This window comes from Helianthus annuus, chromosome 11 (genome assembly GCF_002127325.2).
Source record: "Helianthus annuus cultivar XRQ/B chromosome 11, HanXRQr2.0-SUNRISE, whole genome shotgun sequence".
Classification (NCBI taxonomy): domain Eukaryota; kingdom Viridiplantae; phylum Streptophyta; class Magnoliopsida; order Asterales; family Asteraceae; genus Helianthus; species Helianthus annuus.
Window position 1 is genome coordinate 159,096,414 of NC_035443.2, and position 72,089 is coordinate 159,168,502.

Consider the following 72,089-nt stretch of genomic DNA (forward strand, 5'->3'; position numbering starts at 1 on the left):
GTTATTTTGTCCAACTTTGTTAGTATTCGTACATTTGTAAAACTTGTTGTCTTTGCTTTTGAGTAGTCTTATGTCAAACGGATCGTAGAATGTTATTTAGTTGACTATGTTAAAAACAGGGGGCATGTTCGTTTTACGAACGGGTCATGCCCAATTTTTGTAGAAAAATTTACTATGTATCAAAGTTGGTATTTTTAATGATTTTAAATTACTCTTGTAAGTAATTTATTATTTATGGAAAAGCGGACCTTACAAGTTGGTATCAGAGCCGAGGTTTGAGGGATTCGGGCAAGAATCCTAGCGCTCGAACTCAAACCGATGGCTCGTGCTAATGTGCTCGCTCCAAGATCGCCAATGAGGTAATACGCCAAGTTCTCAGTAATAATAATAGTATGTGTAATATGTTTCGGATGCAAAATAAAAGCTAAGTTTATAGATGAATAGATAGGGAGGCCATACGGAGATTTCGGGAATCGTATGGCTGGAAATATGCACAGTAAATAGACAAGGTAACAAAAAATGAGACAGCAGCGTTTCAGCAATTCGGGAAGCCGTCGCCGACGGGCTCCCATGCCGTCGCCGACGGGCTCCCATGCCGTCGCCGACGCCCCCATTCAGCCGACACCTAAACCTCCTGCCTACGGACAAAGTGGGCGACGACCCATATTTAGGACCCGTCACCGACGGCCTTTACAAATGCGATCCGCAGAAAATTTCTTTTATTTTGATGTATTCATGTTTGGGAGTTCCGTGTGATCCAAAGGACCATTAGATGATAGTATAGGGTCCTTATAAGCATGATGATAAGATACTTAGGATCACAGTTTGTGATCACAATGAAAGCGAATTCGATAAGAACTGAAAGTAACAATGTGAATAACACGAGTCGAATGATAAAACTTAGATAATCAAGATTACGAATTTCACGATTTTGAATGTAGTAAATAAGAGTTGAAGTATGTGCTATATGGAAAGCTTGTGATTAATGTTGAATAAAAACGTCTTTTGTAGATGGCCGAAGTAAGAAATGTTAATGATGATAATGATGATAACGATGATATGGTTAGACAAGAAGCATTTGAGAGCAAAGTCACAGAAGTAGCGGAAGGGGTTATGCAAGCCAATCTCCCACGATTAGCTCAAGAGGTAGAAAGCCGGGTTTTGGGAGTCGTAGATGTTATGATGACTAGCAAGATTGAGGAGTTGAAAGAACTGATTGAGGGGTCTAGAAGTAAAGGCAAGGAACGACGGTGTACGTATAAAGACTTCATGGCATGCCATCCCGCAACGTATGATGGTAAAATCGATCCTATCGCATGTCAACGATGGATTTCGAATATAGAAGCGGTATTTATTCGAAGCCTGTGCGATAAAGAAGATCAGGTAATGTTTGCTACCGGCCAACTCACTCTCCAGGCGAAAGATTGGTGGGATGCGCATAGTAAGGAAATAGGGGAGGATAGACTCCAAACGATGACCTGGCAAGAATTCAAGGAGCCCTTTATGAGATACCATTGCCCTCAGTCAGCTATTGATAAGATTCAGGAGGATTTCTTACGCCTCCGACAGAGAAACGAGACAATCAACGAAATATCTAACACTTTTATGGATAGGATGAAGTTCTGTGGGGATTTCGTGAAGACTGAAAGGATGAAGATCAATCGCTTTTACGGAGTGTTAAAGGCGGAGTTTAGGGAGTTTATTACACCCTCGAAATGCGAGACCCTTGATGAGCTTATCAATCTGGCAAGGGACAGGGAAATTGAAATTAAGAGGCAAGAAGAACGTGGTGAAAAGAGACCAAGTGAAAAGGGTGCAAGTTCGAGTCCATCTAAAAAGGGAAAGTTTCAAGATCAAGGGAGGAAGGATAAGTCGAAAAGTGGAATAACCCCTTGCAAGACGTGCGGAAAACTCCATACTGGAGAGTGTTTGTTAGGCAAGAAAGGGTGTTACAAATGTGGTAAGGAGGGACATTCATCTTATCAATGTCCAAATAGCCCGAAGACTTGCTTCAACTGTTTTGAAAAAGGGCACATCAAGTCGGAATGCCCAAAACTTCAGCAAGAATCGAAAAAGGAAGATAAAAAGCAAGAGGGTTCTAGGGCTAAAGGAAGGATGTTCCAAATCACATCCGAGGAGGCTAAGGTTCATCCGAATGTTGTTTCAGGTATCTTTCTATTAAATTCTATGCCAGTTCATGTTTTGTTTGACACCGGAGCCACTATGTCTTTTATTTCAAACGAAATCGTACAACATCCTTCATTTAAGATTGAACGAATGCCGATGCCCTTAGAAGTAGAAATTGCCGATAGTAAGACGTATATGTTAAACGAGATTTGTAGAAATTGCAAGTTTACAATAGAAGATGAAGAATTCAATATCGACCTCATACCTATGGTTTTAGGGGAATTCAAAATGATAGTGGGCATGGATTGGATGGCTCGACACCAAGCGGGGATTGTCACGGCCCCCGACCCGGTTTAACCTGGTTCAGGAGCCGCGGGACAGAAATCTCGTGATATTTATTTAATTGAGTTTAGCAGCGGAATTTTAACGTCAGGATCGTTTTAAAGCTAAAAACTTTTCCCGATTATTTCATTTCACAATTCGGGACAAAACTCCAATAATTTACAATAATAAGGTTTTTCTGATAATCTTTGTTTCAAAATATATTTCTTTATTTTATATTGAGCCACTATCGTAAGCTTGAAATGCTCCTCGGCACTTTTCCTGAATTACAGTAGATCACCTGAAACATGTTTGAAAAAGGTTTTGTCAGCGGGGAAATACTGAGTGAATCATTCATTTTACTAAAAATGACACATTTATTATTATTCACAGTGTTAAGATCTTTTACGCATGTTTCTGATATCAACCAACTACCCACAGTATTTGTCACTCGACCGGATCTGTGACAGTGGTCATATCACCATTGGCTGCCCCAATGAATGACGTAAATCAATTAAAATTAGGTTCGCCCACCTAAAATGATTTAAACTGTAGTAATGTGCACAATACCCCACATACTGGCTGTAATTTGGTGATTACATCAACTTAATCACTGTAATTATAATTCTGAAAATAATTTGGAGTATTGTAAAACAATTGATAAAAAGAGAATGACTCACATTGCAGATTTAACACGGACAGAATATGATTTAGCCTGGTTAACCTAATTTCAATAATAATGCACACAAAACCGGGTTAGTGATCATTACAGCAGTCACGATAACTCACGAAATCAAATTCTCACAATGAACGACAAAGTGCAATACTTAAACATTCATCGATTTAACGACGAACGACAAAGAATAACCCTAATGCGGGCGGCACTTAAACATTCTTTGGATATATTGATCTCGGAAAATGAATCGTAATAGCGATCGAGTAATTACCCTGTTTTGCGGCAGCGATTCGAGTGCAGTGTGTGTTTAATTTGTACTATAATAACTGTAAGACGACGTACAGAAGGCTTTTGGCCAACGTTTTAACTCCCAATTTCAAGTCCCGATCGGCTATTTATAGCCAGAAAATAGCCTCGCTTACGGACCGTATGCTTCAACCCTTACGGTCCGTAAGGGAAGCACATATGCTTACGGTCCGTAAGGCATTTTCCTTTACGGTCCGTAAAGGGTGCAGTCTATTTACCTAGACTAGCTGGAAACGGGACTAGCTTGCATGAATCATCAAAAATTCGAATTTCAATTGTGACAACGGATTTTATTGATAATTATCAATTAGGGTTTACCCCATCCTGAGTTTTAGGGGCCCTGATCCTAATTCTGATTATTCTGAAATTTTTAGGGTTAGTGCGGAATTACTTGGGTGTCTCAATTAGGGTTTCCTCATTGACTAATTATCATTCTAATTATAAATTTTAATGAGAGTTGTTACATCCTCCCCACCTTAAGAAAAATCTCGTCCTCGAGATTTAGTAAAATAGATGAGGGTATTTCCGCTTCATTTCTGACTCCAGTTCCCAAGTATATTCTGGTCCTCTCTTTGAATTCCATTTGACTTTCACCAGTACTAGTCGCTTGTGTTTGAGAAACTTGATTTTCTTATCTTCTATTTGTAAAGGTTTCTCTATGAATTTCAGCTTTTCATTTACCTCTACATCTTGAAGAGGTACTACCAGGGATTCGTCTGATAGACACTTCTTGAGATTAGATACATGAAATACATCATGTACTCCAGCTAGTTCTTCTGGTAGTTGTAAGCGATAAGCAACTGGTCCAATTCCTTGAATTACTGGGAATGGTCCAACATATCTTGGACTCAGTTTTCCTTTCTTACCGAATCGTACTACTCCTTTCCAAGGAGATACTTTCAAAAGTACTTTGTCTCCTATCTGGAATTCGAGTGGCTTGCGGCGATTGTCTGCATAGCTCTTCTGGCGATCTCGAGCCGTCTTTAGTCTTTCCTTGATTTGTGTTATCTTGTCAGTGGTTTCTTGCACGATTTCTGGACCTGATAATTGACTTTCTCCTATTTCTGCCCAACATATGGAGTTCTGCACTTGCGTCCATACAGTGCTTCGAATGGAGCGGCATCAATGCTTGAGTGATAACTATTATTATAGGAGAATTCGATTAATGGTAAATGGTTATCCCAATTACCACCAAAGTCAATTACACATGCTCGGAGCATGTCTTCTAGAGTTTGGATCGTCCTTTCACTTTGTCCGTCTGTTTGTGGATGATATGCAGTACTTAAATTGAGTCGGGTTCCCATTGATTCTTGGAAACTTGTCCAGAAACGGGAAGTGAAACGACTATCTCTATCTGATACAATGGAGAGTGGAACTCCATGTAAGGATACTATTTCATCTACGTACAACTTGGCTAACCTTTCCATGCTAAAGGTTTCCTTCATTGGTAGAAAATGAGCGGATTTGGTTAATCGGTCCACGATTACCCAAATGGCATCATTACCTTTTCTGGTTTTGGGTAACTTAGTAACAAAGTCCATTGTTATGAGTTCCCATTTCCATACAGGCATTTCTAACTGTTGTAGTAGACCTGAGGGTTTCTGATGTTCGGCTTTAACTTGTGAACAGGTTAAACACTTAGATACGTATTTGGCTATATCCTTTTTCATTCCTATCCACCAAAAATTCTTTCTTAAATCTTGGTACATCTTATTGTTTCCTGGATGTATAGATTACTTAGATTTATGAGCTTCGTCTAAAATCTTTGATCTTAAATTTCCCTGTTTAGGTACCCAAATTCTACTTTTGTGGAATTTCCATATTCCACCATCTCCTTGTTCTAATTCTTTTAGGTAACCTTTCATTCCTTCGGCATCGTCCTTGATGGCCGTTTCCTGAATTTCCTTTAATTGTTCCATTAAATCTACTTGTAGATTTATTCTAAGGGCACGGACTCGCCTTTGCTTTTCATGATACTTACGACTTAAGGCGTCTGCGACTACATTTGCCTTTCTTTCGTGATATTGAATATCACAGTCGTAATCACTCAGGATTTCCATCCATCTTCTTTGCCTCATATTTAACTCTTTTTGCCCAAATATATACCTTAAACTCTTATGATCTGTATAAACAGTAAACTTACTTCCATACAGATAATGTCTCCATATCTTAAGGGCAAAAACTATAGCTCCTAATTCTAAATCATGAGTCGTATAGTTTTCCTCGTGCTTCTTCAATTGTCTGGAAGCATACGCAATTACCTTTTTGCGTTGCATCAACACACATCCGTATCCTAATTTTGAAGCATCACAATATACCTCAAAATCTTCTGTTCCTTCTGGTAAGGCTAAGATTGGAGCATTGGTTAATTTCTGCTTTAAGATTCTGAAGGCTTCTTCTTGTTTAGGTCCCCACTCAAACTTAGTGGCTTTACAGGTTAGCTTAGTTAATGGTGTAGCTATCTTGGAAAAATCCTTAATAAACCGTCTATAATACCCTGCTAAACCTATAAAACTTCTAATTTTCATTGCAGTTTGCAGAACCTTCCAATTGGTAATTGCTTCTATCCTAGCAGGATCTACATGAATTCCTTCGTGATTCACCATGTGTCCTAGGAATTGCACTTCTTGTAACCAAAATTCATATTTTGAGAATTTAGCGTACAACTTTTCTTTTCTTAACAAAGTTAAGAGTGCATGCAAGTGCTGACAATGTTCGACCTGACTTTTTGAATAAATAAGTATATCGTCTATGAAAACAATTACAAATTTATCCAAATATGGTTTACAGATCCTGTTCATCATGTCCATAAATGCTGCAGGTGCATTTGTTAATCCAAAGGGCATGACTGTAAACTCGTAATGTCCATACCTAGTTCTAAAAGCAGTTTTAGGTATGTCTTCTTCTTGAACCTTTAATTGATGATATCCGGAGCGCAAGTCTATCTTAGAAAAATATTTAGCGCCTTGTAATTGATCGAAAAGATCATCAATCCTAGGTAATGGGTATCGATTCTTAATTGTAACCTTATTCAACTCTCTATAATCGATACACATTCTCATCGATCCATCTTTCTTTTTCACAAACAACACTGGTGCACCCCAAGGGGATGAACTAGGTTGTATAAATCCTTTGCTTAGTAATTCATCTAATTGCTTTTACAATTCTATCATTTCGGTAGGAGCTAATCGATAGGGTGCCTTGGCTATCGGTGTAGTTCCTGGAATTAGATGAATCCTAAATTCTACCTCCCTATCTGGTGGTAATCCAGGTAAATCTTCTGGAAATACATCTGGGTATTCTGAGACTACAGGAATTTCCTTAAGTTCCTTACCTTTAGTACAAATGATTACTGAAATCATATATACTATTCCTTGTTTCCGTTCATAATTAGCAACTTTCATTACTGATATGAACTTCAGTGGCTTCCGAGGTTTATCTCCTGAAATCTTAATTACCTCTCCAGTAGGTGCTTGAATTTCTATAGAGTTTCTATCACAAATGATTTGAGCATGGTTGGCTATTAACCAATCCATTCCTAACACAACATCGAACTCAGCTAATTTCATAGGCAATAGGTTTGCAACAAATTTATGACCTGAGAGTTCTATTTCTACTTTTTGCAAAACCTGATTGATTTTTACTGAATTCCCATCTGCGGTTTCGACTGTAAAAATCTGCCTAACGGTAGTTAAGGGTAACTTAAGAGCTTGACAGAATGAAGTATTTATAAAACTTTGGTTTGCACCAGAGTCAAATAATACTTTTGCATAAACGTTGTGAACTAGAAACGTACCGGCGATGACATCCGGAATGAGCTCTGCTTCTTGAGTAGTTAGCTGGAATGCTCTGGCATTCTTCTTAGTAGCTCCTTCGGTCGCTTTGGGTTTGTTATCTACTGGGTTGGCTAACTTAGGACATTCTGTTTTGAAATGTCCGGCTTCTCCACAATTGTAACAAATTATGGATCTTTTTCTACAGTTTTCTTCACGATGTCCTGTTGTCTTGCAAAAGTTGCAAATTCTATTACATTTTCCAAAATGGTTCTTCCGGCAAATTTTGCAGAATGGCAAAGTTGAAGATTGCCCTGTTCCTCTCTTCTTGAAATTACTACTATTACCCATCCTAAATCCTTGGGTAATTTTCTGAGCTAGTTCCTTTTTCCTATCTTCATCCCTTGTGCGTATCAGTTCATCAGTTAGGGTGTTAGCTAATTCTACTGCATCGTCAATAGTGCGAGGTCTCGCAGCCTTAACGATATTTCGAATTTCGCTAATTAATCCCCAAATATAACGAGAAATGAGTACCGGTTCTGGCGAAGCCAGTGTTGGTACCACTCTAGCATATTCAAAGAATGTCGAAGTGTAACCACGACAATCCACACCTAACATCCAATGGTTTAGGAATTTATTTGCCATTTGTTCCTTTTCATACTCAGGACAGAATTTTCTTTCTACCAGATTCTTGAATTCTTCCCAAGTCATAGCATAAGCCCTATTTCTTCCTTTAGCTTGTAACACAGTGTTCCACCATTCGAGTGCTCCTTCTTTAAACAGATTCGATGCGTACATGACCTGATCATCTTTGGCACACTTACTTATTGCAATTACTGCTTCGGTTTTCTCGAACCAACGCAGCGATGCAGTTGCCCCTTCGTTGCCTGCAAATTCAGTGGGTTTACAAGCAAGGAATTCTTTGAAAGTGCAACCAGGTGTTGCAGCCTTCCGTTTCTTAGGGAGCGGCGTGTGCTGAGATTCATTATCATGATTAGCATGATTATTACCCCCGTTTATACTATTACTGAAGTTATCCTCAATAGTATGTTTACTAGGAATAATATGTTGCGGTTCGACTGGATTTTTCAGAGTGGCAACAAATGCTGGAATAGCATTAGCTATCCCTTGAGCAACAATATTTTCAATATCTTGTCTAGTCATATATTGATCCCCTGGATGTTGCTCTGACTGATTAGCTTCATTTACCGGTTCATTACCACTATTAGCCATCTGATAATATATATTAATTAGTATCTTGATAAATGGCAATTTATACACAAACAATCAGAAAATTCATAATGCATGTAAAGTCAAAACTATCGATTTTATATTAGTTATAGTATGCATCAATACACACCAATATTTTACAATGTTTTATTTGTTATGTTACAGACTGATTTTGCTATTTACTTTTACTATTACACAACTATAGTTTTACTATCCTCCTATCCCTCGTCACTCGTCATCCTAAAAACGAAGTTCCCTTTCGTCATATTTCCAGGCAATCTGTCCCCCTATCTCCCTGATTATGTTCCCTGCATCCATCAATTCTTCACCGAAATGGCGCAGTTCAGCCATATTCTCATGGCTCATTGGTGGATTAGGTAGGGGTTCTGGATCGAATTGCGGAAGGAAGGAATAAGGGTCGTTGACAATATTTTGAAATTGCCAATCATTCGTCCACCATTCTTCCATTTCTACAGGTTGTGCGTGGACTATTGGTTCTGGGATTGCTGGTGTAAAATTCATAGGGAGTGGATTTTCACTAGGATAGGTAAAAACATTTGTATTGACAGGCTGAATAGTTTCACAGTTTGCCAATAGAAAATCTATTTCATCCTGAAAAGTTATTTCCTGGTTCTGGTTTTGATTGGAGCTCTCTCCGATTTCTATCTGAGTTGGTCTAAAACCTTGTCCTACTTCCATTTCTATATCTTTAGAATATTCCTCAAACTGTATCTCCATTTGCCTAGAATCTTTCTCTACTTCAGTTTCCATTTCCGGCTGTTTACCAGTTTCTTTTGCTATTTCTAAAGGATTGTTTATTTTAGGAAGTTTCGGGACTGGCTTTTTCCTACGGATACGATGTCCCCACACGTAATTCTTCTTTTTCTTTCGTTTTGGCTTTGTCAAATGTGGAGCATGGAATTCTACAGGTTGGTCCATATCAGCAAAGTATCCAGTAAACTCTTGGGAAACTTCTATATTCACCGGGTAAAGATTGAGGTTCTGAAAAGCTTCAGATATCTCGCTCATGCTGTGTAGCATATATGCAAAATGCACAGAAATGCTAAGTTAAAACTTTGGAACAAAGTTTAACAAATAAACATCGAAGTTTTATTGCACACTATTTGTACAAAATAACAGAAAAGAACACACTTAGATTTATTTATTTATTTACTGGGAAGTGTTATTACTAGACTTAGGGTATTTAAAGATTTGCATGTTCGGCTACAGTAGCTAGCATATACAAATTTGCCCATTTCTCATCTAGCTTATCTTCCCAAGGTGATTTATTGATTAACTCCTGGGTTTCCTTTTTAATCCTCTTTTCTCGGATTTGCTCTTTACTTTTCTTAATAATCATACTCCTTTTTCTAGGAGAAAGCGGTTTCTCATATTGTGCTTTCCGCACAAATATTCCTTCTTTGGGAATTGTAGGGAGCTTTGAAAATTTAGTTTTGGATGAACTTCCCTCTTCATAGACTGACCTATCTAATTTAAGATAGATATCTTGCAGCTTTTGCTTACCCATACTGTAACTAACAAATAGTCAATTTAATAAAACACATAATCACATAATAGTAATCAGGAAAAATTAAGTATCTGTTAAATACTTAATTAGCTTAACTCAGTGGCTCTGATACCACCTTATTTCCGTCACGGCCCCCGACCCGGTTTAACCCGGTTCAGGAGCCGCGGGACAGAAATCCCGTGATATTTATTTAATTGAGTTTAGCAGCGGAATTTTAACGTCAGGATCGTTTTAAAGCTAAAAACTTTTCCCGATTATTTCATTTCACAATTCGGGACAAAACCCCGATAATTTACAATAATAAGGTTTTTCTGATAATCTTTGTTTCAAAACATATTTCTTTATTTTATATTGAGCCACTATCGTAAGCTTGAAATGCTCCTCGGCACTTTTCCTGAATTACAGTAGATCACCTGAAACATGTTTGAAAAAGGTTTTGTCAGCGGGGAAATACTGAGTGAATCATTCATTTTACTAAAAATGACACATTTATTATTATTCACAGTGTTAAGATCTTTTACGCATGTTTCTGATATCAACCAACTACCCACAGTATTTGTCACTCGACCGGATCTGTGACAGTGGTCATATCACCATTGGCTGCCCCAATGAATGACGTAAATCAATTAAAATTAGGTTCGCCCACCTAAAATGATTTAAACTGTAGTAATGTGCACAATACCCCACATACTGGCTGTAATTTGGTGATTACATCAACTTAATCACTGTAATTATAATTCTGAAAATAATTTGGAGTATTGTAAAACAATTGATAAAAAGAGAATGACTCACATTGCAGATTTAACACGGACAGAATATGATTTAGCCTGGTTAACCTAATTTCAATAATAATGCACACAAAACCGAGTTAGTGATCAATACAGCAGTCACGATAACTCACGAAATCAAATTCTCACAATGAACGACAAAGTGCAATACTTAAACATTCATCGATTTAACGACGAACGACAAAGTATAACCCTAACGTGGGCGGCACTTAAACATTCTTTGGATATATTGATCTCGGAAAACGAATCGTAATAGCGATCGAGTAATTACCCTGTTTTGCGGCAGCGATTCGAGTGCAGTGTGTGTTTAATTTGTACTATAATAACTGTAAGACGACGTACAGAAGGCTTTTGGCCAACGTTTTAACTCCCAATTTCAAGTCCCGAAGTCGGCTATTTATAGCCAGAAAATAGCCTCGCTTACGGATCGTATGCTTCAACCCTTACGGTCCGTAAGGGAAGCACATATGCTTACGGTCCGTAAGGCATTTTCCTTTACGGTCCGTAAAGGGTGCAGTCTATTTACCTAGACTAGCTGGAAACGGGACTAGCTTGCATGAATCATCAAAAATTCGAATTTCAATTGTGACAACGGATTTTATTGATAATTATCAATTAGGGTTTACCCCCTCCTGAGTTTTAGGGGCCCTGATCCTAATTCTGATTGTTCTGAAATTTTTAGGGTTAGTGCAGAATTACTTGGGTGTCTCAATTAGGGTTTCCTCATTGACTAATTATCATTCTAATAATAAATTTTAATGAGAGTTGTTACAGGGATCAACTGTGAAACTAAAACAATACATATCCAATCCCCAAGTGGAAAACGATTAACCGTACAAGGCGAGAGAAGGATGGAAGCGAAACTTTGTACCCTCGTTCAAGCCGCGAAGTATGCACTTAACGGGGGAAGGGCATACCTAGCTTACGTGGTAGATGCCCAACAAGGTTTCGCTAAGCTTGAAGACGTGGAGATAGTGAATGAATTTCCGGATGTATTTCCGGAGGAATTGCCGGGACTTCCTCCCGAACGAGAAATAGAATTTCGTATCGAATTGAATCCGGGTGCGAAGTCGGTTGCAAAGGCTCCCTATAGGTTGGCTCCCACCGAAATGCGTGAATTAATGACACAACTACAAGATCTTTTAGATAAGGGCTTTATACGCCCGAGTGTGTCGCCTTGGGGAGCACCTGTCTTATTTGTTAAGAAGAAAGACGGGTCAATGCGTATGTGTATCGACTATAGAGAACTAAATAAGTTGACCATAAAGAACCGCTACCCTTACCTAGAATTGACGACCTTTTTGATCAATTACAAGGGAATCATCAAGAGCGTTTATGCCAAACCCAAGTACTTGGGTAGTTGAAAGTGAAAGAAAGATGCAAGCTCATATATGGATGAAACTAAAATGAAGGAATTATGATTTAGCAAGTATGATGACTAACTTTTAAATATTTGTTGTTGTATGTAGGTAAATCCTCACTTTAGGCGATTTGGAGAATCGGAGCGAGCACGTGTCCATGTCATGTTATACCAAACGCTTCCGCTAGCTTATTTTCAACTTTTTGGTCCATGACTTGTTATTTTGTCCAACTTTATTAGTAGTCGTACATTTCTAAAACTTGTTGTCTTTGCTTTTGGGTAGTCTTATGTCAAACGGATCGTAGAATGTTATTTAGTTGACTATGTTAAAAACAGGGGGCATGTTCGTTTTACGAACGGGTCATGCCCAATTTTTGTAGAAAAAATTACTATGTATCAAAGTTGGTATTTTTAATGATTTTAAATTACTCTTGTAAGTAATTTATTATTTATGGAAAAGCGGACCTTACAGAGAGGTCAGGCCGGTTGACTTTTTATGGTTGCAGAGATTTTCAGATAGTAGTTTTCTGGAGATCGAGCCTCAAGTTATTAACGTTAAGAACTTAAGATAGATGAAAGGAAAAAACAGGGGTTAAAATGGAACATTTTGATGGAGGACGGTGTCGAAGGGCGGCGGAGCTCAGCCGCATATGGTTGTTTATGTGAGAGAAAAAGAATGCTTTTCATATGAAGAAGAAAGAACAAGTACAAAAGCATTTTATGTTTATTTACATTATTATATATTTTTTCTTGGTTAGTGTGAAGTGTGGTGTCCAACGTTTAAATTCAATTTTCTTTATTGTTTAGTCTGAAATTTATTTATTTCTTCACTGTACTTATCTCCATCTTCTTTTATTGTTTTTTTAATTTTATTGAATTCAAGTTTTTTATAATATTTAAACTTTTTAATTATAAATATATACGTAGACTCTATTATTATATACTTTTTTAATTTTATTGAATTCAAAACTTTTACTATATTTTAACTTTTTTTTATTATAAATACTAGGTTAGAACCCCGTGTGTTACACGGGTTGAATAAATGTAAATTTATGTATTATATAATAAAAAGTTATATCTTTATGAACCTCGTATATTGTACGGGTTAAATAAATGTAATTTTATATATCAAATAATAAAAAAAGTTATATCTTTAGAAACCATATGTATTACACAGATTAAATAAATGTAATTTTGTATACTAAATACTAAAAATGTCGTATCTTTAAAAAATCTGTGTATAATCGGGTTGAATAAATCTACCAAATAATTAAAAATTACATACTTAAAAACCTCGTATATTACACGTGTTGAAAAGATTTAAAAAAGAGTTATATCTTTAAAAATCATATGTATTACACAGATTAAATAATTGTAATTTTGTATATTAAATACCAAAAATGTCGTATCTTGAAAAAACTCGTGTATAGTCGGGTTGAAAAATCTAGGAAATAATAAAAAATTATATCCTTAAAAAACCCCGTGTATTACACGTGTTGAATAAATCTAATTTTACATAGCAAATGATAAAAAAAAGTTACATATTTCAAAACTTCGTGTATTACACGGGTTATATAAATGTAACTTTGTATAATAAATAATAAAAAAAATATATTTTTAAAAACCTCGCGTTTTACACGAGTTGAATAAATATAATTTTGTATACCAACTAACGAAAAGTTATATTTTTAATAAATTAGGATAACATTTAATATTAATTTATTATTTATATATTTAATATAAGATAAGTAGGAAAAAGAGATATTTGTTTTAAAAATATATTAAATTAACAATTTAGATTTGAGGATAATATTTTATTAAAATATGATAAGATTTAATATTATTTATTTATTTATTTAGTTAGTTAATATAATATAAGTATAGATTTGATGATACCTTCATTGAATGACAACTGTCAAAAAGTTTGTTTCTTTTATTATAATAGATAGATATAAGTAGACTCTATTATTATATACAAATATTTCTATATAGTGATATTTTTTATGACATTATCCGGGTCTTAAATCCGATCGAACCGGTCGGACCGGTCCGACCTTTGACCCCGTAAGGTGACCGGGTCAACCTCCGGTCCGGTTCTGAAAACATTGCTGACATGGACTACTTTTTTTGGACTAGGCTATTGGGTTTTTGGGATGACCTTTTCGTTTAATGGGTTGTGAAGTGTACTAGACTTCCTGTTCAGAAGTAATTGGACATTCTTGAATAAATACTTCCATGAATGGTTCAGACCGTGTTCTAGCCTTAAATGCAATGTTCATAACATCATTATCATTCAGAAAAAGCTTGAATTGACCATCATCAGCATCTAACCCGTACATGTAAAAATCTTTAGTTTTATAGCACCCTGTTTCCATTGCATACTCTACCAGCTCAAAGTATGCAATATGATCAAAATCTATGCGTAGCAACTTAGAATCACTTCCAATATATCGAGGTTGATCAAAACCAAAATCTAATGATCCACCATACCAAAGCATCACTTTAGTAACTTCCATAAGTTCAATCAGCGTATGATATCAAAATGCAATAAACCCTAACATAAAACGTACCTCTGTAGTGTGTGATTTTTTGCTTCAATCGTTGATTAACTGTTGGATCTGAGTTTCCTTTTGATTGTACTTTTGTTTGTAAAATAAGATGGAAATGAATGAGTGTGCAGCGGAAATTAAGATGAACACAAACTTTGTATACAATCAAATGAGAGTAATACTTTTTAATCAAACATCTTTACACATAGAGCCGAATGATTGAATTTATTTCAAACACGATTACAATGATGATGTATGAATGCAAACTCCCCCTCAGCCCGAGCTCAGTAGTTTGTTCGTGCAAAGAAGACGAATGATGTGAAGAGCTGATAGAACAGTACAAGGTATTGTACTATTTATAAGCACTTGCAAACTACTGAGCATCTTTAGCTGACGTCACCATGAAAATGACATCTAACCTCCTAACAACCTCTAACCTCTGATCTATACAGACACTGCTTGTGTTAACTACTGCTATTACATTCTATTACATAACAGACTATAGAACAACTGCTGCAACCTTCTACTGCTGTGAACCCAGCAGCACTTGTCCGGATCAGCAGTGCTTGACTCAAGGCAGTAGATTGAATCAGCAGGACTTGAGTCTTCATCAGATCTTTAATTGAGCAGCAGTTATTGGTCAGCAGTTAGTAAGATCAACAGATAGGAGGTCATCAGTTGTTGTAATCACTTTCAAGGGGAGAGATATGTATATCAGCATCTGCTTATTTTGAATCCACTGAGCTGACCCAGTTTTGGCTTTACATTATCTGTTCCTCTGATAGGGTTCAATCCCAACAATCTCCCCCTGGAACGGATAATGCCAAAACTCTTCATTATTGTGGATATTTTATTGCCTCATCAACAGCTCCCTTATCTGGCCTTTAAATTGCAATTCAAAGCTAAGGGCATCTGTATCTTTATCATCCCTACTAAGTGGAAGATCAAGGAGATCCTGCAAATCTTCAAGACTCAGGCCAAGAGCTTGTTCCCTTGATATTATCTTCACTTCTCCACCAGACCTGAGCAAAGTCAATACGCGGGTCTGTTTGTCAGTTGCCCACTTTTGTATTTTTGAGCCTAGTGGGTTTCTTGGGAGATGCTTATTTGCAGAAGTATTTGGAGAGGCTGGCCGGTTCATCACTGGCTGAGCAGTGGTAGCAGAATTTTCTTGTTCAAGTTCTTCTTTTAACGTTCTTAACAGGCCTTCTTTTACAACAGCATTGCCAGTAAGAATATCTTGAACTGTTTCAGCACCTAGCTGGCTTTGACTCCTTCTTTTGTAAAAGGCAGTACCAGCTGAAGCAGTAGATCTCCTAATTTGCAGCTTTGATGGTCCTTTTGAAACCGCTGCTTCAGGGTAGTCAGGTTTTTGAGGGATTTTAGGATCTTTCTTCCTTAATTCCTCCAACCTTCTGTAGGTTGACCTGACCAAATCTTCCTTCCATCTAGATACTTGTCTTTTGGTGCCAAATTCAGCAACAACCAATTCTTCTTTCATTCTTTTCAGTTCCAACTGCTTTTCAGGCACATTCTTTTTGAACTTTGCCCAATCAGGAGGAGTGTGAGTGACTTTCCTTTTTATCATAACTTGAATTCTGGCTGATTCAGCTTCAAGCTCTGGGATAGTCCACTCTTTGTACATGTGTCTCTCTCCTTTGTATTTCTTGTAAAACATGATGCTTTCAATGTAGTCTTTCTTCAGAGTTTCAGCTGCTCTTTCAGAAATTTGTTGACTAACATTCTTTGCAAAACGTTCCAGGGAATTGACTTGTGTAAGCAGATATTGGTAGTATCTTGAAACTTCTTTGTCAGATTTCCCTTGTGAGTTTCTTTGTGAGATATCCTCTGCTTGTTTGGCCTTTATTTTCAAATATTCATCAATGTTTTTGGGCCATGGATATCCTTTGATTGAGGGCAAACTCCTTTTGGCAGGGTCATCCTCAGTATAGAAGGATTTTATCTCTTCTCTGACAGCTTCTAGTTCAAGAGGAAATTGAACACCTGCAGGAGGTAAAGGTTTGTGCGTTGGAACAGAAGAAAGTGGAACTGGTTTTGGTATATTGACAAGAGCTAAAGGTTTTGAAGATGTTTGGGGTGGTGAAGTGACATCATCTTTAGGAGTTAGCCTCCTCATCTTTATTTGAGGAGGGACTGATGATGTTTTGGATGGAAAGATGGTTGTAGTGGCAGTGGTTTGTGATAGACTAACAGCTGTTGAAACAACTGGTGTTCCAACCACTGTTGTCTTTACAACAGATGTTTTAACATTTGCTGTCTTCTGCCTTTTGACAGGAGGTGATTGTGATTTAGGTGGTGATGGTGGTAAAGCAGTGGATGTTGTGTGTGTTGAAGTGAGAGCAGATGTTGAAACTACTGAGGTACCAACAGCAGCTGATACAACAGAGGTTACAACACCTGTTTTGGGAGGTGGTTTTTGAACAGACTTTGAACGCCTGACCGGAATGGATTTGGGTAGCCTTACTTTTCTAGTAGGCTTCTTCTTTTCATCAAAAAGATTTTCATCATCTCTTGACCCTGAAGTACCCTGATCCGGATAATCCACCTTGGCTTTCTTTTTGGCCTCTCTATCCCTTTTTACACAAGCAAGTGCTTCTGCAAGTGCATTTGTAGTCTCATCAATCTTCTTACTACCATCTGGCAAAGGGATCTGCTTGGTCATATTTGAATTTTCTGGTGCAAGGTAAAGACCATCAGTTATTCCCTTTCTTCTCCATTCTTGAATTTTCTCCCCCTTTTTGGCATTATCTTCAGGGAGGTGATCAATGAAAAATACTGGTGGAGGAGCAGTGCCAGTGGTGTGCTGGATCTGAGTTTTGAGAGCCTTTAGATCAGCCTGAGTGTCTTTGAACCTAGACTCCATAGCATTTCTCAGCTGTTGAACATGTTTTTCATGTTGCTGATCTGCCAGTTGTGCCTGATGATGGAGATAAGGTTGAAAGAGATTCCAGAGCTCATTTGTAGCAGGTGCTTGTTGTAGAGCAGGTGCTTGAGGTGGAACAACAGTGGATTGTACCTTTTGTACCTGTAACAACTGCTGGAGCATCTTTTTGAGCTCTGCAACAGAGTTATCAAGTTTTTCAACACGATCCGTCAATTTCTGGTACTTTAAATCATCACCCAATTTAATGGGATCATCTGATTTCCCACTAATAGTGGTTTTATTAGTGGCAGATGTAGGGAATTTATTCCAAGCACTAACCACTGATGCCCCTTTTTCTTGGTACTGGGGTCTTCTTCCTTCAACACTTGACAACCTTTTGATGATGCCAGTTGGATATATAAATCCACTGGTGGTTGGCAGAGGTGCTATGTAAGGAATTGCCTCCAAGGAAGTCTTATTAATGAAACCACTGCCCAACTGTAAACCTGTAGGTTCAACAGTTGTAGTGGCTGCTTCACTTGGATTACCACAAAGAGTTACTTGTAACTCGATGGGTGTAACCTCCTCAGGTTTTGTTGGTGGGTTAGCAATGGATGATACAGCAGGCCCAGTCATTTGTTGAGGTATATTCTCATTGATAGGTGATTGAGAAGGACTGGATAGTGCCTGGTTCAAGTCAATTGCATCCAACTGTAGTTGTGTTTTTGGTGGAATTGAGGATGTGATGGTGGGTCTAGAAGGCGGAATTGCTCCGGGCATTGAGCTGTGGATGATGGAGACAAGTGTATCCAGAGCATCATGATGTGGTGGCCCTTTGTGTACAACATGTCCTTTTTGTGAAGAAGCAGGAGGAGTTATGGTTATGGGTTGAGATATTTGTACCAAATGCTGTGAGGAAGAAGCAGCAGTGGTTTCTAGTGACATTTGTGTTGTCACAGGCATTAACTCTGGTATCTCATCTGCCAGAGTTGCCTTTTTGATTGGTTTGGAGGGTTTTTGATTTTTCTTTTTGGATGGCCTTTTTGGTGTGGTAGGTGTGGGTTTCAAAACAGTTGTTCTGCTGCTTTGATCACCTAGAGCAGTAGGCTCAGCAGCAGATACCTGAGGAGCAGTGGTAGCTGCTAAAGTCTGCGCAGGTACCCCTGCTTGTGTTTTGCAAGGTGCTAACATACGTGAAAATGTTTCAGATGTTAGACAGTTTGTTGCAGTTATTTCACCTTGGTTTATTAGAGACAAATCATCCTTACTGAATTTCTTTTGAAAATAATAGCTTAAAAACCTTGGAAACAGTAAAAATGATTTGCTTTCAACATTATTAACCAAATCTTTAAAGATTTCCGAGAATAGTTATAATTTTCTTCTTGAAGAATCGCATATCCCAGATTTTGAATCTTTATAGGGATCTCATTGAAAGAAGTGGTTTTGTTTGAAACACATACTAGGAGGGTATGAAATAAAAATCTTGGTGCAGGAGGAAAGTAACCTTTTTCTAAAGTTAATTTCGTCATCATTGTGGCTTCATACCCTCTTTCAATGAAGTCAATGTGCAACTCGTTTTTGGTGAAGGAAGTTTTACCTGCCTGATCATCGAGTTGGAAGACTGCGGAGATGGATTGTGGTGAAATGTGAACAGCTTTACCCTTTATGGAAGATTTGATTTCAGTTGCAATGTCTCCTTGTTTTTCAAGAGTTGCATTCTTCCAAAACTCCCTTTGGGTTGCCAAGTAGATGGGTGCGTCGGCGGTGAGCAAAGTTTTGTACTTTGATTTTGCCATGATTGCCTGGTTTTGTGAGAAGACCCAGGAGATTGTGAGATTTTTTGAATGGAATGTCAGTGATGATTGCCTTTTGAGAGGCTGTTTTCGAGGATTTTGATGTGGGTTTTGCAGATGACTTCGATTTTGTCATTTTTGAAACGATTTATCGAAGGAATTTTATGGAAGATGGAAAGAAAAACTGCTTTGAGAAGAGAATTTTTGTGAGTGGGGAGTTTTATAGGAGAGAGAGTGAATGCTGACGTGGCAGCCGTTAAAAAAAGTCTGACTGCTATGTACTGCCCACGTGGTAACCACTGGCGAAAATGAAGGACAGTACTTTTGGTGAAAGCAACGGATGAAAGCAGTGGAAAGGGGGCAGTGGATGATTTTTACTATCAGTAGATAGCATATCAGTGGATAAGACACTGCTTTTGAACAACAGTGGTTATCAAGGAATGAGAAAACAGAGGTTGCCTTTCAGCAATGGGCAGACTTTTTGATGTAGAGCAGACTTTTGAACAATCAGTGGTTATGGCAGACTTTTAAGGATTTTAATGAAATTTTCATTTTTAAGCTATTTTTAAGGATGGATTTTTGATTTTCTGAAAACATTTTGTTGCTTTTATTCATAGAAAACAAGATGTTGCTTGTTATTCCATGTTCAGCATCCCAATCCTAGAGACCAGACTTTCAAAAGTGGCTGTATCAAGTGCTTTTGTGAGCACATCTGCCAGCTGGTCTTTAGTTGGGACATGATGCAGAGAAATCAAACCTTTTTCATAGCAATCCCTCACAAAGTGATGTCTGATGTCGATGTGTTTGGTGGTAGAATGGGAAACTGGATTTTTGATGATATTTTCTGCTGCCTGGCTATCCAGCATAAGTGGTGTCTTTAAGGCAGTGATACCAAAATCCAGTAACTGATTTTGAAGCCACAGGAGTTGGGCTGTACAGCTTGCAGCAGCAATGTATTCAGCCTCAGCAGTGGATGTTGAAACTGCTGCTTGCTTTTTGCTTTGCCAAGAAACTAAGCAATCACCTAGAAACTGGCACCCTCCTGAAGTGGACTTCCTTGTTGTGTGGCAACCAGCAAAGTCACTGTCTGAAAAACCTGAAAGCTTGATATTCCCATTAGCTGGATACCAGATACCAAGTGTGGGAGCACCTTTTATGTATCTGAGAATCCTTTTTACAGCAATGAGATTAGATTTTCTGGGAGCTGATTGACTTCTTGCACAGACACATGTTGCAAACATGATGTCTGGTCTAGATGCAGTTAGGTACAGTAAAGACCCAATCATGCTTCTATAAAGTGTTTGGTCAATCAGCTCATCCTTTTCATCAGACATGACCAGCTTATTTGTGGCCATGGGTGTGCTGCATGGTTTACAATCATTCATATCAAATTTGGTTAAAAGTTCTTTAGAATATTTGCTTTGATGAGTGAAAGTTCCATTTTGCATTTGCTGTACTTGGAGACCAAGAAAGCATTTCAGCTCACCCATTGCACTCATTTCAAACTCAACTGTCACGAGTTCTCTAAACTCTTCACACATTTTGGTACATGTGCTTCCAAAAATAATGTCATCCACATAAATTTGGACAATCATTAAATCTTTCCCTCTCCATTTAAGAAACAGTGTTTTATCAATGGTACCTCTTTTGAAACCATTTGAGAGTAGAAAGTTGGAAAGAGTTTCATACCAGGCCCTTGGTGCTTGTTTCAGGCCATACAAGGCTTTGTTTAGCCTGTAGACATGATCAGGATAAAATGGATCCTCAAAGCCTGGAGGTTGACATACATATACCTCTTCTTGCAATGTACCATAGAGGAAAGCACTTTTGATATCCATCTGAAACACCTTCATGTTGTGGTTGACAGCAAAGGCCAGGAACAGTCTGATAGCTTCCAATCTTGCGACAGGGGCGAATGTTTCATCATAATCAATCCCCTCTTCCTGTCTGTAACCTTGAACCACAAGCCTAGCTTTGTTCTTGACAACAATGCCCCTTTCATCTGTTTTGTTCTTGAAGACCCACTTTGTGCCAATGGGACTGACCTCTTTTGGCAGTGGTACAAGCTCCCATACTTGTTGTCTCTTGAACTGTTGGAGCTCCTCTTGCATGGCTTCTACCCAGCTGTTGTCTTTCAGTGCCTCTTGGTACTTGACTGGCTGATGGAGTGATAGAAAACCAGCAAAAAGACAAATGTTTTGGGTTTGGCTTCTTGTGAGCACCCCTTCATTGATGTTGCCAATGATTTGATCAGGTGGATTAGATCTCAAGAAGATTAAATCTCCTTGATATGGTATGATGGCATTTGTTGGTGAAGGCTGCAAATGTGTATCATCTGAGCTAACCACTGCTGGTGACTTTGATGACCCAGCAGTGGCTTCGAAAGGTGGTGGAATGGGTGGTAATGGAGTGGACCACTGCTGACTTTTATCCACTGTTTGAGGACTTTTGTCAGCAGTAGTTGAGGATATGGAAGCAGTGGTGGATGGGCTACTTTGATCAACAACTGTTGATGCAGCAGTGGTTGAGCTTTGACAGTTGTTTTGAACAACTGATGCTTTCCCTTTTGTGGCAGACCTTTGAGGGATGATGACTTCATACCCATAGTCTGGTGTTGTATCCTCTGATGGACCTGCACTGTTAGTCTTGACAGCAGTATTTTCAAAAGTGAATTTTTCAAGATCAAACAGTTCAGCAGGATTTGCTGGGATTTTCATTGATGAAAGTTCATTGAACTTTACATCCAAAGTCTCCTCCACTACCTTGGTCCGTGCATTGAACACTTTGTAGGCCTTGGCAGTGGTTGAGTATCCCAGAAAATAACCACAATCAATTTTGGCTGCAAATTTTGAAATGGAATCTTTTAAGTTCAAAATAAAGCATGGGCAGCCAAATACCTTGAAGTATGAGATCAGTGGTTTGATTTTATACAGAATTTCATATGCAGTCTTTTTGTGCCTGGGGTTGATTAAAACTCTGTTCTGGACATAGCAAGCAGTGTTTACTGCCTCTGCCCAGAAAGTTAATGGCAAACCTGAATCTGCAAGAATGGTTCTGGCAGCCTCAATCAAAGTTCTGTTCTTTCTTTCAACAACCCCATTTTGCTCTGGTGTTCTAGGGATGTTGTACTGCCTTACAATCCCTTTCTTCACACAGAAGGCATCCAACTCCCTATTTTTAAATTATGTGCCATTGTCATTCCTAAAGCTTTTCACTGGAAGATCAAATTGCTTTTCAACCTGTGTCACAAAGTCTTGCAAAATGCCTGCAGTTTCATCTTTAGAGTGCAAAAAGAAAGTCTATGTAAACCTAGAAAAGTCATCAACTATAACTAAACAATATCTTTTCTTTTTGAGGCTCATGACTTGAACTGGGCCAAACAAATCCATGTGCAGCATTTGCAAGCACTGGGTTGTTTTGGACTCCTCAATGGACTTGTAGGAACTTTTATGTTGTTTTCCTTTTAAACAGGAAATGCAATGTTCAGGACATGAAAACAATTTTTGTGGTAGGCCTCTCACCAAACCATTTTTTGCAATTTCTGTTATTGTCTTAAGATTTGTGTGTCCCAATCTTTTGTGCCAAAGTTCTGTCTCTTTGTTAGAGGCAGCTGAGAACAGACATGCATCAGCTTTGGGACACTCTTTAGACATGTCAACAACATAAACATTGCCACTTCTTTGAGCAACAAGTTTTGTTTGACCATTTTTAATTATTGCTTCAATCTTTTTGACCATTTCTGGTCCAACAATCCTACAACAGTCTTTTGTGAAGAATGACCCAAACCCTTTGTCACTCATTTGAGACACACTCAGAAGGTTGAATTTTAGATTGTCTATTAGATTGACATTTTCAAATTTTACATTGCCAGATTGCACTGTTCCAGACCCCGGAACTTTCCCTTTACTATTATTTCCAAAGGATATATCACCCCCACCATGGATTTTAAAGTCTTTGAGGAGGGCTTTACATCCTGTCATGTGCCTGGAGCCTCCACTATCTACATACCATAGACTATCAAAGCATGCAGAAGCTACCTGCACATGAAGTAAAAGGATTAGTTCATTAAGGACTCCAAAGCCAACAGGGCTTTGGATGGGGTCTCAACAGTGTCTGGTATGGATGCAGTGTGATGGGCAGTGGTTAAGTCAGGGGTTTGGACAGTTTTAGTACTATTTCTTGCTAACCACTGTTGGGGGTCTTGCCCAATCAACTGCTGGTAACCGAAAGGATGCCTATTCACTCTGGGTTTAGAGGGCCTTTTGTAGACCTCATAAACGTGTGGAATCCTTTGGTAAGACTGTTTTTCCTTGCCCTTTCTGAATTGATTGGCAGGAGGTGCATCAGTAACCTGAACATCTCTTTTGACAGATGTTTGGTTCAGCTGTTTTGTGACAGCTGTTTGAACTGGCACAAACAGTGGTTGTTTCTTTGTGAACTTGACAGATGGTGAAGGTGCTGATGAACTCAAGGATGTTTTAGCCATGTACTCATTCTTCTTTTCATTGAAGTTTTTGAGGTACACACATGCCTGAGTTTTATGGTTTGTTTTACCACAAACACTACAACTTTCAGCAGAAGTAGTGACACTTGTTTTGGTTAAGTCATAAGCTTTTAGATGGAAACAATCTTTTGTTAGATGGTTCCTCTTCTCACAGAATTCACAAAACAAGTTATCAATTTTCTCTTTCTTCTTCCTCTTTTCAGACTCCTTTGTAGCAGAGGTTTTGACCACTGCTGGAATGTCCTTAAGAGGAATGACTTTAGCTTTTGGAGCCTTAACACCATCAGTTGATGTAAAGTCCATTGGCTTGAAATTTTCAAGGATATCACACTCATCAGACCATCTTGGTTTAAATTGATGATTTTCAATCTCCTCAAATGCAGAGGGACCCACTGGTCTGTCAAGTGTGATTTTGTTACCAAGTTTGTCAGTGATTTTCACTTCTTGGCCATCCTTGTTTGTTGGGATGAACTCAGTAGTTTCATCAGTGGTTGAAACAGATTTTCCAAAAGCAGTGTTTTCATCATCACGTTTTCTATAACCAACCCCAAATTTTACATTGCTTTTTTCTGTTTCTCAAGCATAACCTCATACCCTTTGCATGATTCCACCCATTTTTCACAAGTGATCTGGGTGGATTCTAACTCCTTTTTGCAAACTTGGTATTTTTCTACCATAGTTTGGAGTTGGGTTTTGGTTATGCTTTGCTCTTCTTTCAAACTGCTAATCTCTTTTTCCTTTTCAGTCAACTTGTTTTTAAGTTCTTTTAAAGATCTTTCAAATTTGACTTCATCAGTTAAGATTTTGTTCCTAATGTTTTCATTCACCTCTTTGATGTTGGCAAAAGCAATAATGCAATTGTCAGAACATAGTTTTTCTAGAACTTGAGATGATACCTTGGCAGCAGCCATCATTGCACAATCACATTTAGGATTCTCTTCCTCATCAGCTCTCTCTTCTTCCTCACCAGCCTCTTCATCTTTCTTGTCTTCTTCAGACCATAGATTTATCATTGGTTCAATCAGGGCACCTGAACTTTCTCCCAGCAGTATTTCATCAGTCACAGCAGTAACCACTGCTTCAGTCACCTCTTCCACTGTTTCAACCTTCAGCTGTTCCTCCTCAGATTCAACCCCCTCCTGTATTAACTCTAATGCCATCAAACAAAATTCATTGTGAGAAGAATCATTTGAAGCATATAGTGCAAAATTTTCATCATTAAGATTTTCAGGCATACTGCTCCAGTCAACAAACTCTTGACTAAAGAAACTTTGTTGTTCAGGTTGTGTAACTACTGGAGCAGTAGTTTGAGGTGCAGATTGCACTTGTGCCTGGGGAGCAGGGGTTTGAACAAATTGGATCTGTGGAGCAGCTGTTTGGACATAATGCACTGGCATAGGGGCAACAGCATAGTGAGCAGTGTTCACATGTGCTGCTGGGGCATATTGGGCATAGTGCACAGTGTTTTGAGTTTGAGGTCTAGGATTTGAACTAGGGTGAGTAACTATGGGACCAGTTGTTTGACTCCTACATTCCCTAGCAAAGTGTCCCAACCTGTTACACTTGTAACACTTGATTTTCGATTTATCCAACCCAACCCTTAGGTTCCCATGAAGACCTGGAAATTTTCTCCCAGTTCTCTTATAAAACTTGCTAGTTCTAACACTTAGCAAGGCCAGTTGGTGCAGGATGTCCATTTCTTCTAGGTCAGTGGGGTCGAAATGCTGTAAATCATTGAGTTCAAAGCTTAAATTGTCCGACATCTGGTTTTCATTTGCAGTGAATGCATAACCTGTAGAGTGAGGATCAGGGTTGTTGAAGTTTGCACCAGCAGTTATGTCAATGAAGTGATCATAACCCTGATCCTTACCACTACCACCAGATTCTTCTTGACCCAGAAGAGCAGTGTTACCGAATGAATAATCATCAACGGTTTTCCCTGACTCTTGTAACTTCCTTTTCTGGTTCAACTCCATCTCAAAGGTCAGGAGTCGACCATGGAGTTGGGTCAAGGTCAGATCCTTGAACTCATGTGCAGTTCTGGTGACAATAGCTATTGTGTCCCATTTTTTTGGCAGTGATCTGAGGAACCTGCTATTTTGAGTCGAGTTTGAAAACGTGACCTTAACAAGCCTCAGTTCACTGATGAGACAACTGAAACGCTCAAATTGTTGAGTCAGTGATTCACCTTTAACATGACAAAATGTTTCATACTGTTGGTTCAGGATTTCCCTATTGTTTTCTATGACCTCTTCGGTACCTCCAAACTGTTCCTTAAGTGCGTCCCACAACTCTTTGGCACTGTTACAATGTAACAGTCCAGCATATATTTCGTTGGGGAGCGCTGATGAAACAATACTAAATGCTTTAGCATCTAGTTCAAATTTTTGATAATCAGTTTCAGTATAATTTTCAACAGGTTTAGGAACAAATTTTTTAGCATCTTCAGCGCTTGGCACTGTAGGAACATGAGGACCAAAGATAACAGACTTCCAACAACCTGTGCTTTGTTGAGCGAGGATGTGACCCATCCTCCTCTGCCAGATGTTGTACTCGTTTCTTTTTAGCATAGGTGGTTTAAAGAGCGAGCCAATGTTGTTTTTATCGTCCTGGGATTGTGATGTCATTCTTGTTATTTTACAGGTACTGAGAAATCAACTATAATGGTGATTAATCCTTACTCTGTTTTTCAACGACGAACAAACGATCAGTATCAACTGTTTTGAGCTGAACTATTTACGTCAAAATGATTGTTAAATCAAATTTGACTGTTCTGGCTCTGATACCAATTGTTGGATCTGAGTTTTCTTTTGATTGTACTTTTGTAAAATAAGATGGAAATGAATGAGTGTGCAGCGGAAATTAAGATGAACACAAACTTTGTATACAATCAAATGAGAGTAATACTTTTAATCAAACATCTTTACACATAGAACCGAATGATTGAATTTATTTCAAACACGATTACAATGATGATGTATGAATGCAAACTCCCCCTCAGCCCGAGCTCAGTAGTTTGTTCGTGCAAAGAAGACGAATGATGTGAAGAGCTGATAGAACAGTACAAGGTACTGTACTATTTATAAGCACTTGCAAACTACTGAGCATTTTTAGCTGACGTCACCATGAAAATGACATCTAACCTCCTAACAACCTCTAACCTCTGATCTATACAGACACTGCTTGTGTTAACTACTGCTATTACATTCTATTACATAACAGACTATAGAACAACTGCTGCAACCTTCTACTGCTGTGAACCCAGCAGCACTTGTCCAGATCAGCAGTGCTTGACTCAAGGCAGTAGATTGAATCAGCAGGACTTGAGTCTTCATCAGATCTTTAATTGAGCAGCAGTTATTGGTCAGCAGTTAGTAAGATCAGCAGATAGGAGGTCATCAGTTGTTGTAATCACTTTCAAGGGGAGAGATATGTATATCAGCATCTGCTTATTTTGAATCCACTGAGCTGACCCAGTTTTGGCTTTACATTATCTGTTCCTCTGATAGGGTTCAATCCCAACATTAACAAAGATTAGGGCTTGATCGCCAATAAGAGAGATGAGCGTCTGAGTTGTTGAGTTGTGTTAAGTGTTATGATATTTGGGGTTTTTATGACGGTGAAACAGGTGTCCAGTACACGTCACCATGCCACGTTGGATTAATATGATACGTAGGATTATAAAACAACCCCAGTTAGTGTTTATTTAATGACGGGGTGTCATGACAAACTATGTATTAAGTTGGGAATGGTGGGAGCCAATGTCTAAGTTGAGGGTGCCAGCGGCCAAAAGCGAATAGTTGGGGGTGATCAGATCTAATAACCTTATTTTTTAATGCATTTATATTCTCGCTTAGTCCGTCTCTTAATTCTAATAAATTTTATCTATCTTAATTATTTAATTTTTTGTTTAATAACACTTACTTATAGTTTTAAAGTTTATACATTTTTTGATTTGTTTCACCTTTGTATTACACGGGAAATAACCTATATTATAGAGATAAGTTCTAGGTTTAAAGAATAGGATGTAGATCATTTTAATCAAAAACTTTATTCTTTTTTCCTTACTTTTTAAGATAAGGCCGGCCGGCTCAATATATCAAAATTCAATGTGAATGCCATAATGTCATTTTCAACAAAGGGGAAACTTGTTATACTTCATTTTTTAAATTCTTTCTCCAATGTGGCGTTATAAGTTCTGTTTTTTTTTATTCACATTCCCGTAGCGTACCTGCCAAAAAGTTGAGTCAACGTAGCAAAATCGATTGGAGAAATCATCGAAACTGCAGAATCAAAATCGTTCTGTCTTCAATTCATTGCTTATTTCAACTCCCTTTTTGAATTCTAGGTAATTCTATCTTCTATATGTTGAGTTTAATTAGTTAACGATTAGTTACATAGTGGTAATATGTTTCGTTGTATACTTATAATGTCTTGATTCTATATTTCTATATTCTTGGGCTTTAACGCTTGATTAGTGCAATTATGACTCGATTATCTCAGTATAACTGTTACAAGTCATGTAAAACTGTGTATTGGTGTAGACGAGTCAAGCTATTTGAGATAGGCTCAAAAAAAGCTTAAAACGAGCCAAGCGAGCTCGAGCCCGGGTCTAAAAAATAAGCTTGTTTAGTAAGCGAGCCTGAGCTTCGACTCGTGAGCCGAAACGAGCCTATTATTTATATAATTTTTATTTAATTAGAATAATCTACTATTGATGAAAATAACTAATATATATGTGTGTGTGTATTATGTTATATATAAAGTTTATATAAAAAATTTATAGGTAATATATTTTAATTAATAACTAACAAATAAGCAGAGCCAGAGCTTCAAAAACTACTCATGAACCGAGATCGAGTTTTAGAAACAAAGCTTGAGTACTCTTAAGTTAAACGTGCCCATGCTCGACCTCGAGCCTTGTTGGGCTCGGCTTGGCTGGTTTACACCCCTAACTACCAACACTAATACATCAATCCATAAGTTATGCATTGTGAAATTCATATGTTTATTTGATTCATTTTCAATATTGATGAACTGCTTTAATATAGATCATAGGTACGCAGGCATGTAGATAGTTTCATGGTGTTAGCAAGATGTTTGAGTAATTATATAATTTATACAAAATAACTTATATTTGTATGTAGATATTTAACATATAAATGAATAATTTTACCAAAGTTATAGAAAAGGAAATGCTCTAAACGAAACTTTTGAGATATTATATGTAGAAAAGTATGTAAGAGAAATAAGAACACAATAGCTACACTATTCCTCTTCTTTCTCAAAGCCACATACCATATAGAGTCCTAAAACACCCATGTCTAGTATAGGAATTAACTCCTTGTATATTGTTAGTTGAATTTTCTTAAGTGTTGATATCTACAATGGAAAGTGGTTCAACATTGTGTATGAATTGCAGAGTATTTGATTAGCACAGCATCACCTTAGTAGTTCTGCTAAGTGCTAATCATGGGTGATTTCCAAAGCGATTTCACAGTCATTCTTATATGCATGATCTCAACCATGATAATCTGGAAATTATACAAATCTTCGCGTGATGATACTCATCTTCCACCAACCCCTTTTCGTCTTCCCATCATCGGGCATCTCCATCTTCTTGCTCCAAGCGCTCATCGAGCTTTTCACAAGCTTTCTATGAGATACGGGCCTGTGTTCCGCATCTACCTGGGATCTACACCTTGTGTTATTATATCTTCACCAGAAATGGCTAAAGAATTCTTTAAAGTGAATGAAAATGCCTTTTTAGACCGACCCAATAACCCAACCATAGATTACATTTCCTATGGAGGCGAAGGCTTTATCTTTCGTCCTTATGGATCATACTGGAAGTTCATGAAGAAAATAACCATGTCACATCTCCTTAATGGTAAAACACTTGATATTCTCCTTCCTGTGAGGCGCGACGAAGTTAATCATTTTATAAAATATTTATCACAAAAGGCGAAAGTTGGGAAGTCAGTGGAACTTGAAGTGGAGCTTGGGAAGTTGACCAGCAATGTGATATCAAGAATGGTCACAGGCAAGAGGTGTTCAGAAGAAGAGGATGAGGTTAAGGATATAATGAAGATAATGAGCGAGGTCGATAAGCTTTTTGGAAAGTTTAATCTTTCGGATCATATATGGCTTTGCAAGAATCTAGACCTGCAAGGAATAACAAAAACTTCGATGGATCTTCGTAGAAGATTCGATGTGTTAATGGAAAGGATCTTGAAAGAGCATGAAGAGACAAGAAAACAGAAGATGGAGACGGGAGAAGTGAAGGACTTTCTTAACATTTTACTTGATATCTCGGAAGATGAGAGCATGGAGATAAAGTTGACTAGAGAGAACATTAAAGCCTTCATCCTGGTAACACTAGAAAATCCATCATGGAAACTTCACACAACAGTAACCAAGTTTTTCAAATGTTCCGCTTAACTCACTTTCCAATCTTGTGAATTCGTTTAATAAACAAAAACTGTTATAAAATTAAGTGACCAAGTTAGAACATATATAATCTTGGTTACTACTTAGTATATATTTTTTTTAGTTTAACTTAAATTGAACAATTAAAAACATTGGTTGTTATTTGGTGACTTTTTTCTTCACTATTAGTTTTTTAAAATAAAAAATACTCAATAGTAACTAGGACTTGTCACTTAGTTTTTTTTTTTTTTTTACTTTTATACTAAAAAAAATTCACAAGAAGTTTTCCCATCATATTTTAACCATTTATTGTTCGAATTTGATTAGTTAAACACTTGGTTACACTGAAGTTTTCCCATCATAATCTAACTATTTATTGTTCGAATTTGTAACTACTAACATATCTATGCGACTATGTTCTTTTCCAGGAGATATTCCTTGGAGCAACAGACACCACGGCAAGAACTATAGAATGGGCTTTTGCGGAACTCATTAACCATCCAAACATAATGAAAAAAGCAGTAGAAGAAATTGACCGTGTTGTTGGCAAAAACAGACTTTTACAAGAATCAGACATATCAAACCTTCCTTACCTTCAAGAAATAGTCAAGGAAACGCTCCGACTGCACCCTGCAGGACCAGTGCTTTATAGACGATCAAGAGAGGATTGCATTGTGGGAGGTTATCATATTCCTGCAAGGACTACTACTTTTTTCAACTTGTGGAGCCTTGGCCAAGACCCTACCTACTGGGAAAGCCCACTAGAATTCAGGCCCGAAAGATTTGAAGAGAAACAGATAGATGTGAGAGGACAACACTTTAACTTGTTACCATTCGGGAGTGGGAGGAGGATGTGTCCAGGGATTTCCCTCGGGTTGATGATGGTACATGTGACCCTTGGTTCTATGATTCAGTGCTTCACGTGGAAGGCAGGGAATTATGGGAATCTAACGAGTGTTGATATGGAAGAGGGTATAGGGATAACACTTCCTAGAGCTAACCCATTGGTTTGTGTTCCCGTTTCCCGACTTGATCCTCTCCCATTGTCTGTGTGACATTTATGTTAATTATATATGTCTGGTCTAGACTTTATTAGTAATACTATGATCTAAGTCTAGTTAGTGACGGTAGTTTTTGGGTCAATACACCAACCACCTCTTCTAGAGTTGCAAGGGTTGGAGGTGTCGGTTCAATACGTATGAATGTATGTATGTATGTAATGTAAATCAACATTATGGCGTGTTCAATAATATATGTACAAAAAATTATTCTGATTGCTTTCTTCAATGTTCCTTATTGTTCTCCATATCGAGACCTGAATTCGCCAATAATTTCATGTATTGAAATTTTAGGAACATAGGCATGTCATCTTTTCACAACTTAAGTGTTGTGTAGCTATATGCCAATACAGGGGCGGACCTAGAGTGATAAAAGGGGTAACCTTCGTTGCCCCTTGACGCTCCGACAGTAGTGTAAATTTTGGAAAAATTTGACGTTTTTTCGATTTCGTTACCCCTTTTTTATTGAAACGTTACCCCTACGCGGATTTTCTAGATCCGCCACTATGCCAATATATGTGACCTCCACTTTTGATGGTCATGCATTGATGGTCTTTACCTTAACATGTATTTTATGGTTCATGTTCTTAAATTTTGGGGTATTACATTGCCTTTAGATAGAAATTCATTTTTATAAATAATATCACTATGATTATAGAAATAATATCATATGGTTTCCTTAGGGTATCCCCATTATAATGTATTTTATAGAAGGGTTTAACTTGTGAGAAGTTTTAAGTTCAACTTAATTATGAAAGGTTTTAACTTGTGAGAAGTTTTAAGTTAAACTTAAGGTTGACAACCACATGTCGTTGAATAATACAATTTTTGAGCATTTCCATGCCACATCACATTTCATATATAACTTATTAATTTTTTTGGTTGAAACCATATTACTATTCTCTCTCTGTATTTAGGCGCATCGTGACACGCGAATCCCAGTTTGTTTGACTACATGTGGGATACTCAATCCTATCCCCAAGGCCCCACTTATAAGTGTAAAGCAATAAACAAGTTATTTTGATTAGCACCGGCCCATAAATCCCTTTTTGGGCCATCTCTAACTTAAAGCCCACGTGAAGATTAACCGGCCCATAAACCCCTTTTATTTTGATTTAGCTCAATTATCAATTTCAACCACTCTTCTCAATTTCCATCATATTTGTTCTTCATATCTTGTACTTGCATTTGAAATTACATGTCCACCACTGTACATCTTGAGCAAAACACTAATATTTGAGAATTAATAAAGTTTATTGTTTTAGCTCGTACCAGTGAAAGGATCCGAGACATTTGTTATCTAGAATCCGCAACCTATGATATTTTTTTGGCATCCGCGGTAGTACACGTGGCAATCGTAAGTTAGATAAGCCTTGTCCAGATACGCGCCAACACAGGGGGTTCACATACCATCTTTGGAGCCTTGTTATAAGTTTAGTATATTTCATGCCAATTGAGACCATAAAACAATCAGCTTGTGACATTGTCTTTCCTGATAAGCATATCTCTCATAAGTTTTGGACCAATTAAGGCATATTATTAGTATTGGACCAGAAGATAGTAACAACCACAGTAGGTACCAATCATAACCATTCCATTTCATTGTAGACATCCTATTTTCTTTCCTTTTTTTCTTATTTATTATAAAATAGTGGAAATTCTAAGATAACATCACTACTAGTCCTCTAGACAGGATATGGACCATGATGGTGACTTATGAAATCAGAATAGTCACAATTTATTTTTTATAGTGTATACTATTGTTACTAGTATTTTAGAATAATTTGTGTAGAGTAGGGGTAACATTTGACGTTCAAAAAAAAAGAGTTAGGCAGAATACATTTAAAGAGGGTTGCCGATACATAACTTCTCTTAAGTAATGCGAGAAATGTATTAACACTTGATGTGCATGTTGCTTTAACTATAATACATAAGGCGGTTATGTAACTACATAACCACCTCTTTTTCTCTATCTTGTTATATCTTTAAAGCAATACGTACACACAATGTACTATCAAAAAATGGTTACGAGCACGCCCCTAGGTATCATATACATATTCATGAAATGAGTAAATGGTCACTTGCCATTGCATACATTTGTAGTAATGATGACTCAGAATTTGCATAAAATAGTTTTTGTTTTGTGAAAAGTGTTTTGCAAACTTGCAATGTGCACAATGGTAGCTTATTGAATTTTTTTGTGGTGGATGTTTATACTTACACTTGAAGGAATGTGATTATGCTTTTTCTGTGACAAATTGTGGGTAAAAATCACTCCACATAAGTATTGTGGATTCAAAATTACAATATTACCCTTAAATTTAAAATTGGTTTTGAGGTGTCATTCATGACAATTGGTGTTGAATAAGTCCTTGTAGATCTAGTCTAGGAGTTGTTAGGAGTCAAATATTCCATTCATTTTTGTTGGTACCTCAAAACCACTACATTGTAAATACCAAACTGTACAAGATTATTTCAAAGCATTTGATGTTGCTAAGTGAGAGGTAAATCGAGCTCATTACACTCTTCTTCAAGAACTATTTAACACGCGAATATAATAATCTAAAGTGAACACTTACACTCCGATAATTTTGTTAACGGTGATTAAGAGAAAGATAAAGAAACCGATACGAATAAAAGGAGAAATGATGCTTCTTCAGGTGAAAGAAAGGGACATAAAGTTAGGAAAGAGGGTGATTTGTACCAATATAAGCTATGATCATTAGTGACAGGCTGGTAAATGGACCATTCTTAATCATATTGATTATAAACAAATGAACCTCCACATGGAAACATATTCAATCAATATTCCCAACTATTGTCTTTATTTATACCTTTGGTTTTTCTTTGTTCTATTCTCACTTAATCATGAAACTCCATAATTCATCTTGCTTTTTAATGACTTTTAACCAAAGTCAGAAGGGGCTATAATGTTGACTTTTCGTAAATTATTTAAAAAGATTACTTCTATCAAGGAATACCCATCAATCTTCCCAAATCAGTTCAAGAAAAGAGAGAAATTAGTCCCAAAAAAAGAAAAAAAAAAAAAAAGAGGTGTTGTACCTTGTGCTTTATAAATTAATTTATAGGGGTGCTAAGCGAGTTGTGTTCGCAAGTCGAGCTGATATGAACCCTAAAAATTTTACATAAACCCAGTAACTTGGTGAGCATTTCATGTATGACAAATGAACCCGTACACAACACGTTTTATTTATTTTTGCATATTAATACTCTAAAATTATAAGTTTACTTCAAGAAAATGCAAATGTGTATAAATAATTCCGTTTAAACTATAAAACTCGATATTCATTTCTCTTTTAAGTTTTGGCATATATAACAGACTAAATTAAGTTATGACATAATACACATTTTAAAATAATAATAAACGGGTCAGCTCGTGGACGTGGACCCAACCCATTTAGCTAAAGGGATTCGCAAATTCAACCCAAAACCGGCGCGAGCCCATTTAAAATGAACCAAAACCCATCATTTTCGTGTTAGATTCACGCTAGTGTCAATAATTCACACTCTTACTAATTTAATTACGTGACTAGTAATATCATTGGTGTACAAAGCATCTCGCTTTAAAAATACCCATAAAAAACATATCCGTAAGGTACAACTTTGTCCATGTGTTCATTTAAGATTCATTGTCGCCTTGTCGGATATACCTTAGCTTCAACTATTAAGACAAACCAACATGGATAATCTTACATAAATCTTGGATCTAAAGAATGAACTCCAATGACCATGTTTGGCAATCCTTTAATACTTTCTACCAAATTATGGACTTTAATCCTTGTAATGTCAATGTCATTCTTCAAGAAATTTGGTTACAACTACTATTTGGTGGATGTTAAATCAAAGGGGCCAATAACCATCCTCTCTAGTTACATCCTTGTACCCTACATTAAAAGTACCACCCCATCAAGTAAAATATGATTGAATGAATAGTTAAGTTTGGAGGAAAACAATCAACTCAACATGCTCACAATGGTGAAAACTTTGTCAGCATAAATTAAATATTTTTTTATAAAATAATAAACGAATGTTGAATTTTGGAAGTTGGCTAAAGAATTTGTAAGCCAGACTTTCATGTAAAGTTTGGCTGTCTATCTCTTAAAGGGTATCTTTCTACATCTAAACACCACTACTTTAAACATTCTACTTATCCAAAAAGATTTTCTTTTTTCATAAGTTTCTAAAGGAGATGATTGTCAATTAAAACAGGTCTTTGATTCCTTGGCCAAAGCTATGGCCAACTTGGGATTTTGATTCCCTTTCTCCCTTGTCTTTGTAATAATTTCTTGATAATTATTGTAGACATATATGAGCTTGTGTGTCAAGTGCAGGGGCGAAGGATAAGAGGGGCGGGGAGGGGCGCCCGCCCCCCCCCCCGATTTTTTCGCTCAGTAGTGTTATATATGTAGTTTTCGTATTGAAATTTGTGGGCATATACGTTTTCGTCCCCCGGTTCTATAGAATTTTTTTGGTATATAAGTTTTCGCCCCCCGGCCGAAAAATTCAAGCTTCGCCACTGGTCAAGTGTGTATATATGTAGACACAAGCGCATGCTCACATACATATATTCATATAGAGAGAGGGATGTCTAATATCAACAACCGTTTGTTCTTCATGAGGATAACAATATATGTTATATGTGTAGAAACACATACATACACACATGCAAGCGTGCATGCGTATGCATGTGTGCATAGGCATGTATATATAGACATGGCCGTAATATTATAGATGTATTAATAAATTGTATTATAATTACAACCTTTTAAGTTATTGTATTATAATTACAACCTTTTAAGTTGGATGTGTATGTAGATCCGCCCGTGACAACCTAGTTTGTCAAAATAAAAATCATGCGCGTGTTAGATATTTTAGTGTAATCGGGATTGACTTGGTGATCAAAGCGAATAATAATACACATCAAGCAAGTTAGGAGGTGCGGGAGTGCACGCTTGTTTGAGTTATTATTATTCGAGGTGTACGAGCGGAGCCCGTACTCTACGGGGGTTCCAAGGGGGCAGCGCCCCCTTGGCGGGGGTCCGGGGGCAGTGCCCCTGGGAGCAGGGTCCAAGGGGCGGCAGCCCCTGGCGGGGTCCAAGGGGCAGAGCCCCTGGCTGGGGTCGAGCTGTATCAGAAAATTTTATTTTCTGGAATTTTTATCATTTTCGAAATGATAAAAAATGACAGTTTTTTGGCTAATTTTGTCTGAAAAATAGAGGCAACTGCCATGAGGCAGTTACAACCCCAAAAAACCAATTTCGTAGACAGTTTTTTGTTACAATTTTCTGGTTCATCTTTTTCACAAAAAACAACATACACTGGTTCAATTTTCTCAAAAATCAGAGTTGTATCCGATTGAATTATTCGGGTGAACCACCGAAATAATTTGATCTGAGAGTGATTACACGCCTCTCTGATCGTCCGGAAAACCGAAATTCCCCAACAAAGATCAAATTAATTTCTGTGAAGATGGCAAGCGGATCGATGAAGGATATGATAATCAAGGAGAACAAACTGGAGAAGTTCGAAGGTGTGGACTTCCGAAGATGGCAGAAGAAGATGCATTTTCTTCTGAGTTCGTTGAAGGTTGTGTACGTGTTGACTACTCCAATCCCGGAAATACAAGAGGAGGGAAATCTGGAGCAAATCAGGAAGAGGTCGAAGTGGGAGAACGACAATTATATCTGTCTTGGCCACATCCTGAACGGTATGTCTGATCCCTTATTTGATGTTTATCAAAATGTTGAAACTGCAAAGATACTGTGGGACACGTTGGAAGCCAAATACATGGCAGAAGATTCTTCTAGTAAGAAGTTTCTTGTCAGTAATTTCAATAATTACAAAATGGTTGATGAACGGCCTGTGATGGAACAATATCATGAATTGCTACGAATTCTGGGGCAGTTTGCCCAACATGATATGAAGATGGATGAATCCATCTCTGTTTCGAGTATCATTGACAAGTTACCTCCTTCCTGGAGAGATGTTAAACACAATCTGAAACATCAGAAAGGAGAGTTAACTTTGGTTGAACTTGGAAGCCACTTCAGAATTGAAGAAGGCTTGAGAGCACAGGAAAATGTGTTGGTCAATGATGAAAAGAAACGGGCTGGATCAAGTTCTGTGAACATGGTTGAAACGGGTGAATCATCCAAAGGAAACAGTAAGTTCAAAGGGAAACGCAAGTTTCAAGGAAACAACAATTCGGGTTCAAACAAAAAGCCGAATTACCCTTGCTGGAAGTGTGGTAAGGTTGGTCACTTTAAGAAGGACTGTAAGTTGATGAAGAAAAACAAGAAGTCTGGTTCAAAGGACAAGCAAGAGGCTGGTTCTAGCGGGTCCAAGGACCCGGGCAAGCAAGGTCAGAATTTAGTACAATTTAATAATTCGGTTCAGAATTATGTGTCACTAATTTCTGAGGCATTTTATGTGCAGGATGATGACATTGCTTGGTGGGTTGATTCGGGTGCAACAAGTCATGTATGCAAGGATCTTCGTTGGTTTAAAGACTTTCAACCAATCGAAGACGGGTCTATCATAAAGATGGGGAATGTTGCAACTGAACCAATCAAGGGAATAGGAACTGTTAATCTTGTGTTTACTTCTGGAAAAACTTTGCTTTTGAATAATGTTTTGTATGCGCCCGGGATTCGAAAGAATCTGTTAAGTGGCATTGTGTTGAATAATTGTGGGTACAAACAAGTATTGGAAAGTGACAAGTATATCTTGTCAAGACATGGTACCTTTGTTGGTTTTGGTTATCTATGTAATGGTATGTTTATGTTGAATGTTGATGTTTCGTTCATGAATGAATCTGTTTGTGTTACTTCAACTAGTAATGCAAATTGTATAGCTTCAACTAGTAGTAGAAACAACTTGACTGAATCGGAATTATGGCATGCTAGACTAGGACATGTACATTATAAAAGGGTTAAAGAAATGTCTAAAATGAGCTTAATTCCGCCTATTAACATAAACAATGAAAAATGCCATGTTTGCAAGTTGAATAAGATAACCAAAAAGCCTTTCATGCAACATGTTCATAGGGAAACTAAAGTGTTAGATTTGATACATAGTGATCTATGTGATTTTCATGCTACACCATCTCTAGGTAATAAAAAATATGTAGTAACTTTTATAGATGATGCTACTAGATTTTGTTACGTTTATTTGTTGCATGCTAAGGATGAAGCTCTTGAAAAGTTTAAGATTTATAAACAAGAAGTAGAGCTTCATCGGAGTGGGTTGATCAAAACCCTACATACGGACAGAGGTGGTGAGTACTTTGATCCGGTGTATTTCCAATCTACTGGAATAATACACCATACCACAGCTCCATACACACCGGAACAAAATGGTGTGGCGGAAAGGAAAAATAGGACTTTAAAGGAAATGGTCAATACCATGTTGTCCTATTCGGGCCTAAGTGAGGGCTTTTGGGGTGAGGCTATGTTGACAGCCTGCTATTTGCTAAATAGGGTTCCAAATAAAAGGAACAAGACCACCCCTTATGAGCTTTGGTATAAAAAACCACCTGAGCTGCATAAGCTGAGAGTTTGGGGTTGTAGAGCCGTGGTGAGGCTCACTGACCCTAAGATAAGGAACATAGGGGAAAGAGGTATTGACTGCATTTTCATTGGGTATGCGGAGCATTCATTTGCTCACAGGTTCTATGTTATAGAACCAAATGACTACGTGTCAGTGCATACGGTTATTGAGGCAAGAACTGCAGAGTATGATGAGAATAGATTCTCTTCAATGCCTAGACCTAGAGACATGGTTCCAAGCTCTAGTAACTCTCACGTGGCTGATCAAGTGATTGATACTCCTCCGGAACTTAGGAGGAGTGGTAGAGCAAGAAAAGCTAAATCATTTGGTGATGATTTTCAGCTATATTTGGTTGAAGGATCTAGAGATGAAATTAAAATTCAATATCAATATTGCTTCAATATTGAGGAAGATCCTAAAACCTATAGTGAAGCCATGGCATCTCGAGATGTAGCTTTCTGGAAAGAAGCTATAAATGATGAGATGGACTCTATTATGCAGAATAACACTTGGAAACTGTCTGATCTGCCCCCTGGGTGTAAACCACTTGGTTGTAAATGGATCTTCAAGAAGAAGATGAAAGTAGATGGTTCAATTGAAAAGTTTAAAGCCCGATTGGTTATCCAAGGCTTTAGACAAAAGGAAGGAATTGACTACTTTGATACATATGCTCCTGTAGCAAGAATATCCACTATTAGATTGTTGGTTGCCTTGGCTGCAATACACAATCTTGTAATTCACCAAATGGATGTGAAAACTGCTTTCCTGAATGGTGATTTGGATGAGGAGATATATATGAAACAACCAAAGGGTTTTGTTATGCCAGGCAATGAGCATAAGGTGTGTAAGCTAGTTAAGTCATTGTATGGCTTAAAGCAAGCACCAAAACAGTGGCATCAAAAGTTTGATGAAGTGGTTTTGTCTAATGGTTTTGTATTAAACCAAGCAGACAAGTGTGTATATAGCAAATTTGATGATTCTAGGAAAGGAGTCATAATTTGTCTATATGTAGATGACATGTTGATCTTCGGTACTGACCAGGATCAAGTTGATAAAACAAAGAAATTTTTGTCATCTTGTTTTGATATGAAAGACTTGGGGGAGGCGGAAGTGATCCTTGGTATAAGGATCAAACGGGAGAACAATGGCATATCTATCTCTCAATCTCATTATATTGAGAAGATATTGAAAAAGTTCAATTTTCATGATAGTTCTCCAGTTAGCACTCCAATGGATCCTGCTTTTAAGCTCTCACCTAATGAAGGTGTAGCTGTAAGCCAACTTGAATATTCAAGGGCCATTGGATCCCTCATGTATGCCATGATTAGCACTAGACCGGATATAGCTTATGCTGTTGGAAAGCTTAGTAGGTATACTAGCAATCCAGGTGCAAGTCATTGGCAAGCAATGAATCGAGTATTTAGGTACTTGAAAGGAACCATGAAATATGGTTTGACCTATACTGGATTTCCTTCGGTTTTAGAAGGTTATTCGGATGCAAGCTGGATTAAAAATAAGGAAGATCATTCTTCCACGAGTGGATGGACTTTTCTGCTCGGAGGAGGTGCCATATCTTGGGCATCTAAGAAACAGACTTGCATAACTGATTCGACAATGGAGTCTGAGTTTGTAGCATTGGCCGCAGCTGGCAAAGAAGCTGAGTGGCTAAGAAACTTGATTTATGAGATTCCATTGTGGCCCAAACCTATATCACCAATATCTATTAGATGTGATAGTGCTGCTACCTTGGCTAAGGCATATAGCCAAGTGTATAATGGGAAGTCTAGACACTTAGGTGTTAGACACAGCATGATTCGTGAGCTCATCACGCAAGGGGTGATATCGGTGGAGTTTGTGAGAACTCAACAGAATTTAGCCGACCACTTAACCAAAGAGTTATGTAGAGATCTTGTGCACAAGGCGGCTGTATGGATGGGATTAAAGTCCACCTGAGATTTCTCGTGTTAAGATACCCAATTCCCACCTAATATGACGTTAGGTGCTGAATTCAATGTGGAAAGCTTAACATCTAGAAATTGGAACACATTAGTAGCATCATCCCAAGGTATGTGTTCAGACCTGCAAGTTAAAGGAGGTTGAAGGTTCTCTTCTTAATAGTTCTTTGAAAAATTGCATATGCAGGTGCAAGAATAAAGAGCTACCTATATGAGCATGAAGTTTAGCCGCTTCAAGAAGCTAGGACTTGGCTTTGATATGTTCATTGAAGGATGGGACACAGGCTAGTAAAAAATAGTGTCAAGAAAGAACATTAGAGTATGTAAACTTGTGTGTATATTATCTTCATGTATTCACTGAATAGAAAGGGTTCAATCCTTAGCGACACCCCTATATTCGAATATTTGGAATGTGTAATATACTAATGTGAAATTCAATCGACGCGATATTTCATTTATGCATAAGTTTGATTGTTGTGAATTTGTTTAAGTTAATCAAGGATTACACTAAAATGGGGGAGGAATGTTAGATATTTTAGTGTAATCGGGATTGACTTGGTGATCAAAGCGAATAATAATACACATCAAGCAAGTTAGGAGGTGCGGGAGTGCACGCTTGTTTGAGTTATTATTATTCGAGGTGTACGGGCGGAGCCCGTACTCTACGGGGGTTCCAAGGGGGCAGCGCCCCCTTGGCGGGGGTCCGGGGGCAGCGCCCCTGGGAGCAGGGTCCAAGGGGCGGCAGCCCCTGGCGGGGTCCAAGGGGCAGAGCCCCTGGCTGGGGTCGAGCTGTATCAGAAAATTTTATTTTCTGGAATTTTTATCATTTTCGAAATGATAAAAAATGACAGTTTTTTGGCTAATTTTGTCTGAAAAATAGAGGCAACTGCCATGAGGCAGTTACAACCCCAAAAAACCAATTTCGTAGACAGTTTTTGGTTACAATTTTCTGGTTCATCTTTTTCACAAAAAACAACATACACTGGTTCAATTTTCTCAAAAATCAGAGTTGTATCCGATTGAATTATTCGGGTGAACCACCGAAATAATTTGATCTGAGAGTGATTACACGCCTCTCTGATCGTCCGGAAAACCGAAATTCCCCAACAGCGCGCACACACATATCTTATATAATGTTATGTATCCTCACCTTTTAAAGATATAGCTAATAGCTAGAAAACTTATTTCTTTCATAATTACAATATTCATGGACAATAGTATACTTGTTGGGGTTACACTACCAAATTCAAGAACAAGGTACAATCTTTATAGCATAAAGTAATAAGAATTAAATATCTTTGGGGAAAAAGATTCACCCCCTAAATACTGTTTGTTTTATTCCAGTGTAGAAAAGAACAGTGGAATCAACTGGTTGTCAATCTTGGATTTCATAATGGAGTTGTTCTTAAATGTCCCCACTAACAGCTGGTTTACAATCAAGTATATATAATCAATATCTAATCTTTATTCTAAAGGTGTCATTTTTTCTTATCTTCAAAATAAATTTTCATGCCATTGATTATGACACTTCTTAAAGAAAGATCACCATCAAGAATTCAAAAAATTAAATTTTAGTTTGTGGGGTGGCCCAGAAAGTTGAGAAAATGTGAGTTTGTTATGAGATCTTGACAAAATGTCTCAATTTGTTCTAAATTATTTGCATAATTAACGGTCGAGTAGATCAATCTTTGCTAACTAACCATGGTTATAGATCTATGGACAGTTAAAAACCGCATAAAGCGTCTCTTCTGAGCCCTGGCCCACACGACACGAATGGTGATTAAACAACGGATACGAAAGATAAAAACAAACAAAAAATAATGATTAGATTTATCATAATGTTAAGAAAATATGTAGAGAAAACAAGGTTGCAACATGTTACAACATTTTACATACTTTATCCCCACAAACTTGTACAAACTAGCTCTAAAATTATACAAACAATTTCTTGTAAAAATAGGTGAAGATATATGTCTTCTTCTTTTAGCTATACAAATGATCTTCTTGCGTAATCGCCTAAATAACTATGTCAACAAGGTCAGTATCATAGCTCAACTTTCATTTGACCCGTGCCCATTGTTCCTGCATCGAGTCAAAGAGTTCATGCATAAGGTTAATTAAAATGCATTTTTAGATTCTGATTGTCTTTGTTGATGAAAGGGTCAACTCACCGTAGAAGCTCGGTCCATGATTTTGGCTGAACCCCGTGTGTACGACACTCTGAAGATCATTTCCCCAGAACGCCGAAGCCTGAAGTTTTCGGTTTTAACAATTGTTAACAACAAAAACCTTGCAAGATAAGACGTTTTTGTTTACTAATCGTTATTAACTTACTTCACCGAACCCATCAATTTGTGATGACTTCATGTTTGATCCATGGTGCATCATTGATGTCAATGGGTTCTGTGGACCGTTGTGAGCCATGACGTAGAGCGGCTGAGCCAGTGCATCCATGTTGTTCATGGTATTTAACATGGAAGCGCGAGTCTGCAAACGGGCCAAAAATGAAGTACATTACTTAAAGATTCAAAGTTATATAACACGCCCTGCGTGAAGAAAGATCATAAAAAAAACTTACGTCTTTAGATAAAACCGCTTCCATGTTCATATCCGTCCTAGGATTAATGTTTGCTAGTTTCATCGACAAGAACTACACGAAAATAAAATCAGTAAAATTATTTTTTTTTCTTTTTACAGTATATGAATTTATAGGTATGTTAGTATATACCTCGACTTGTCTTTGCAACGACTGCACGTAGTTTATAATCTCGTCGAGCATAACAGCTTTTCCTGTCAACTTTTAACCAAAAATCCCATGTCAAATTAACAACCAAAACTATAAAATTTTTGCTAAAAAAATATTTCTTTTCCTTTTTTTTTACCTTGTTACAACCAGGGACAAGATCTTGAAGGAACTTCATTCTCTCGCTGATCTTTTCTCTTCTGACCTGAAATTTTCAAAATGACCGGAATGAGAAGACGAATATTGGAACGGAATTGAAAGAGAGTTATGAAAGGAATGGAATTGGCATACCCTTTCCGCAAGACTATGGCTATCAGTAGCTTGACCCCTTCTCGCTCTAACATGAATGTAATCCTTCGGTGGCTCCGGTTTCGCATTTTCCTTTGTAGGTTTCTGATTCCCCTCTTCCTTTTCTTTTTCAATTCCATTCCCTTCTTCACCTGACTTGCTTCTTTTTGCATCTGATACCTCTTTCTCTGGTTCCTCTACAGCCTGCAACAAAAAAAAAAAAAAATCTTTAATTTATAACTTTTTAAAAAATATCAAAATAAGGTGTCAGAAAAACATAATAACTGAATTAACTAACCTCACTGTCTTTAGCAGACAAAGTACTGGAATGGGTTTCTATTCCATTCCCCTTAGGGATTACCTTTCTCTTTCTGCCATTGGAATAGGTACTTTGACTTTTTATTCCAGTTTCCCCATTTGGGTATTGTTCAGAAAGTGATGATTCCTCCATTGAACTATCCAATTCCTTATTATCTGGAATCAAAGATAGCCTGCTTAGTTTCTTATCAGAGGCTGGAATGGGAGTGGGAATTGGGTATTCAGCAGTTTTAAAAGACTGATTACTTGACACTCTTGACAACTTTCCTGATTCCACCATATGTGGGAATGGAGCAGGTGGGAATTGATGATTCCTGGGAATTGAATTCCCATGATCAATGATTGATAGATTGAGCTTAGGTGGTGAATTCAATGGAGTGTTGTAACATGATGTGTTGGAACTACTGTTTCCAACAATGCAGGATTGAGGTGAAATGTCTCCTCCAGAATTACATATGATTCCTAATCTACCAATCAGTTCCTTGAGAACCATATTCTCACCTCCGGAATTCGGGATTCCGGAGTGCGAGTTCACCGGAGATGAGACTATGGAACTCAATGCAGATTCAAAGGGATCGCTCTGATCCATTGAATTATCCCAATTGCTATTGACAAAGCAATTGGGAACTTGGGTTTCTAATTCCATTCCAAAGATTGAATTCCAGGCTTGTGGGATTCCCATTCCATTGCCTTCATTGTTAAAGAAGCCATCTTTTTCCATTCTTGAAGCAACCCACTAATTAGTATCAAGCTTATGAGCTAAAATCCCCAAATGGGTGTCTGTTTTTGGGGAAATTAAGGAAGAAAGATTATAAATTTGGAGAAAAATATGTTGATTTTGAATTCTTGAAGATTGGTATCAAGCTTTTGAATCAAAATGCCCAAATGGGTGTCTGTTTTTATGGGAATTAAGGAATAAAGATTGGAACTTTGAAGATGAATATGAAAAAATATGAATTCTTGAAGCAACTGAGTAACAAACCTTTGGATAAAAATGCCCAAATGGGTGAGTGTTTTTATGGGAATTAAGGAAGAAAGATTGGAAGTTTGAAGGTGAATGTGATGATTTAGTTGGTTCTTGGAAGTCACTCAAGTGTGGGAAGATAAAGGGGAGGTTGTGTTGAGAGCAGTTGGGCCAGTTGTGTATTAACAGAAAAGCAGAAAGGAAAAAAGGTGGAAGAAAGTTGGAAAAGGTTGGAGTGGGAAAGTGAATAGGAAGCAATACATATAGAAGATTAAAAAAGAAACAAGATGCTCCTTTGACCTTTTTTTAACAATAAAGATATAATAATTACTGATTTTTTATGATTTTTCATTTTTTCACTTGTATATATTAATAAAAAGTTAAAAAAAAACACTGCTACACTAACCTTTTTATGATTTTTTTTATGATATTTCATTTTTTTCATTGTAATATATTAAAACAAAAAAACACTGCTACACTAAAGTTATTTGTTTATTATTTTCTTTTTCTAAGTTTTTTTATATTTTATGTTAAACTTTATTTTTGTTATATTATTATAATAATAATCAACTTTAAACATATTTTGTTATCTTTTTAAAAACTAAAAGGTCTATAGCAATATCATACTTAGATTAAAAAGATAAAATGTTTGTTTATATGATGTATTTCTTTTTATATATTAGTATATGAATAGTTATGACTGTTTAAAAATCATGATGTAGTTGATTTAAAAGTAAACAATATGTTTTAAAAGATCGTTTGAAAAGTTATACTACTTAAACTCTTAAAATTATGTAAAATTACTTTCATGTCGGGTGTCCGCGTGATATGACGGTGAACACAAACACTAGTAATCATGTAATATGTTAAGTTTTCTATAAAAAAAAAAAAAAAAAAAAAAAAAAAAAAAAAACTATAGCAATACCGTACTTAAATTAAAAAAAAAAATAAAGGTTCGTTTCTTTGTGGTGTAGTCTTTTTTTTTACAAAAAAGGTATTATCGTATGACAAAACCATGACTATTTAAAAATCATGGGTGTTGGTTTAAAGGTCAACAATATATTTAGATGGCTTTTGTGGGGGTGATGCTTTGATTTTGCTTGAATGGTAGTGTGACAAAAAATATAGGTTTAGCCACAAAGGGATTTGTGCTTTGTGAGGAATTGGGTATAGCTTGAAGCACAAGATGTTTCAATGATTTTGCTTTTTATAGGGGAGGCCATGTAGATCAGTCTTGGAACATAAGTCCATAGACCATTCGTTACGTAGGTGCCAACTAAGCGAAGGTGGAGAACCATGCCCTTGGGGACTACCCAAGGGTGTGGAGGGGAAGTCATGACTACCCAAGAGGGGCCCACCAAAATTAAAGCAGCCAATCAAATTAAAGCATGCAAGAAGAGAGAGAGAGAACAAGGAAGAGGGGGCCCACCACTTTGGCTCGTCTCCAGCGTCCGGGAGAGGACGCCACTGACGCGACGGGGCGGGAAGGGGCAGTGTGGGACGGTCCGGGACGGGGGCGACGGGGGGAGGATGGACCCCATACCCTTCGGTCTAATAACAAATCTTTACCATGAAATCATGAATGAGAGCCTGATCCTAGGAACCTGTGTTTGAACGTGCATGTAGGAAACAGTATTGGTACACAATTATTTTGTCTATCTTAAATAAAGGTCTTTTCATTTGCTGTGATGATGTGTTGGCTATGAGGTCTCCAACATTCTTTTGGAAGAATAGTTGGGTTTTGGATGGAAGTTGCAATCCTGTATTTTTTAAGGTTTTCTGTCTTTTCAAAATAACTTTTCCACCTTATATAAAAAGTTTTATTAAAAAATCATTTTCACTTGTCTAAACATTATTTTGACTGTTGTTTCAAAAAGCTAAGCCAAACACCCCCTAAAATAAAGCAAGGGCTTTAGACCCCTGCTTCTCTGGCGCCCCCGAATTCTATAAAAAAAATGTATATGTATACACAAAGATGACATATAAATTATGGACCAAAGCAATTTTTGTGACAAAAAAGCAATTGTATTCTTTATCCGTTTCGAGTCCCCAACAAGCTTGAGACGGGCTATGGTTTGCAACCATGCTCACACCCATCGCACCACACCACCATCATAGTTTAGGGTTTCTCATAACATTAAAAAAATTACTGATATCTGAATCAAAAATCTATCAACTGAAATGAAAATGTGGCCCAAATCATTTTTGTAGGTGTGCTTACAGCCCCTTTTAAGCCCAAAAATAAATATCTAAATCAATCATTCACATAAACATTGGACAAGACACATTAACATTAATCTAGTAAAATATCATAACGTTTTCAAAATCTTGCTTTAAAAGCATTTGGCCACTGTAACTTGGCAGAAGATCAGTACATGGTGCAAAGTTCCGCCAATTTTCGTGTTCACTTTCGGGTCATACTAAAAGCGTAATCCAAATGATCATCTTGGCAACTTGTTGGGCTATCTGGAAAGCAAGAAACGAGTTGATACTCTGGCAAACGGGTCAACATTGAGAAGATATTTGGCGATAACGTTCTTATGGATAAAACACCAGGCGAAATGTAATGCAATCGAGTGGAGGTGAATTTTGAGCTATCAGTTTAGTTTTGTATTGGATCATTCTAATTAATACATATATGAAATAAAACTATTATTATAGCTCAGCTTATTACACACTGTCAATCAAGGAATACAAACAACATCAACTTAAGTTCAACAAAGGGTAAAGTCTTCAATCAAACAAAGCTTGCTTTCTCAAATTACAAACCAAAAAAATAGTCGTGGATCATATTGCTCGATACCTGCTGCTAATGTGCTCGAGGGTATCATCGTAATTTCTCATCGATCACGCGCCTCATGCCCATTGAGGCTTTACCTCTTTGTCAATATCATTCTTGATCCATCTTTGAATTGGTTTCAAGACAAAGAAGTACTGTCAAGATACACAATTCAGAATATTAGAATTGAGTGCCAAATATCAAACCGTATATTTTTGAACGGGTTGATTTGGGTTGCGTTTATTGCAGATGGGTCAAATCAAAACAAAACGGGTTGAAAGTAACCTCCTAAATTGTAGAGTTAATTACACAAATGGGTCCTGTGGTTTATACTTAATTTCGCCTTTGGGTACTAACTTTATTTTTTAATAGATTTAGGTTCTATGGTTTCAATTTTGTAACACCTTTGGGTACTAACACCAAAATTAGTTAATTAATGACTAAAATACCCTTGCATTTTTTTAAGTTTATCAATGTAACACATTTGGGTACTAACACCTAATTTTATTTAAGTTTAAATCAATTTTACAAAATCTATTTATTTTTTTTATTTTCATCTTTTTATTATATCTCTTAATTAACATAAACTCTATTTATTTTTTTTTATTTTCATATTTTTATTAAATTTCTTATTTAACATAAAATCTACTTGTTACACCAGTATTTTTTTAAATAGATTTTTTAAATAAAATCTACTAGCTATATAGTTTTATGTAAATTAAATTTCTTACTAGTTTTAAATAATGTAAACCTTACTCGTTTTCAATTTTGGATATATATGATTGATAATAATAATAATAATAAATATCTTTCATGTAAAAAAAAATAAGCCATTTTTAACTTGTTTTTTTGTTCATTTACATTTTACTATTTTAGAAAGATATTTAATTTACATAAAATCTACTAGCTGCACCAGTAAAATCTACTAGCTATATAGTTTTATGTAAATTAAATATCTTTTTTTACAAAAAAAAAAAAAACGAGTTAAAAAAAGGCTTAAATTTTTTTAGTTTTATCTAAAATACCTAGCTATATAGTTTTATGTAAATTAAATATCTTTCTAAAATAGTAAAATGTCAATGAAAAAAAAAGCGAGTTAAAAAAAGGCTTAAATTTTTTTACATGAAAGATATTTATTATTATCAATCATTTCAATCCAAAATTGAAAACGAGTAAGGTTTACATTAGTTAAAATGAGTAAGAAATTTAATTTACATAAAACTATATAGCTAGTAGATTTTATTTAAAATATCTATTTAAAAAAATATTGGTGTAACAAATAGATTTTATGTTAAATAAGAAATTTAATAAAAATATGAAAATAAAAAAAATAAATAGAGTTTATTTTAATTAAGAGATATAATAAAAAGATGAAAATAAAAAAAAATAAATAGATTTTGTAAAATTGATTTAAACTTAAATAAAATTAGGTGTTAGTACCCAAATGTGTTACATTGATAAACTTAAAAAAAATGCAAGGGTATTTCAGTCATTAATTAACTAATTTTGGTGTTAGTACCCAAAGATGTTACAAAATTGAAACCATAGAACCTAAACCTGTTAAAAAATAAAGTTAGTACCCAAAGGCGAAATTAGGTATAAACCGCAGGACGCATTTGTGTAATTAACTCTAAATTGTATTTATTTCAAGATTTAGCTTATTTTAATCATAATTAACGTAGTGATTACTTATATAAAAAATTAAGACGGTAAAAAAGTGTTTGCGGGTCAACCTAACCTAGCCCGTTTTAGCCTGTACTTAGAAAGAACACAAATTTTGATGGCGTAAACGGGTAGGATCCAAGAAAACATATCGGGTTCAAAAACTTACTTGAAATGCGAGGATTAGAGGAATGAATATTTTCCCTCTATCATTCGGGTTCGGTCCATCAATCAACTTCTGGTCAACGAATATGCTTTCGCTTTCGGTCAGTGCGACTTTTGTGATTGTTTCAACGATGCTCGGAATCCAAGCGGTACCATTTGGAAGAATCTGTAAGCGCAAAACAAAACCAACAAGCCCCAAAAATGTATGACGAATGCAGACACATAATGAATGAGGAAGAAATTTAGAGGTGGCAAAATGGGTGGGTTGACTAACGGTCAAAATGGATCGGGTCAGGTTGACCCGAAACACTTTTTGTCCAAAAGTTTCTCATTTTTCATACATTATTAAGATGTCAAATATGATTAAAAAAATTGGATTATTTCATTTATTAACCAACTTTTTGAATAAAATAATTTAGGAGGTTGGGGGGGGGGGGGGGGGGGGGGGGGATATTCCACGGTCCTCCCAACCGCCGAGGTGATCCCACCTCGCAGACCACCACCCAGCAAGCCTGAGTCTGGGGGTAAGTCCGCTACCATAGGGGCATTGGGAACGAGCAAGACTCGAACCCGCCACCTCTGGGTTAGAATGCGGGCTGGTGGCCATTGGGCTGACACCCAATGGTTATGATTTAGGAGGTTTTATGTATTAAAAGTATGCTATGAGCAACTTTCCACCCGTACAGACTTTGTTACCGTACCCCACCCGGATCGACCCATTAAGAGGTAAACGGGTTGAAATTTCCAACTCTAATAGAAGGCAAATATATACGAAGCAAACGACCAACCTTTTCATCTTTCCCGTTTTTATTACATCTGGTACTGTTCTCAACCAAGCCAACAGGAATAGAAATGCTCTACAAGCACACAACAAATTTAGTAAATTTTGTATATGTTATGCGCGCGTGCGCGTGTGTGTGTGTGTGTGAGAGAGAGAGAGAGAGAGAGCGTAATTTTGAAGAGATGACGCACCTCGATATCTTGGTTTTTGAACCTAGCACCAAGATGTACAACCTTTAGAAGAGCCTCGGATCTTTTTGACAAAAACTCGTTGTACGTTAGACTATCTGGAGGCGACACTTGAGCATGTGTGAGCACTAAAATTGCTCTATGCCATATTTCTTGACCAAAAATGTTACTTATGGCTTTCACGACTTGTTTGTCTAATGTATCGACCCTATACGCGTCTAGACGGTCCACATAAAGCAAAACATCTATCGTCTTGTTCAGAAGAAACCTGCTCAGACAACCATATACAAAACTTAGTATTATTATAAGGGATATTGACCCCAACTTTCACCATTTGACCAATAACACTCCCAACTTACGAATTGTACCACGCCACTCCCAACTTTCAACTTATTTTCCTCTTGCACTCCCAAACTAACTAAACCCTAACCCAATTAGCTGACGTCAGATGCCACTAAACAAGTGCCACCTCATCAAAAAAGCTACGTCAGCTGCCATCTCAGATGCCATGTCAGCAAAAAAGTGTTATGCCAATGTGCCATGTCAGCAATAAACTAACTGGGTTAGGGTTCAGTTAGTTTGGGAGTGCAAGAGGAAAATAAGTTGAAAGTTGGGAGTAGCGTGGTACAATTCGTAAGTTGGGAGTGTTATCAGCCAAATGGTGAAAGTTGGGGTTATTTAAATCCAATATCCCTTATTTTTGTTGTTGAAATAATTTATGCAAGTATATTTGACACGCTATTAAAAAAAAAAAAAAAGGTGAAATGCCTTAGACAAAAAGTCTCGGGTCAATCCAACCAGACCCGTTTCAAACGTATATAGAAAAGTTCCACATTTTGATCCGAAACTAATTTGACCCATTACTTAAAAAATACGGGAAACAAAGATGACCTTTTGATGATGTCAATGGCTTGGTCATTGACATATCCACCCTCAACAATGCCTGGCGTGTCAATTATGTTTAACGTGAACCCTGAACGCTCCCGTGAAACCATTACGGGTCTTGGTGCTTCTGACTACAAGACCATTTCAGTGAATAAATAAGCAATTCAACATGTAAAATAAATATGTATAAATGTATAATATAACTCTTCAACAGCTTTTTGTACAATTAGTAACTACCTGGAAGGCGCTGACGGTAACCGCTCTCTCACCGATGATAGAGTTCACGGTTGAAGATTTTCCAACTCCGCCTTTTCCCATTACAAGGATTGTCAGTTTGTCCCTTTTCTGCAATATTATATGAGCGAGAAATCATGAGGATTTATTAAAAATGTGAACAGGTTCTTCAACTTTGTTGAATTTTTAGTGTTGTACTCTGCGTTTAACTTGTGTGTAACGGCGAATGATAAAGAGTATAAAAAGAAAGAAAGAGTTAGACCTTTTCCTTTAGTCTTCCCAATAGTTCAAGTAGCTTGTCTTGGGTGGCAGGAGGGAATTGTTGAATCCCGCTCCATTCACGAATCAACTGAGACGCCATGAAATCTGCAGTGTTCATATGTTTAGTTGATCATTCAATTATTTGAAGAATTAACATACTCCTATTTAGAGCAACTTGATAAAGTCAAATGGGCTAGAAAAGGCCCAACGTAAAACAGGCATAACTTTTGATCCGTCTAGAGTTGATAAACCTCAAAAATATAGACTTTGTAACAAATGGAAATAGACCCAAACATCCTCATCTCTAGCCCAAATTTTGACTTTCACATTTTTTCCCAAATTTCATTATAAAAACTGAGTGAATCATGGATTACATAAAGTCACACCTTCATTTAGTCATTTAGTTTCAACTCTAATTGTCAATTCTCATTTCCAAAGTCAAAACTCTACTACTACAAACACCTGTTTGGCAACATCTGAATGGTTAAGTGCTGAATCAGTAAGAGGTCTGAACCATTAAGTGCTGAACCAGTAAGAGGTATGAACCATTAAGAGCCTGCATAATGTTTAACCGTTCAAAGGCAAATGTTTGACCAATTCAGATTAGAGGTCTTAACCATTCAGAGGCAAATGTCTGAACCATTTAGACATCTGGTCGTGAAACAAACAGTTTGAACCATTAAGTGTTGAACTCAGAAGAGGTCTAAACCATGGGTGAAAATTAAAAACCGATTAACCGAAACCGAATAAAATCGACCTAAACTAATAACCGACGTTTCGTTTTTGTTTGCTTCGAAAACCGAAAATTACCATTCAGTTTCGATTATGCCTCCCTTAAAAACCAAACCCCACCAAACCAAACTTGTTTGAATGTTCATTACTGGATTTATGGCCCAAATTCAATAACAGGTGGTTAACAAAAATATTAGGTCACAAGTTTTAGCCCCAAATTCACTACTTTCGAGTTTCACCTAAATTTTTTTTGGGTCCTATCATTTCTAAAGCTAAATTTAAAACCGAAAACCGACCCATCCAACCCATACGAAAAAAGCGAAAACCGAACCTTCGATTTGCACACAAAGCCAACCTGTGCACATCCATATTAAACCTAACTGAACCACACAAACTAACTATACTTCAAAGTTCAAACAGAACCATATCAAACCAAGTCTCTGACTCTCTGTTGTCAAAACTCAAAACAAAACAAACCTAATCCACATTTCCACGTTAATCATTTAAATAATCCAAAAAAATATGAAAAACACAAACTAAACATACAGAATTTGCACCAATATTGAGTAAAACAAACAATGATAATTGATGAGCATTTTTAGTAAATATTGAACGAGTTTATACGCAAATATTGTGTTATATACTGAGAATTTCATAATAAGTGAAATAGTGACAGATAAGTGACAATGAAAATGCAAGAAGAACTGAAGAAGGGAAGTGAAGTCTTGCCGTACTGTGTCGATAGAGCTCCGATGGATAACCCTGAGCTACCAACTAGATAAAATATTCTGGTTTTATAAACTAGTGGGAAAGGGTATTTTGGGAAGTACACCAAAATTTACAAACTTATCTAATCTAACTTATGACAAAAGACTACAAATAATGCCACGTGGCATTATCTCCTTCAACCTAATAAATTTTATTTATATTTGTTTAATAAATTTCTTTTAATATTAATATTAATTAATAACCAATATATAGATAAGGGAAGGATGTATAGAAAATCCGAGTGAATTGCAAGTTTTGTCCTTTATCTTTAGGCCATTTTGCAAGTTTTGTCCTTTATGTTTAAATTTGACGAGTTTTGTCCTTTATGTTTGAAAATCAAGCACGTTTTACCCTTTGGGCCTTAAAAATCAAGCACGTTTTGTCCTTTATGTTTAAAAATCAAGCACGTTTTGTCCTTTATGTTTAAAAATCAAGCACGTTTTGTCCTTAAAAATCAAGCACGTTTTGCCTCAAAGGGTAAAACGTGCTTGATTTTCAAACATAAAGGACAAAACTCGTCAAATTTAAACATAAAGGACAAAACTTGCAAAATGGCCTAAAGATACAGGACAAAACTTGCAATTCACTCTAGAAAATCCACTTTAATTTAGAAAACCCGGGAAACTCAAAGCTCCCGATTTTTTTTTTTTTTTTTGAAAAAATTTACACATGTTATATACATGTTTTTAAGGGTTTTGGGCAAAAAAAATCAAAAAAAAACGCCGAGTAGATATTTTAAAAAAAATAAAAAGTTTTGGTGTAACACATGTTACATTCATCTGACATATTTGTAACATGTGTTACACAAAAACTTGTTTATTTTTTTTTAAATATCTACTCGGCGCTTTTTTGATTTTTTTTTTTTTTTTTTTTTTGCCCAAAACCCTTAAAAACATGTATATAACATGTGTAAATTTTTTTCAAAAAAAAAAACCATCGGGAGCTTTGAGTTTTCCGGGTTTTCTAAATTAAAGTGGGTTTTCTGTAGATACTTACATTATATATATATATAGATATTACTTATTTTTATCCTTATCTTTATCTTTATCTTTATCTAAAATTAATAAATAAGTTCAATTTTGCAATTTAGACCATTTGTCTTTTTACTTTTAACCCAAAGTTTTTCATCTTTTGCAATTTAATACCAACTCTTTTTTATTTCCAATTTTGGTCCACCATAGTTTTCATCTTTTCCAAGTTTTTCGTTTCGTTCTAAATTTTGTGAGTTAACGCACCGCAACGTGCGTGTGGGGTTCAATATTTTTACATATATTTTTCCCATTTGACTGACCCGTCGCGTCACATCTATTTTTCTGCGTTTGGCAAGTTCGTCCAACACGCGAGTCCTGGATGAACTTAGTTATTTTTTTCTATGTTTTACGTTTCGGTTTAATTTCTCAGCTACGAGCGTGTGTGATTCAAAGATTTTATGTCTGCTTTTCGTTCGGCGTTATTTTTTTCCCGTTTTTTATTTATTTTGTTTTTACGAGCTTTCCCGTGTTGGTGATCGCTGACAATGGTATAGTATTACTACTACTTAACACACTTTATGACAACCGCTGCAACGCAGGGGCTTAATACTGGTGATATAAAAAAAAGAGTTAAATGTCATTTTAGTTTATGTGATTTGAGTTATTTTATCAGTTTAGTCCAAATGTTTCATTTTTCGTTTGTGAGTCCAAAAAGGTTTCACCGTTGCCATTTTAGTCCACTGTGTTAACTTCATCCATTTTTTTCTGTTAACGAAAAGGCCAATTCGATCATTTTATATGTAATTTTGTTAACTAGAAGGGTAATTCGACCATAAAAAATGACCGAATTGGTCTTCTCGTTAACTATAAAAAATTGATGAAATTAACTCAGTGGAGTAAAATGGCAACGGTGAAACCTTTTTAGACTTACAGGTGAAAAAAGAAACATTTGGATTAAACTGGTAAAATGGCCCAAACCACAGGGAACAAAATGACATTTAACTCTAAAAAACATAGATTAAAAAGTGATTGAAAATAAAATCCTAATTCACTATACAACTTCGTGTTAGGCATGGGAATGTTTTTTTTTTTTAATTAGAAGCCGGTAGCAATGTAAGATACTGAATTTTGTCTTATAGAAGTAGGTTGAGATGACAGCCACGGGCCGCACCTTGATAGTGACCAACTATAAGAGTGGTTGGAGTGGGCACCGGAAAAGGCCCTTGGGGAAAGAAAAGTTACAGCTTCCGCATGGACGAGACGATGTTCCCGCTCCCTCACAAGTGATTCACTCCATCAGAGAGTACTTTCGGATTCTCCAACGTGTATTTGTCTGGGCGTGAAGTGATTTGGTGCGAGGTAGCCTTGTTTTCCGATGGTGCTTTCCAAGTGGACTTCGTCTAGCCTAACGGTAAAGGAGTCTCTCAAATAATGTCGTCAATTGCTACAAGACACAACACCCGACTCTCTTATATAATCTTTAGTTCTAACGATAAGACACAAAAGTCGCTATCAAATAACTTATAATTAGAAGAGTAAATTACAAGTTTTGTTCTTTATGTATGTACCAAATTGCAGGCGCTGTCCTTTACCTTTAAAATTGATGAGTTTTGTCCTTAACGTTTCAAAATCCTGCACGTTATGTCATTTAGGACAAACCCAGTTAATTTTTTTTTTTGTTAAATCTGATTACATATGTCACACCCTGTCTTTTGCGGAAGCGTATGATGTGTGACTAGCTTGTTATCATTGCATTCGATCATAATAAACAACTACAAGATTTAAAACGATGTTCATCCATTCGGAAAATTTTGAGGATCACAAACACTTGTCATTTAAGTTTTAAAACACAACCTTCATCTAGGTTACAATTCAACAAAAGTGGATGACATCTAAACTTGTAGTCTACTTCTAGTTACAACACTTGCGCCCAAGATCCATCCTGTCACCTGAAATACATGTAATTTTGGAAAACATCAACATGAAGTTGAGCGAGTTCATGCGTTTTGCATACCGTGTATGAAAACATGGTATGTATCTTATATAAATAAAGTATTCTTGCAAAAATCAATTTTTCTTGTGTACACCACGTACTAATTGAATGTTTGAACAAAGACATTACGGCATGTGAGGACATATGGAGCATTAGTGTTGGCTCCTTTAAGGCATGTGAGGACATATGGAGCATTAGTATTGGCTCCTTTACTGTGTCGATTACCCTCGACTGTGTCGATTAACCTCGACTGTGTCAATTTCCCTTGACTGTGTCGATTACCCTCGACTGTGTCGATTAACCTTGATTGTGTCGATTAACCTCGACTGTGTCGATTTCCCTCGACTGGGACACCGAAGCACTCAAGAGGTCACATAAGGACCATGAGTGGGGCTCGGCCGTACCCGTTAGATCTAACCCTCGTCCCTAATTACTGAATGTTTTTAATGGCTTGGTACTAGTTTTCACCAAGACTTTATGGCATTTTTAGTATTAAGTCTATGCTCACATGATCTAGTATTTTCTAGGCATTTCTTAAAGCACATCATACTCGGTCCTCGTTCTCACCAAGTGTGCTTCTAATATTTTTGTATTCTCGATTCGTATTGCACTCGGTACTCGTTCTCACCAAGAGTGCTTCTTGTATTTTTACCACTTGTAAAAATTATAATATTTGTAACATGTATTTCACCCCCGAGAGTTATAAAACCAAAAACAGTTAAAGAAAAGGGGGAGCATGAACTCACAACTTTGCGTTCCTGCGTCGTAAACTTCACCGGAGTTGCTTATCTAGCGTCGTGACCTAAACGCGTTTTATTAACGTTAGTCACTAGACTTGTATCGCACAAGTGCAAGTCACTATCTTTTGTATTTGTGTTCTTGTGTTAAAAATATTTATATTTTTAACTATTTGTCTTATATCATTTTCTCAAAAATAAATATACGTATCTTGTATTTTGCACCCGAATTATGTATTTTGTCCAAGTAATATATTTTCATAAATATATCCTCTTGTATGTGTCTAAGCATGTTGTACGTGTATTTTCATGTTTATACTCCTCATGAGTATTTAGTGTATCTTTACGTCTCAATACGCTAGCACGTATAACACATACTATATACACTTAGCACAAAAGTTGGTGATAAAATAATATATATTTTTCTCTCAAAAATATACATATTTATATCCACTTTATTTTTGAAGAAATCCTCATTTCTTATCACCAAAAATTAGGGAAACCTTGGTAATACCTTTAAATACATTTTTAGGGAATAAGTTCTTCAAAAACTTGTATTTTTCTAAGTGTCAAAATTTATAAAAATTTTGACAGAGTTTCCCCTAAAAATGGAGGTTTCCCATGTTTTCAAAACATGTGTTTATTTTCTTTTAAATCGTCAACAATCATCAACAACAATTATCAACAATAATCATCAACAACAATTATCAACAATAATCATCAACAACAATTACTAATTTTCCCCATTTCATGAACTTGCATATTTACAAAAATGTGTAGTAATTTACTAGCACATTTAGTAAGTCTTGTTATCTTTAAAAATAAGTTTAATTTCTTAAAAAAAACTTTATTTTTAAAGAATATGAAGTTCCACAACTTCTAGTCGGTTTTTACGAAAATTATTTCTTTGTTAAAACTTTTGTTACACTAGTGTTCGCACACTTGTTTGATCACAAAAAATCACTTTTGTTTGTGTAAGGTCCGGATTAGAACATGTGATTTCTTTTGACGCTTGGTCTTTTGAAAATACCACTTGTGGACACATAGATCGGCTAATTTTAGACACTATTTCATAAGTAAAAATACTTTTACACAAGTTCATGTTTCTTGTGTGGTAGAGTTTCACCTTTTAACCCTTGCACCATTTCAAACAAGCTTATGTCAAGATCCATGATCTTAACCAAACAGGGTTAAATGATGATCCGAGCTACCACAACGTAGATCGGGCCTAAATAATCACAAATTTCAATTACTACAACATTTACACAACTAGTGAGCTTTTAACCATCATTTTTCATGTTTTTAGTAGACTTTAATGCACCATTTTGTAAGATTTCGAGTTTTAATCATTACACATCACATTAACCACTTCAAAATAGCTCAAGAATGTGTTTTAAGCAACATACCACTAGCTCGAGGCTAGGGAAGTATCTAGACGCGAATGTGGTGGATAAAAGCTAGAGAAAGAGGTCCTTCGAGCTCCGAGTGCACCAAGCCTTCTTATGCGTGACACTTGACACTTGTATGATGTTGGGAAAAATATGATGGATGATCAAGGGGTGTTCGGCCGAAACTTTTTGAGGGAGAGGAGAGAGTAGTTTTGTGGTGTTGGGTGGTGAATTGTCTAGTGTGCCATCTCAAGGTATTTATAGACATTCCATATGGCATATTCCTAGCATATTCTTTGGAATATTCCTAGCATATTCTTGGAATATTCCTAGCATATTCTTTGGAATATTCCTAGCATATTCTTGGAATATTCCTAGCATATTCCTAGCATATTCCTGGAATATTCTTAGCATATTCCTAGCATATTCCTGGAATATTCCTAGGTTTTCTGCGTTGTCTGCGTTTTGCAGTGTAAGCACTGTGTCGCGTAGGAACACACGGTACGTGCTTAAACTTGAAAAATAACGTTTTTAAGCGTTTTAATTTATTTTTCAACACGAACCTGATTAAAATAAAATTTTAATCATAACAGAATATTTGTGGGATTAAATATTATCCGGGCGGCCATCAACGTTCGTTTCGCAGTTTTGTCGCAATTAGTTCTGCTCTTAAAGTGTGTTTCGGGTGCTTTTTAGTGCTTATTTTTGCTTTCATATAGCATATATATTAAACCCTTGTATGTACTCTTGGGTTTTAATGTATTCTTGTTATTGGACCTACACCTAGGCTCCAATTTTATTGTCTGACTGCTTTCTGCAATTCCGTTGACACAGTGTGTCTTACCGGTGAGTTTACTAATATTTTTGACGCAACGCTCTCGTTTTTGCATAAAGCAATATTTTGTAGTATAAAACGTACATGAATTCACTTGTATGGAATTCAGAAACTTATTTCTCTTGTAAACTAGATCATGTATGTTCATTAAGGCACAGATCACTGTTCATTTAGTGTACGGAATGTACGGAAAAGTGACGGTTGTCACAGTCTCCCCCCGTTAAAAGAATTTCGTCCCGAAATTTAAGCGATGCCATCGGTCGCAGGGGAGTTGTGAAACCAATATGGTCACTTATATTTGAAACACGTCTTTGTGTTCTCATGTCATGTATTTTATCATGCTCAAGTAAATCAATCATGTCTTTTCTGCATTTTGTGGACTCTTGGTCCGAAACCTCAACAGGTTGTATAGTATATCATTGACGTGAATCTTATTTGTGGGAACTATGACTGTTCCTTGCGTCAGACTCCTCTAAAGACTAGACACATGAATGTGTCGCGATCACTACTGATCTTTTTCTGGAAGCTTCATCTTGTGAACAATGGTTCTGATCCCTACGCCGGGGATTCAACATTTTTGTTATCCAAATCACACTACGCCTTCTCTAGGCGCGGCTCTCATTTTAGTCATACTTCCTATCTCAAATTCTTACGATCTCTGCCGCTCATCGGCGTAATCTTTCTGTGTTCTGCGGGCTGTCTCGATATGATCGCATATCTGAACGACCTTGCCTCTAGATTTTCCTGGACCATCTCGGCCAGTTGATTGATTATTTCCGGTCTCCGTTCAACACAACGGGAATTGACTCATTATGTTCCATTTAAAGCTTCACACGAAGTGGTTTAGACGTCCGCGTGATAAATACTGTTGTAGGAAGACTCTACTAAGGGTAAGTGAGTGTTCCAACTTTTTATCAAAGTTTATCACACAAGCACGTATCTTGTTCATACATTCTACATTGTTCAACAGCTCAGTTCATATTCGAGTTCTTACGATCATCGGTGTGCTGCATTCCTTGTGATCAGTAAAGATCATGCAGCGTTTTCTTTCAGGAAATAATGTCTAGTTTGCGGCGCGTAATTACTGTATCCATATCAAGGTCTCTTCTCATGATCCCTTAATCAATGTGTCGCGTATGCAATGTTGTGGTCTCGTTGCATCGGCGTACAATCGAGACTTTGTCGAGAGGCGTCACATAATTGCAACTCTAGCTCCTTAGCTCTTGGTTGCAGAGTTGGCATGAATCTCATTCTTTATCCATCATGTATCTTAAAGTTCTAACTTCGCGAATTCGAAATCCGCTTTTCGTTATCATAGCGCATACTGTTCTTTTTCTAAGAGTTACAGGGTAAATCGCGACTGTTGCTCACGACCTTCCTTGGTCGTTGGCCATATGAGAATGTGGTCAATAAGTACATGGCTTATCTAGGTATGGCTTACACGTTCGATTCATGAGGTCCATGAATATGGCCGATGCATGTGTTAAGCCTAATGGTACGACAAGGAACTCGTTACGTTCGAAGCGAGTCCTAAAGGTCGTTTTAGGGGTATTTCCTTCTTGTATTCACCGTTATGGACATCCTGTCCTCAAGTTGATCCTTGGGTGGCAACTAGGATCTTACGATTTTGTCTGTTTATGTTGCCAGTCCTTGGCAAAGGATTCTGATTCTCAATCCTCTGGAATTTATGCAAAATGGAACTGCCAACTTTCTCCTCATATCCTTAACTAAAGGCGTCATGTCCTTAATTTCCTCTGTCTGGCAGCTCTTGCAGTTATGTCCGAAGCTCATGCTTTACGGACGAAGCTAGTCGGTAAGACATAATTCGACACTGGTGCTGCTCTTAGCACGAGGTTTATTCTAACCTCCTCTTGTTGTTGCGGAGGGGCGTTCCTGGGAAGTCTTCAGAAAAGTCTTCTGGAACTTCTTTCGTCATGGGGATGTTCTCAGGCTCTGCAGTCAACTCAGAGGCGTTTCTATGCCTCTTCGACCAATGAAGGATGTCGTAGATCCGCCGCCTTACGGGGTCTAGCATCCTTGCGCCTATTGCAGTAAAGTTGGGTTTCATCGTTTGCAAGAGGGATGCGTCTGATTTTTCTCGTATTGACGACTTCAGCTGTATACTTGGATTTCCGATCCATGCTGACTATCATATTATGACTTCACGAGTCAATGGTAACAGAAGGTTCCGGCCCTCTGAGTGCCTGATTACGATCCTTAATCGCTTCGACTGCTTAAACTATCCTTCTATATGCCCATTTCTAAAGAATACGGGACGTCTATCTTACTTGAGACTAGGCCAGGCAGTTTCTTAAGTTCTAAGCACGTAGGGTTAAAGTTGATGCCAGTATTAAAAATAGATGCATAAGGGTGGTTAATAGGGAACGTACCCGTAACCGCATCTGAATCCCGGCGTGGTTCACGAGTTTCGATCGTGAAAACCCTTCCTTGCTTGTTTCTTCTTTGGGCAATCTTTCCTAAAGTGCCCTGCTTCACCACATTTGTAGCAACCAGGTATTCTCTTATTTCTTCCATCTGGGTCCTTCGCCCAACAGGCGTCCTTGTTGTGCCCTTCTTTTCCACACTTTCCACACCTAGGCTTCAGACATCGTCCTTTATGGTGAAAAGTGCATTCCCCGCACCTCGGCTTAGTCCCCGAGTAAATTTTACCACCGGCCCTATTAGTGGCTCCATCAATGCTCCTGCCATGTGGCGAATTCACTTTCTTTCTTTTGTTTGCTTTAGAGCTTCCATAACTGACTTGGGTGCTCCTCTTTAGGTTTGAGGACTTCCTCTTCTTGTTGCTTGATGACTCCACATGAGTCCCTTTCTTGTTATCCTCAGATTCCGAAAATTTTCCCGCTCGTAGAGCCTCTTCAGTAAGAGTGACACTCATATCGATAGCCTCTGCGATGGTTGAGGGTTTTGAGGTAGTAACCATGCCCCTGATCTGGGGTGCAAGTCCCCAAATGAATCGTTCAATCCTTTTGAATTCCGGTTTGACTAAGTAGGGGACGACTCTAGACAAGTCGTGAAATCGCTGGACGTATTCAGAAATCTTCGGTCCGTCCATTTTCAAATTCCAAAACTCCACCTCAAACTTCTGGATTTCAGCCCTAGAACAGTATTTCTTCTCCATCATTTCCTTGAGCACGTCCCAGCTCAGTGCATAAGCAGCATCTGCACCAAGGGTTTGAACCTGAAGGTTCCACCAAGAGAGTGCGTCATCCAGAAATAACCCTGAGATATAGGTAACACTCTGTTGGGGTGAACAGTTACTCATTCTTAGAACTGAGTCAGTCTTCTCTGCCCAACGGACAAACACAACGGCACCTCCTGTGCCATCAAAATTTAAAGGCTTGCAGTCCAGGAACTGTTTATAGGTGCAGCCAGTTGGAGGGTTATTCCCAGTAGTTCCATTGCTGTGCTTAGAGCGGAGGGCTTCATGTCGTGCAATTGCCTGTGAGATGCATTCTTGCAGCTCGGCTTCTGTTCTTGGTAGCGTACCGGTGTTTGTGTCTCGCCTGGGCGGCATTCTCTTCTGCCACAACGGTATGAAGTAGGTTAGACAACATTCCAGGTGTCTATGAGGTACATAGCACCATAAGCCATCATGTAATCACCCAATTTCACATGTATATATAATCAATGTATGAGCGAGGAAACAATTACTGAGCCTTCACATAGGCTTGCCAACTTGGCTTATTATTTGTAATAAAATGAACTCGAGGTTACATCGCCTCGGTCATTTAGGTTTCAGTTATTTCCCGCTACATTGGTTTTCTTAGGTCTTTAACTTTACTGGTGCGTATATTTTCCCTTAGAGGGGGTTGCTCGCGTAGAGGTGATAGAGAGTGTAACGTCGCTGAATCCTTTTGAATGTTACTCATCTTTTCTTGCTTAAATGTTTTCCTCAAACGTCTCATACACAGGTAGACACGGAGTAGGTAAGACAGGTTTCCTACTTTCTAACGTGCTAAAGCACTGATCTATGTGTTGTTCTACCAGAAGAAGGTGAGGACACCTATAGATTAATTTTGTGTGGTTTTCATTAGCTCAACACGCAGAGTCCACCAGGATTTCTGTGCACTACAAGTCGTTATTACGTGGGCCCCCGTAATAATAAATTGTCTTGCACAGTTACCCCAATTTTCTCTCGTCCAAGCAGCTGATCGATCTAGGAGGGGACACTACTGTCCTTTTACTCCTTGCCATGGAAAGGACCATTGCGGTGGTCCACGCGCTAACATTCGCTATCGTTACGCGCGTATAGGCACGATGATTAGATGGAATAGGATTAGAGAGGATTCCTAGTAGTTGGAGGGGCACCTTCGTGATGAATACTTCACCTTCCTTTTCTGCTCAGGCATGTCGTCAATTTTGCTTCACATAAGCCGGAGGGATCTCGTCCCGTTGATTCAGAATTCGTTCAAGGTTGCCGCCTCTGCCTCGTCGTCACTATCGTAGTCAGGCACCTTCACGACCGAGAGAGAAGAGCAGCCATTTCCTATGGAAGCAAGCTCAGAATCTTGTTTGGTAATCACTCCCAGCCACGAGCCTTGCAAAGGACGCGAGGTCGATAGCTTCATCGTGCGATTCACATATAATAATAGGAGTCGGAGTCGAAAGTATCTTATTCACGTCAATAATCATTCCGTACACTTATTTGTATGTATGTATATCAATAACAAATATGCTACTTAGCATAATCAAGCAATTTAATGCATTATATCACGTGTAACTCTCGTTTTGGGGGGGTCATTTTGTCAAGTATAACTTGTGTAGACTATGCCTTGGTTGGCACCTTATTCTATGGGTATTCCTCACTAATGTCCTTGCCTTGTCTTTTCTTTGAAAAGTGTCTGACTCGTGGATCTTGGCGCTTTCGTGAATGCAATGAAAACCTTTTCATAAAATATTTTTGTGAGAGAACTTTAGTGATTGTAGTCTAGACTCGAGAAGGAATCCTAGTTCACTACAATCGAAGCTCTGATACCAAACTGTCACACCCTGTCTTTTGCGGAAGCGTATGATGTGTGACTAGCTTGTTATCATTGCATTCGATCATAATAAACAACTACAAGATTTAAAACGATGTTCATCCATTCGGAAAATTTTGAGGATCACAAACACTTGTCATTTAAGTTTTAAAACACAACCTTCATCTAGGTTACAATTCAACAAAAGTGGATGACATCTAAACTTGTAGTCTACTTCTAGTTACAACACTTGCGCCCAAGATCCATCCTGTCACCTGAAATACATGTAATTTTGGAAAACATCAACATGAAGTTGAGCGAGTTCATGCGTTTTGCATACCGTGTATGAAAACATGGTATGTATCTTATATAAATAAAGTATTCTTGCAAAAATCAATTTTTCTTGTGTACACCACGTACTAATTGAATGTTTGAACAAAGACATTACGGCATGTGAGGACATATGGAGCATTAGTGTTGGCTCCTTTAAGGCATGTGAGGACATATGGAGCATTAGTATTGGCTCCTTTACTGTGTCGATTACCCTCGACTGTGTCGATTAACCTCGACTGTGTCAATTTCCCTTGACTGTGTCGATTACCCTCGACTGTGTCGATTAACCTTGATTGTGTCGATTAACCTCGACTGTGTCGATTTCCCTCGACTGGGACACCGAAGCACTCAAGAGGTCACATAAGGACCATGAGTGGGGCTCGGCCGTACCCGTTAGATCTAACCCTCGTCCCTAATTACTGAATGTTTTTAATGGCTTGGTACTAGTTTTCACCAAGACTTTATGGCATTTTTAGTATTAAGTCTATGCTCACATGATCTAGTATTTTCTAGGCATTTCTTAAAGCACATCATACTCGGTCCTCGTTCTCACCAAGTGTGCTTCTAATATTTTTGTATTCTCGATTCGTATTGCACTCGGTACTCGTTCTCACCAAGAGTGCTTCTTGTATTTTTACCACTTGTAAAAATTATAATATTTGTAACATGTATTTCACCCCCGAGAGTTATAAAACCAAAAACAGTTAAAGAAAAGGGGGAGCATGAACTCACAACTTTGCGTTCCTGCGTCGTAAACTTCACCGGAGTTGCTTATCTAGCGTCGTGACCTAAACGCGTTTTATTAACGTTAGTCACTAGACTTGTATCGCACAAGTGCAAGTCACTATCTTTTGTATTTGTGTTCTTGTGTTAAAAATATTTATATTTTTAACTATTTGTCTTATATCATTTTCTCAAAAATAAATATACGTATCTTGTATTTTGCACCCGAATTATGTATTTTGTCCAAGTAATATATTTTCATAAATATATCCTCTTGTATGTGTCTAAGCATGTTGTACGTGTATTTTCATGTTTATACTCCTCATGAGTATTTAGTGTATCTTTACGTCTCAATACGCTAGCACGTATAACACATACTATATACACTTAGCACAAAAGTTGGTGATAAAATAATATATATTTTTCTCTCAAAAATATACATATTTATATCCACTTTATTTTTGAAGAAATCCTCATTTCTTATCACCAAAAATTAGGGAAACCTTGGTAATACCTTTAAATACATTTTTAGGGAATAAGTTCTTCAAAAACTTGTATTTTTCTAAGTGTCAAAATTTATAAAAATTTTGACAGAGTTTCCCCTAAAAATGGAGGTTTCCCATGTTTTCAAAACATGTGTTTATTTTCTTTTAAATCGTCAACAATCATCAACAACAATTATCAACAATAATCATCAACAACAATTATCAACAATAATCATCAACAACAATTACTAATTTTCCCCATTTCATGAACTTGCATATTTACAAAAATGTGTAGTAATTTACTAGCACATTTAGTAAGTCTTGTTATCTTTAAAAATAAGTTTAATTTCTTAAAAAAAAAACTTTATTTTTAAAGAATATGAAGTTCCACAACTTCTAGTCGGTTTTTACGAAAATTATTTCTTTGTTAAAACTTTTGTTACACTAGTGTTCGCACACTTGTTTGATCACAAAAAATCACTTTTGTTTGTGTAAGGTCCGGATTAGAACATGTGATTTCTTTTGACGCTTGGTCTTTTGAAAATACCACTTGTGGACACATAGATCGGCTAATTTTAGACACTATTTCATAAGTAAAAATACTTTTACACAAGTTCATGTTTCTTGTGTGGTAGAGTTTCACCTTTTAACCCTTGCACCATTTCAAACAAGCTTATGTCAAGATCCATGATCTTAACCAAACAGGGTTAAATGATGATCCGAGCTACCACAACGTAGATCGGGCCTAAATAATCACAAATTTCAATTACTACAACATTTACACAACTAGTGAGCTTTTAACCATCATTTTTCATGTTTTTAGTAGACTTTAATGCACCATTTTGTAAGATTTCGAGTTTTAATCATTACACATCACATTAACCACTTCAAAATAGCTCAAGAATGTGTTTTAAGCAACATACCACTAGCTCGAGGCTAGGGAAGTATCTAGACGCGAATGTGGTGGATAAAAGCTAGAGAAAGAGGTCCTTCGAGCTCCGAGTGCACCAAGCCTTCTTATGCGTGACACTTGACACTTGTATGATGTTGGGAAAAATATGATGGATGATCAAGGGGTGTTCGGCCGAAACTTTTTGAGGGAGAGGAGAGAGTAGTTTTGTGGTGTTGGGTGGTGAATTGTCTAGTGTGCCATCTCAAGGTATTTATAGACATTCCATATGGCATATTCCTAGCATATTCTTTGGAATATTCCTAGCATATTCTTGGAATATTCCTAGCATATTCTTTGGAATATTCCTAGCATATTCTTGGAATATTCCTAGCATATTCCTAGCATATTCCTGGAATATTCTTAGCATATTCCTAGCATATTCCTGGAATATTCCTAGGTTTTCTGCGTTGTCTGCGTTTTGCAGTGTAAGCACTGTGTCGCGTAGGAACACACGGTACGTGCTTAAACTTGAAAAATAACGTTTTTAAGCGTTTTAATTTATTTTTCAACACGAACCTGATTAAAATAAAATTTTAATCATAACAGAATATTTGTGGGATTAAATATTATCCGGGCGGCCATCAACGTTCGTTTCGCAGTTTTGTCGCAATTAGTTCTGCTCTTAAAGTGTGTTTCGGGTGCTTTTTAGTGCTTATTTTTGCTTTCATATAGCATATATATTAAACCCTTGTATGTACTCTTGGGTTTTAATGTATTCTTGTTATTGGACCTACACCTAGGCTCCAATTTTATTGTCTGACTGCTTTCTGCAATTCCGTTGACACAGTGTGTCTTACCGGTGAGTTTACTAATATTTTTGACGCAACGCTCTCGTTTTTGCATAAAGCAATATTTTGTAGTATAAAACGTACATGAATTCACTTGTATGGAATTCAGAAACTTATTTCTCTTGTAAACTAGATCATGTATGTTCATTAAGGCACAGATCACTGTTCATTTAGTGTACGGAATGTACGGAAAAGTGACGGTTGTCACAGTCTCCCCCCGTTAAAAGAATTTCGTCCCGAAATTTAAGCGATGCCATCGGTCGCAGGGGAGTTGTGAAACCAATATGGTCACTTATATTTGAAACACGTCTTTGTGTTCTCATGTCATGTATTTTATCATGCTCAAGTAAATCAATCATGTCTTTTCTGCATTTTGTGGACTCTTGGTCCGAAACCTCAACAGGTTGTATAGTATATCATTGACGTGAATCTTATTTGTGGGAACTATGACTGTTCCTTGCGTCAGACTCCTCTAAAGACTAGACACATGAATGTGTCGCGATCACTACTGATCTTTTTCTGGAAGCTTCATCTTGTGAACAATGGTTCTGATCCCTACGCCGGGGATTCAACATTTTTGTTATCCAAATCACACTACGCCTTCTCTAGGCGCGGCTCTCATTTTAGTCATACTTCCTATCTCAAATTCTTACGATCTCTGCCGCTCATCGGCGTAATCTTTCTGTGTTCTGCGGGCTGTCTCGATATGATCGCATATCTGAACGACCTTGCCTCTAGATTTTCCTGGACCATCTCGGCCAGTTGATTGATTATTTCTGGTCTCCGTTCAACACAACGGGAATTGACTCATTATGTTCCATTTAAAGCTTCACACGAAGTGGTTTAGACGTCCGCGTGATAAATACTGTTGTAGGAAGACTCTACTAAGGGTAAGTGAGTGTTCCAACTTTTTATCAAAGTTTATCACACAAGCACGTATCTTGTTCATACATTCTACATTGTTCAACAGCTCAGTTCATATTCGAGTTCTTACGATCATCGGTGTGCTGCATTCCTTGTGATCAGTAAAGATCATGCAGCGTTTTCTTTCAGGAAATAATGTCTAGTTTGCGGCGCGTAATTACTGTATCCATATCAAGGTCTCTTCTCATGATCCCTTAATCAATGTGTCGCGTATGCAATGTTGTGGTCTCGTTGCATCGGCGTACAATCGAGACTTTGTCGAGAGGCGTCACATAATTGCAACTCTAGCTCCTTAGCTCTTGGTTGCAGAGTTGGCATGAATCTCATTCTTTATCCATCATGTATCTTAAAGTTCTAACTTCGCGAATTCGAAATCCGCTTTTCGTTATCATAGCGCATACTGTTCTTTTTCTAAGAGTTACAGGGTAAATCGCGACTGTTGCTCACGACCTTCCTTGGTCGTTGGCCATATGAGAATGTGGTCAATAAGTACATGGCTTATCTAGGTATGGCTTACACGTTCGATTCATGAGGTCCATGAATATGGCCGATGCATGTGTTAAGCCTAATGGTACGACAAGGAACTCGTTACGTTCGAAGCGAGTCCTAAAGGTCGTTTTAGGGGTATTTCCTTCTTGTATTCACCGTTATGGACATCCTGTCCTCAAGTTGATCCTTGGGTGGCAACTAGGATCTTACGATTTTGTCTGTTTATGTTGCCAGTCCTTGGCAAAGGATTCTGATTCTCAATCCTCTGGAATTTATGCAAAATGGAACTGCCAACTTTCTCCTCATATCCTTAACTAAAGGCGTCATGTCCTTAATTTCCTCTGTCTGGCAGCTCTTGCAGTTATGTCCGAAGCTCATGCTTTACGGACGAAGCTAGTCGGTAAGACATAATTCGACACTGGTGCTGCTCTTAGCACGAGGTTTATTCTAACCTCCTCTTGTTGTTGCGGAGGGGCGTTCCTGGGAAGTCTTCAGAAAAGTCTTCTGGAACTTCTTTCGTCATGGGGATGTTCTCAGGCTCTGCAGTCAACTCAGAGGCGTTTCTATGCCTCTTCGACCAATGAAGGATGTCGTAGATCCGCCGCCTTACGGGGTCTAGCATCCTTGCGCCTATTGCAGTAAAGTTGGGTTTCATCGTTTGCAAGAGGGATGCGTCTGATTTTTCTCGTATTGACGACTTCAGCTGTATACTTGGATTTCCGATCCATGCTGACTATCATATTATGACTTCACGAGTCAATGGTAACAGAAGGTTCCGGCCCTCTGAGTGCCTGATTACGATCCTTAATCGCTTCGACTGCTTAAACTATCCTTCTATATGCCCATTTCTAAAGAATACGGGACGTCTATCTTACTTGAGACTAGGCCAGGCAGTTTCTTAAGTTCTAAGCACGTAGGGTTAAAGTTGATGCCAGTATTAAAAATAGATGCATAAGGGTGGTTAATAGGGAACGTACCCGTAACCGCATCTGAATCCCGGCGTGGTTCACGAGTTTCGATCGTGAAAACCCTTCCTTGCTTGTTTCTTCTTTGGGCAATCTTTCCTAAAGTGCCCTGCTTCACCACATTTGTAGCAACCAGGTATTCTCTTATTTCTTCCATCTGGGTCCTTCGCCCAACAGGCGTCCTTGTTGTGCCCTTCTTTTCCACACTTTCCACACCTAGGCTTCAGACATCGTCCTTTATGGTGAAAAGTGCATTCCCCGCACCTCGGCTTAGTCCCCGAGTAAATTTTACCACCGGCCCTATTAGTGGCTCCATCAATGCTCCTGCCATGTGGCGAATTCACTTTCTTTCTTTTGTTTGCTTTAGAGCTTTCATAACTGACTTGGGTGCTCCTCTTTAGGTTTGAGGACTTCCTCTTCTTGTTGCTTGATGACTCCACATGAGTCCCTTTCTTGTTATCCTCAGATTCCGAAAATTTTCCCGCTCGTAGAGCCTCTTCAGTAAGAGTGACACTCATATCGATAGCCTCTGCGATGGTTGAGGGTTTTGAGGTAGTAACCATGCCCCTGATCTGGGGTGCAAGTCCCCAAATGAATCGTTCAATCCTTTTGAATTCCGGTTTGACTAAGTAGGGGACGACTCTAGACAAGTCGTGAAATCGCTGGACGTATTCAGAAATCTTCGGTCCGTCCATTTTCAAATTCCAAAACTCCACCTCAAACTTCTGGATTTCAGCCCTAGAACAGTATTTCTTCTCCATCATTTCCTTGAGCACGTCCCAGCTCAGTGCATAAGCAGCATCTGCACCAAGGGTTTGAACCTGAAGGTTCCACCAAGAGAGTGCGTCATCCAGAAATAACCCTGAGATATAGGTAACACTCTGTTGGGGTGAACAGTTACTCATTCTTAGAACTGAGTCAGTCTTCTCTGCCCAACGGACAAACACAACGGCACCTCCTGTGCCATCAAAATTTAAAGGCTTGCAGTCCAGGAACTGTTTATAGGTGCAGCCAGTTGGAGGGTTATTCCCAGTAGTTCCATTGCTGTGCTTAGAGCGGAGGGCTTCATGTCGTGCAATTGCCTGTGAGATGCATTCTTGCAGCTCGGCTTCTGTTCTTGGTAGCGTACCGGTGTTTGTGTCTCGCCTGGGCGGCATTCTCTTCTGCCACAACGGTATGAAGTAGGTTAGACAACATTCCAGGTGTCTATGAGGTACATAGCACCATAAGCCATCATGTAATCACCCAATTTCACATGTATATATAATCAATGTATGAGCGAGGAAACAATTACTGAGCCTTCACATAGGCTTGCCAACTTGGCTTATTATTTGTAATAAAATGAACTCGAGGTTACATCGCCTCGGTCATTTAGGTTTCAGTTATTTCCCGCTACATTGGTTTTCTTAGGTCTTTAACTTTACTGGTGCGTATATTTTCCCTTAGAGGGGGTTGCTCGCGTAGAGGTGATAGAGAGTGTAACGTCGCTGAATCCTTTTGAATGTTACTCATCTTTTCTTGCTTAAATGTTTTCCTCAAACGTCTCATACACAGGTAGACACGGAGTAGGTAAGACAGGTTTCCTACTTTCTAACGTGCTAAAGCACTGATCTATGTGTTGTTCTACCAGAAGAAGGTGAGGACACCTATAGATTAATTTTGTGTGGTTTTCATTAGCTCAACACGCAGAGTCCACCAGGATTTCTGTGCACTACAAGTCGTTATTACGTGGGCCCCCGTAATAATAAATTGTCTTGCACAGTTACCCCAATTTTCTCTCGTCCAAGCAGCTGATCGATCTAGGAGGGGACACTACTGTCCTTTTACTCCTTGCCATGGAAAGGACCATTGCGGTGGTCCACGCGCTAACATTCGCTATCGTTACGCGCGTATAGGCACGATGATTAGA

The 72,089-nt window shown here is 37.6% G+C and overlaps 3 protein-coding genes across 4 annotated transcripts; 1 reads left to right on the forward strand and 2 right to left on the reverse strand.

Moving 5' to 3' along the window:
- Positions 1-28,031: 28,031 nt before the first annotated feature.
- Positions 28,032-31,547, forward strand: LOC110888640 (cytochrome P450 93A3-like). The gene is made up of 3 exons (XM_022136156.2): positions 28,032-28,187; positions 29,262-30,211; positions 30,697-31,547. Exons 2-3 carry the CDS (start codon positions 29,312-29,314, stop codon positions 31,321-31,323), a joined length of 1,527 nt encoding a protein of 508 aa, XP_021991848.2. The 5' UTR covers positions 28,032-28,187; positions 29,262-29,311; the 3' UTR covers positions 31,324-31,547.
- Positions 31,548-42,657: 11,110 nt separating this feature from the next.
- LOC118484099 (transcription factor bHLH77-like) lies at positions 42,658-45,401 on the reverse strand. Its single transcript, XM_035980000.1, has 8 exons — positions 44,180-45,401; positions 43,885-44,085; positions 43,733-43,798; positions 43,579-43,647; positions 43,429-43,500; positions 43,185-43,337; positions 43,022-43,100; positions 42,658-42,932 (listed from the first exon to the last, which is right to left on the reverse strand). Exons 1-8 carry the CDS (start codon positions 44,918-44,920, stop codon positions 42,895-42,897), a joined length of 1,419 nt encoding a protein of 472 aa, XP_035835893.1. The 5' UTR covers positions 44,921-45,401; the 3' UTR covers positions 42,658-42,894.
- Positions 45,402-47,794: 2,393 nt separating this feature from the next.
- On the reverse strand, positions 47,795-53,659 carry LOC110890839 (translocase of chloroplast 34). Of its 2 annotated transcripts, none has more exons than XM_022138487.2 (8): positions 53,585-53,659; positions 52,120-52,223; positions 51,861-51,968; positions 51,630-51,754; positions 50,742-51,006; positions 50,558-50,626; positions 49,774-49,935; positions 47,795-48,097 (listed from the first exon to the last, which is right to left on the reverse strand). In XM_022138487.2, exons 2-8 carry the CDS (start codon positions 52,216-52,218, stop codon positions 48,020-48,022), a joined length of 906 nt encoding a protein of 301 aa, XP_021994179.1. In that variant the 5' UTR covers positions 52,219-52,223; positions 53,585-53,659; the 3' UTR covers positions 47,795-48,019. The 2 variants fall into 2 exon arrangements, with proteins under 2 accessions (XP_021994179.1, XP_021994178.1); XM_022138486.2 differs by having other exon boundaries at positions 53,580-53,654.
- Between the last annotated feature and the right edge of the window lie 18,430 nt (positions 53,660-72,089).

Bases quoted from the DNA above. Each gene is read 5' to 3' on its own strand.
- LOC110888640 (XM_022136156.2), top strand. From the start codon at position 29,312: ATGGGTGATTTCCAAAGCGATTTCACAGTCATTCTTATATGCATGATC. The intron at 30,212-30,696 runs GTAACACTAGAA...GTTCTTTTCCAG, and splicing joins ACATTAAAGCCTTCATCCTG to GAGATATTCCTTGGAGCAAC.
- LOC118484099 (XM_035980000.1), bottom strand. From the start codon at position 44,920: ATGGAAAAAGATGGCTTCTTTAACAATGAAGGCAATGGAATGGGAATC. The intron at 43,799-43,884 runs GTATGCCAATTC...TGAAAATTTCAG, and splicing joins GCCATAGTCTTGCGGAAAGG to GTCAGAAGAGAAAAGATCAG. The intron at 43,648-43,732 runs GTAAAAAAAAAG...TTTGGTTAAAAG, and splicing joins TTGTCCCTGGTTGTAACAAG to TTGACAGGAAAAGCTGTTAT.
- LOC110890839 (XM_022138487.2), bottom strand. From the start codon at position 52,218: ATGGCGTCTCAGTTGATTCGTGAATGGAGCGGGATTCAACAATTCCCT. The intron at 50,627-50,741 runs GTGCGTCATCTC...GTGTGCTTGTAG, and splicing joins TCAAAAACCAAGATATCGAG to AGCATTTCTATTCCTGTTGG. The intron at 48,098-49,773 runs GTAAGTTTTTGA...GTATCTTGACAG, and splicing joins CTCTAATCCTCGCATTTCAA to TACTTCTTTGTCTTGAAACC.